Raw genomic sequence first — 72,089 nt, 5'->3', positions numbered from 1 at the left:
AAAGGAGTTGAGATACCATTTTTCATAGGGATTTTAATATATATATATATATATATATATATATATCACTTTAGTCTGAAACATTACATAGATTTATTTTTTTGGAACTATAAAATGTAGAAATGAGACCAATGAGACAGATGAACAAGAGTATAGTGTAAAATATCTTACATTCCTAGATTATTTACATACCATGGATAATGATAGACAGATTGATATAAAATACCTACAACAAAAACATTGCCTTGTTTATAGAAGCTATAAATCTGAAGAGCATATGCTAAAAAGAAATATGTAACACGGGTTGCATCAGTGGTTTGCTGCGGCTTCACAGGAATAATATGTTCTAATGCATGGATGTATTATTATAGATATTGTGAACTGAAAAAGATCTACTTAGGGAACCCCAGCCCTATTCCCTGATTCCATATATAAAGGTATGCAAAGCAGGGTGGGGATCTATAGGTCCTGATAACATCGGGGTCCCTTGGGGTCTAGGTCCGCTATTAAATATCAACGGTTTCCGGCAACAATAGTCATTTTCAACATTAACAAGGTCTACACTGTATTTCTGATCCATCTGATGCTATTTTAATGGACAAAAATTGCTTTTCTTTCAAAAACAAATACATTTCTATGTGACTCCAAACTTTTGAATGGTAGTGTAACTTCTGTAAGCACTCATCTTATGGTACAAACTGCTGACGTGCAGAATATAGCCTTCCAGAGCTTTCTGTCTGTATAAATGAAACTACATTCATTATTGGAATGTAATGTATATGGGAAAGGAACGTGATGCATATTAAAACAATTTCTAATATATTCCTAGCTGTGGATACCTATTTTAAAAGTCAGTTTCAGACCTGCCGGTATGTTATGTTTGTTATGAATACAGCATACTATATTCCAGGTGTGCAAACTGGGACACCTGTGTTGGGGCATTTGTTGAGGGGCAGGATGGGCTCCAGAAGATGATGGCCACCCACCTGTCTTACTAGAACAGCCACCTTGAGGCGCTCAGCTTCACAAGGTGGCCACATAGGGGCTGAAATGGAGGTCTCTGCAGCAACTTTTACACATCGCTACGGAGCCTGCAGGCGCTATATGAATATAATGTAATGTATTGTAATGTTACAATAATAATGTAATGTAATGTAACGTTACAATTGTAACACTTTTTGCAGAAGCTCTCCCGGCTGCAAATGAATCTTCTGGATTACTAAAATAATCCAATAAATGTGTTTTTTTTCTTTCATACATGTATAAAAAAAATATTTCCAAGTACTGATCATACTCAAGTGAGTAACATTTAGTATCAGAGACACAATAGAAACGAAGTGCATTAATAAATCATGAACGTCACAACTTGATCGATGTGTGTATTGTTAGAAAACTGCAAGCTACAAAGTGTATCGAGCAAAGGGAGAAAGTCCTTTTAATTTACTTGGAGCTGTGACAATTGCATTCACGCTGCTTTTCGTGGGAATGTATTGGAACGGTGTAAGCTCTGCTTTGGAAGGTCACCAAAGAGTTACTCTCCAAACAGGTTTTGCTAAAGTAACATTATCATGTCACGCTGCTAAACGTGTTTGCAGAGACACCATGTAATTTATAGTGGCACTAACGTTGGAGAACACAAATGGTTTCTTTTTTACATTTATTTTCATAAAGTGACATATTTATTAGCTATGCTAGCCACATATAATGGGACCCAGTTTGCTCTGAAAGGGTTAATGTCAGCCAGCGACAGATGATAGGTTACTTGATATGAGACATCCCAGAAAAGTTAATCAGAGTACATTTGCATACAAAAGTTAACAACTGGCTTTCCCATCTCCTCGACGAAGGCTAGGAAAGGGTTAAAATGCTTCATTCCGAAGTCGCTGTTAAAGCCTTTGCACTCAAGCAAACGGTTAATACAACTGTGCTGCCTTTGATGCCATTCATTTCCACAGTCTGAAACTGAAAGTACTTTTAAGCAGACGGAAGTTTATGGAAAGAAGAAAAGCCCATAGGAGGGACAGGGTTACTTTTTCAGAAATGCTATTCACCGATGGCGTGTTTGCAAGAAGAGAACAGCGCGCCGATCGCAGCCAAACCCACTGACGGGGAAACGTTTCTCTTCAAATGGACATGGATTCTGCTAGGAAGAAGCAAAGTCCCAGAAAATATTCATCATGACTGAACTCCAGCAGCTCCTAAAAGCACCTTCCAGACAATGTTAAATGGTAAGCGCAGCTGCCAGGGAGCCGTGTCTGTGCCATGTGTGCAGCGAGTCCCTCCGAGCATGTTCCCAAAGTCAGGTGGCCTGCGTAAAGCAGCCAGTGCAATATGCACACAGACTCGCGTTAATCAACGCTGAATTGCATGCTTCTTTAGCAGGTCTATTTTCAATTCATGTTTGCAAAGCGATCCAAGCCGTTTCATAGTCTTTAGACAATACCTTTAAATTCTTCTCTGGGACCAACACGGCAATATCCACTTTCCGTCCGCTGCTTAGTGGGAAATCTAATGTTCAGAGCATGTTCTGGAACTCCTTACCTGCTTTTTGTAACCCCAGAATCCAGCCGAACCTCTTATTCTAGATCGTCTATAGTGAATCTTGAGAGAGTTTTGGAGCAGAGAAATCGCTTTCTTCGTGCGCAGCTCCGAGTAAAGTGAAAGCAGCTTCTGTCATGCCTTTTTATTCACTGTAAACCTGGGAATTTCCCACATTTTCATAATGAAACTTACTCACATAATAGGTTCTTGTAACCCGTTTGGTGTTGTTGAGAAATCAGGAGACGCGTTGGTAATAAAGGGCTAGGTAGGGGCCAGGCTTCGGCGGAGCTGGGCACAGTTTGTAATTGGGATATTTGGATATGCGAGATAAGTGAAAAGCTGTCCGTCCAGGCGCCTCCTTTCTTCAATGTTCAGTAAATGTACAGTAAAGCTGTAGAACCTGGAAGTCAACTGCAGAAAGGATGTGGGCGATCTGTAATCTTATTGTCTGATTTAATAAACATAACAGGGGCCGATTATATATTAACCAGCAGCAGATAATACTGTTTAATCTGAAGTCTGTACTTTGTAATCCCTGTTTTATATATATATGTAGACACACATGTATATTACATTCCAGACAGGAAAATCTGGGAATGCGGTGACCTTAGGTTTTGCACGTCAGCAGTAAAGTGCTTGCAGAAGTTAGATTACCGCTCAAAAGTTTGGGGTCACATAGAAATGTCCTTTGTTGTTGTGGTTTTTTTTGTCCATTAAAATAACATGAAATGGATCAGAAATACAGCGCCGACGGTGTTAATGTTGTAAACGACTAATGTAGCCGGAAACAGCTGATCTTTAATGGAATATCTTCATAGGCGTAGAGAGGCCCTTTATCACTCCCATCACTCCTGTGTTCCAGTGGCACGTTGTGTTCACTAATCCAAAGGCTAATGGATGGTTAGAAAACCCTTTTTTGCAGTTAAATTAACACAGCTGGAAATGTCCTTGTTTTCCATGAAAACTTTTGAATGGTAGTGTATGTTAGGGTTAAAGTCTATTTGGTGAAAGAGCAACTTTTGCTTCTCTCTACGGTAATCTGCTATCATGCTTCTGGGAACTGCCTCCAGTTTACATACAACTATCTTGCACAGTGTAATGTACGTATGCACTACTATGTTAACTTAGGGTGTTCACATGATTTTTTAATGTTATGATTTTAACACAGCTGGCTTGAAAACCAAGAAACAGAAATAAAATAGAGGGCCCCGTAGGATCGAGGTTTGTTGCTGGTTTCCGAAGGCCATAGATCTATCTGAGATAATGTTAGCTGCCAGTAAGCGTACAGAACACAGATCAGGAGCTTTGCCTATTTGTAAAATGGCGGTGAGGATTATGAGAATTGTAGTTCCAATATCTAGACACCTACTTGTGGGTCATAGGGATCTCACTGCAAACATTCTTGGTGACCTTACAGATGCATCAAAGCTGATTTGTTTTCACTCAAACAAATAGATTTATGAACTTTTTTGTGTTCAAACTTCAATAAAACGAGGCAGAACGTACTGATATACCTTAAATTTTGCTCCTTTTATACAATGATAGCAATCACTGTTTGTAAATAGTGGTTAACATAACTTAGCATTGTGGTACGTGTCACCTACAGATCCCATGTGAATGACCTCTACATATTTAGGGCTCGGGTCTATATGATTTTATAGGATTCGCGGATGTACAACTGCAAGTAACAGGTCACCACAGACGGGACTGTTCTGACAGAAACAGGAAAGATAGCAGCTATGACTTCATATGATACAAAGTATTCAGATACTTTTATTGTGCTTTCACCGTGTGGTAAGCCTACAGTCCCTGCCTCCATTTTTCCATGGAACCTCATTTACAGGAAGAAAAAAAGAACTGAAACAAGTGGGTGAATGAGAGGTCGTTATATTTATTGCGAATAGATAAATCTGTTGTAAAATAATACTTTTGGAATGAAAATTATTTTCATCCTGTTTTGGTCAAATCGTATGCACTTTATCTAGTAACTTTTTAGTGGGCTATTTGCAAAGAATTCAGACTCAGAAATAGCTCAAGAATAAGTATAAAATAAGGGCATTTGGAAATAAAATTTCCTTGTGTAACCAACATTTACAAAAGGCAGGCAAGAAGCCTGAACAAACTGTGGAATATGGTGTGCGTGTTTGTAAAGAGAGTACGCCGTGTAAGAGAGACACCGTTTCGGTTTACACAAGCTGAGTGGTATAAGCCAAACCCCATGCTCCATTTAGCAAATTGTGCAAACGCCAATTCAGAAGTGCAGGGGACAGTTTGAAGGTCATCATACCATAAAAACCTCATTAGAGATGGGGTATGAGCCGGCTTCTCCTCTCTACAAACTGAAGCCAAGCTACGTTTTGGGCTCTGGGTAACACAAGCTTGGATAGTCACTTGGGGAGCCTGGGATCCCAAAAAGATCACTGGTTGCAGAACTAAGACCAGAATATACTAGTCTTATACCTGCCTCGCTCACTGACTCATACCCGCTGACTTATTCCCCTGTAGATTATTTGCCTATGCTCATGACCTGGCACACAGACATGTGCCAGATTACGCGTAGACTTCTTTGCAAAGGGGTCGGGATCTTGTATGAGTCTTTGGCAGTCCCTTCCACCCCATGGGAAAGGCACCCCTGCCTGGGAACTTCTATGGGCGCTTTGCCTGAAGCTCAGAGCAGATAAATAGGATAATCAAGTGTATTGGATTAGAACAGGGAATGGGGCAGAGATAATTTGCACTTCCTTACCTAGAAAGGCTTGAAACTTGGCTACCTGATGAATTCCTTGTTATGTTATGCAATGATGTTGAGTATACTATATGTAGTCATTTTGAATATAATAGTCCTAGAAATTTCACAGGTATAGACTGTTTGCCACAGTATCTAAACCTGCATACATTGAATATTGCTGTACTTGACGCGCCCTCTATATATGACATACGTACATGACATATTATTATTAACTATTTTGAATGATGTTTGAAAGCTACAGTGGTCTATCCTGAGTTGTAGTGATAGAGCTAAAGGGAGTTAAAAATATATATTTTTTTAATTGCAGATGTAATAAAGATCTAACCCCAAACTATTTAAGAAATAAGTGCCCCATAATATGCTGTTAACATAGATGCATGTTAGACCACGTATTTGAGAGAGAATTCCACATCGATTTGATATATTTTTTGAAAACATAAGGATCATCTCTCATTTTTTTATGAAATCATAATTGTAAGTATATAATAAATGCTTTATAAATCATTATAGCGACCCATGTAAGAGACCTTAGACAGGGCATTTTATAAGGAAAATGTGCCATATGTGTCTAGAGAAACAAAAGGTTTCGATTTACTTTCTCTCTCAAATAATTGTTTTTTAGTATTATAAATACAAATCACACAGATGTGAATATAAAAATGTTATATTTGAAATCGTGCCACTGGATATATATATGTATTTTCCCCATTTTGTTCAATTATCCTGAGTGCTTTTGTTTGTTGCTGGACCAGTTGATTGTGTTTTGTTTTCCACTATTTTTTCACTTGTCAACATGAATAAAACATCAATGTTGTTCAAAAAAAAGAACAGTTTATTGCAGAATCCTCTACATTCCTCCATGATGTCACACCCTGTTCATATTAAATATTGGCATCACGTTATGTCCCAACTAACATAAGGCCTGATATGCCAATCTTTTGTGATATGGAACAGTAGTGTTGGCAAGTGGAACATAATTTCTGCCCTGTTCATATTAGTATGAATATAATGTATAATAACATAATAAATATACCAGGCAACACAGAGGTGGAAAAAAGGCACTTATCTAACTCAGAGTTACTATTAGTCATTGCATTAAAGGCACTTCCTTGTTTTGGGGCCGCAGTCCTCGCACCAGCAGGGTACAAGCTCCGTGACTGGGCACACAAACCTGCGGAACATGGGAGAGAAAGGAACGGTAGGCCAGTGAAGAAAGGGGGAAAAAGTAGGAGACTGAACCATCAGAGAGCACTCTGTGACCTAAAACTCTCTCCAGCCTGGGTGCAGACCCATTGTACGGCGCTGTGGAATATGATGGCGCTATATAAAACAATATACTAATGCTGGACAGTGGGAGAGAGAAAAGCCAGTTGCTGTAGAGCCTCTCAGCAAAAGGTTACTACAAATGTAGGGTTATTAAAGGCATAATGTCACCTTTTCTGCAATCTGTATTTCAAATTACTTTAAGTCCGTATAATAGTTTTGAGAGATAATTGGTTTCAAAATATGGTATATGTTATACTTATGCTACACTTCAGGAAAAGCATAGCTTTATGGCTCACGACTACATTATTTAATTTGGTTCCCTGTCCCCGTTTCTTGATTCCACCCTTAAAAAGGCTGCATAAACAGTAATCATACATTTGGAAAAATGGTAGTAATAAGAAAATACAAAAATGTAACATAGCTGCTCCCATGTTATATTAGTATGATTTGTGCAATGGTATTCACATTTGGTGGGTTTCTGGTATACATACATAGCTTATGTAACTGTTACATATGTTTATTTGGTATACTAAAGTGTGAGAATATAGGGAAGTTCATAAGATGACAGCCCCACTTTATTAGTATAACAATCTAATAATATGTCTTAAACTATGGTGCGTCGTGTTAATTGTATGCCCTGAAAGACTTTCTCTCTTTCCTGGGTATAAATAAAAGCATGGCATTCCATTTAATTCCATTAACTCTAGTACCATCATTGAATTCAGTATTTACCCCAGTCACTATAATGAGCTGAGATTGTATTAGCCATCTGTTAAACGTGTTGTGTAAGGGTTAAATAGTATTGAGGTGTAATGCAAATAATGATTGTAGCCATGATAAAGGCTGTCTTTGTGTGTATATTGTAACTTCTGGTTACGGACCACCCAGAGATCTTATAAAATAATAAATCTCATAAATAATGAGCACATTATAGGTAGAGACTCCATAGGTAAAATATTTGTTAATAACGAAGAGATAATAATTTGGCACCGATTGGCAACTTGGCCAGCCTCCCCGTGGTTAATAAGAGTCTTGGGGGCCCTGTTTCATTAAAAATATATATATTTATTTAAAACAGTTATTAGATGGTTATTTTTAATGTAAGTGACTGGTTTTGGATCTTTATAATGCATATTGAAGTTAGTGGATTTAAATACTTCATATGTCTGAGCTTTAGTGAATTCAAGGTGCTGTTCCACTCGGCTGATCTTAATACTTTAGTTAGCAAAGTAATTTTTCTATTCATCGCTCCTAGAACTATAAAATGTCCAAACCTTCTACAAAATAGCTCTGTAATCATTTTATTGCTCATTGATAGTTTTTTCAGGAACAGGCACTGATAGAAACTGAAAAGCTTCTTAAAAGCTTGGGTCCTGTTTTGACATGAGTAAACCTTCCGAAAAAAAAATATTTGCGTAACACAATTGGAAACCTCAGTTATTGTTTTGTGGAACAGCACAATTCACTTAGGATGTGATTGTGTTGGCTTTCCAGTGGTTGCCCCACAAAAATAATCATGGTAAATCCATTTACAATGCAAGAAACTCTTGTAAAAGTCAGCCAAGAGAATGTGGCTTGTGAAAAGTGGTAGGCAATAGTAACATAGTAACATAGTAACATAGTTCATAAGGTTGAAAAAAGACCAAAGTCCATCAAGTTCAACCTATATACATATTGTGTCCCTACTGTGTTGATCAAGAGGAAGGCAAAAAAAACCCTTATGAAGCAGATGCCAATTGCCCCATACCAGGGGGAAAATTCCTTCCCGACTCCAAATATGGCAATCAGAATAAATCTCTGGATCAACGTTCTGTCCCTATTAATCTAATATCCATAACTTGCAATATTATTGCTTTCAAGAAACACGTCCAGGCTCCTTTTGAACTCTTTTATTGAGTTTACCATTACCACTTCCTCTGGCAGAGAGTTCCATAGTCTCACCGCTCTTAATGTAAGAGTGCTGTGTGCTGTGCTGGTGTAGAAACCTTCTTTCCTCCAGCCGTAGAGGATGTCCCCTTGTTACAGATACAGTCCTGGGTATAAATACCGTATTTGCTCGATTATAAGACGACCCTGATTATAAGACGACCCCCCAAAATCTGAATATTAACTTAGGAAAAAAAGAAAAAGCCTGAATATAAGACGACCCTAAAGGAAAAAAGTTTTACCAGTAAATGTTAATTCATGTAAACTATTTTTTTAAATAAAAGCTATGATTGAGAAAAATATTTTTTTTGTTTTTATTTCCTTGTATTTTCCAACCTGTCCCCCAGTTACGCACATCTGCCCCCAGGCTTGCCACACCAATATGGCACTGTGGCCCATGATATGCCTTTTAACCCTCTATATGCCACTGTGCCCCATGGTATGCCTTTTGACCCCCTATGTGCCACTCTGCCTCCAGAAATGCCTTATACCCCTATATCCCATTCTGGCATTTAGGGGGTTAAAATGCATATTATGGGGCAGAGTGGCATATAGGGAGGTATAAGGCATTCCAGGAGGCAGAGTGGCATTAAGGGAGTTAAAAGGCATTGTATAGAGCACTCTGCCTCCAGAAATGCCTTATACCCCTATATGCCACTCTGGCATTTAGGGGGTTAAAAGGCATATTATGGGGCAGAGTGGCATATAGGGAGGTATAAGGCATTTCAGGAGGCAGAGTGCTCTATTAAATGCCCCCTTAACGCCACTCCAGAAATGCCCTATGCCCCCATTTAACACACACACACACACCCTATACCCCCATTTAACTAACACACACACACACACACACACACTCTCCCCCCCCCTCTCACCCCTCTCTTCCCTCTCTCCCCTCTCAGCCCTCTCTTACCGGTGCTTCCAGCCGGGGCAGCAGGTTGACGTCGCCTTCCGCTGCAGCCGGAAGGAGGTGGAGTTGGCAGGGGGGGTTTGTATGCGTCCGTCGCGTATACTTTCCCCGGCTGTCAGAGATCAGAGTTCCCCGCACCGGTGCGGTTCCGGTGCGGGGAACTCTGATCTCTGACAGTCGGGGAAGGTCTACGCGACGGACGCAGACAACCCCCGCTGCTAGCCACACCTCCTTCCGGCTGCAGCGGACGTTGTCTACGCGAATCGCGTAGACGTCAACCCGCTGCCCCGGCAGTACAGCAGGAAGCACCGGTAAGTGTGTGTATGATGGGGGGGGGTGAGACAGGAGGATCCAGGTCCCCTGCAGCGGTGGGGGGATCTGGATCTTAGTCTCCTAATCAGACCTCTATTTGAGGTCTGATTAGAAGACGACCCCGATTAGAAGACGAGGGGTATTTTTCAGAGCATTTGCTCTGAAAAAAACCTCGTCTTATAATCGAGCAAATACGGTAGTTCCTGGGAGTGATCTCTGTACTGTCCCCTTATATATTTATACATAGTTATTAAATCCCCCCTTAGCCGTCTTTTTTCCAAACTAAATAACCCTAATTCGGATAATCTTTCTGGGTACTGTAGTCCTCCCATTCCCCTTATTACTCTGGTTGCCCGTCTTTGAACCCTCTCCAGCTCCACTATATCTTTCTTGTACACTGGTGCCCAGTACTGTACACAGTATTCCATGTGTGGTCTGACTAGTGACTTGTAGTGGTAGAATTATTTCCTTGTTGTGGGCATCTATGCCCCTTTTGATGCACCCCATGATTTTATTTGCCTTAGCAGCAGCTGCCGCTACAGGTAAATTTACTGTTAACTAAAACTCTTAAGTCCTTTTCCATGTCAGTCGTCCCCAGTGTTTTCCCATTTAATACATATTCCCAGCCTGGATTTTACTTCCACATGTGCATAACCTTACATTTATCTGTGTTGAACCTCATCTGCCACATCCCAGCCCAAGCCTCCAACCTATGCAGATTGTAATCGTGCACTGTCCTCTATTGTGTTAACCACGTTACAGAGCTTAGTATCGTCTGCAAAGATTGATACTTTACTATACAATCCCTCTACAAGGTCATTAATAAATATATAAAAAAGAATAGGACCCAAAACTGACCCCTGTGGTACCCCACTAGTAACAGTCACCCACTCAGAGTATGTACCATTAATAACCACCCTCTGTTTCCTATCACTGAGCCAGTTACTTACCCACATACACACATTCTCCCCCGGCCCAAGCATTCTCATTTTATGTACCAGCCTTTTATGTGGCACCGTATCAAATGCTTTGGAAAAATCAAGATATACGACATCCAGCGATTCACCCCGATCCAGTCTTGAGCTCACCCCCTCATAAAAGCTGATCAGGAAATATCACACTATCCAATAATAATAATAATAAACTTTCTCCCATATTATGATCCATTTTGTTACAGAATGTAATACCCAAAGACAAATATTTATTTTACCACAAAGCTTCCCCTTTCAGCATAATTTAGGGAATCTAAGACAAAATCTTGAATGCATGGAGGAACCATATTGCTTGACCCTTTTCATCCAAGTGACCCATGTTATGTACAACAAATACAACGAGCCTGAAAATTTCAACATGCAAGACATGCTCCATAAGAGCTGAATGGCCATTATGGACAAGTTCCCTATCCTTTCAAGTTCCCTGTCCTTTACGATGATCACGGTCGTCCCGTTTGCCCCCATAACGACCTCGATATTCTAGGTATATCTGGTCACTTTATATAAATTCCGCATCATGCCTCCCTTTGGGATCATAATCTCTCAGTGTCCCTCTTTACGCCCCTTAGGGACCCTCTTTTTCTAGGTACTTAGAATATTTACTGTGTTTGATTGAATCACATTATTCCACACCCCTAAAAGTCTCATTGTGCATCGGAACACCAAAAATGTGTTTATAAATTAAATTGCATGAATTAAATACATTATTCCTAAATGGCCTCAATTAAATAAAAGGCTATAAACACAATCACAAAAACAACTTAAAAAACACTAATGAAGCTGCAGTGTAACATAGAATAAATGTTTTCTTTATTTGGGTGCATGATTTATATTCTCAACCTTTATCAGTAATAAACGTATAGGGGTTGCTGCTCTAGAACTTAACCAAGGGTCACATGTTCAGGACGTACTTTGCGGAGGGTCTCTTCCTTATGACGTGACGTTCTGGTGCTCCCCCTCTGAGGGACACACAGAGAAAAGGATACTATGGAAGCTGAGTAGGCACAGACCCCCATGGTATTTATACCAGATCTCTGATCAGGCCATTGAGCACATGGTTTGTCCCTCCTCCAGACTTGTCGAACAAGGCCGAGTGCATTCAAGTTGGCTAAAAAGGTACGTTTGCAGTTGCCTACATGATGTATTTTCAAAAATACAATATATATATTTCTCTTTTTTTGCAGTTCTCTTCAAATATAGTATTGCCATTTCACTTGTGATTTTATATTTGGATCTGCTACCTTCACATTCTTGTAATATCGATACAACAGAAGTATTACAGATGTATGCAACTATCTTGAAAAAGCGCTTGAATTTTGCGGTATGTATGATATTTTAATTTATTGTATGAACCAACATGTTTCTTGCATGTAACTCTTGTTCATGCATGATGCAACAATCTCCTACATTTGCTGGCTGCAAAAACTTGGATACAAAGGCATGGCTTAAGTGGTAGCATGGGCTCTTCATCCAGTTGTGCATGAGAAGGACTGCCAGAGGAGGCAGAAGTGAGTGTGTGTGTATGGGTAAAGTATAGTGTATATGTATGTGGGAGTGGGTTTATGTATGGGTAAAGTATAGTGTATATGTATGTGGGAGTGGGTTTATGTATGGGTAAAGGATAGTGTATATGTATGTGGGAGTGGGTTTATGTATGGGTAAAGGATAGTGTATATGTATGTGGGAGCAGGTTTATGTATGGGTAAAGGATAGTGTATATGTATGTGGGAGCGGGTTTATGTATGGGTAAAGGATAGTGTATATGTATGTGGGAGTGGGTTTATGTATGGGTAAAGGATAGTGTATATTTATGTGGGAGCGGGTTTATGTATGGGTAAAGGATAGTGTATATTTATGTGGGAGCGGGTTTATGTATGGGTAAAGGATAGTCTATATGTATGGGTTGAGGGAGTGGTTGTTTATATATTAATGAGTATTATTTTTGTTTAAGAACATAACTACCGACAACACATTTTTTTTTACAAAAATAAAAGTGCTGAGCATTTCTTTTGACTTTCTTGGACTGATAAGAACTGTATCTTGTATGAAATGTGTTTACTTACCAATCAACAATAACAGTATATTTTCCCTTTTTTTCAGGAAGAAATAGTTAAAGTAAATTACAGTAATTGTTGCAAAAGTGATGAAGCTGCAAGACCTGAGCTCAATCATCAATGTAATATTTTAATGGTAATCACAATGTCACACCATTGTTATATAACTATAACATAATAATAATCTTCTATTATGTTATGCTTGCATACAAATAGGGAGAACTGCATTTATTAAAAGGCAGAGCCAGGAGGATATATATATATATATATATATATATATATATATATAAATATCCTCCTGGCCCTGCCTTTTAATTAATATATATAGGTCCAAAATAGGATCCAAAAGTCTGAGTCCACCATTACCAACTGGTTTTATTTCATATTCAATTAAAAAGTAGTCAAATACTGTAGTCATTTGATACTTATCATTCATAAATGCATTATTTAACACAATAATAATAATAATGTTTTTATTTGTTAAATATTTATCTCAAATTGCCATTTATATGAAAATCCTCTCTTTAAGCACCATTTGCCTTTACATTTTCAAAACCTGTGACACTACATATTAAATTGAACGTGTAACATCCTAGCTAAACATGTGAATTGTGTTTGCCTTTTAATGATTAACATTTGCAAGTAGTATTAAATATTTTTTTCATTTTTGGCCTGTTTGGAAGTTAAAATTGATTGACACTCACCCTCATTCACTCTCAGACTCTCTCACACGCTCTCAATGTCTCATTACCTTCTCTGCCAACTGCTTCCGTGTCCCTGTCACTCTTTTTCACAGCGACACTTCTCGTCTTGCCTCTACTTGTTCTTTTGCAATGTGTCTTTCTAGGTCCGCTTATTCCTGCTATCCAGGCCTCCCTGGGCGGTTCTGCAACAGTCTATGGCTCCGTCCTTTTGTGTAAGTACTCCACCAAGAGGCCAAAATAATTCAGATGGATCCACAGGGAAAGAGAAGCGTTTCTGCACTTCTCTTTCTCTGTAAATCTGTCTACATTATTCTGGCATTTTGGAGTACTTCTGCAGAAGGGCGAAGCCATGGCACGCGCCATAGTGACAGCCTATGGTTGTCCGCGTGCTTTGCACCAAGGTTGTGTAAGCACTCCAGGAGTCCAGGTTAACAGGATAGCAGGAAGTAGAGGGCCAGGAAATAAGAACAAGAAGGGGCAAGACAAGCTGCAGAAAAAAGAGGCAGGAACATGAAAACAACTAGCAGAGAAGGTAAGGAGACATTAAGGGGGGGGCATGAGAGAGTGGGAGTAAGAGTGAGTGAGAGTGAGAGCTCCTGTTAGGGCATTATAGGAAATACCTTTTGTACTCATGTCAAAGGAGCTTAGCAAAGCAATTTGAGGAAAATATGTTCTCCTAAGTGCTGAAAAACGTTCCTAGCACCAAATTACTGGTTTAAAATATCTTATGGGGAAAAGAAAAAATGTCGGTGCGCTAAGCTAGTCTCAGGCTCAAATAATACAAATGTATAACACGAGGCCTACCAAACAGGTGTAAGCATGCTGCAAAAACAGTGTATTGGCTGTACAATGTATACAAAAAACAAAAACTGTCTGCGCTTCACCATTAGAATACTAGGATATCACACTAATATCATTACAGAATAGAACAGGACCTGCACCCACAGTTCAAGCCCAGCTGAGCCAGGAACATCCTACTCCAGTATGCAAAAGTAAAGTTAAAAGATGACTGGCAACTACACAGTATTTATGTTAATAATGTACTAGAAAACATATCTTTTACTTTTATTAGTGAAAATCTGGGTTTTTCTTTGAAGAATATGTTATATTTTGTGAAACAAATTCTTTTTTTGGAAATGCTAAAACAGATTATGGTAATGGACTTTTGAATCCTATGTATGTATATGTGTATGTAAACAACAAAGTCAACAGAAGAAATATCTTAATCAAATTAATATTTGGTGTGACCACTATTTCCCCTCAAAACAACATCACTTCGTCTAGGTACAGTTGCACAAAGGGTTTTTTAGGCATATAGTTGTATGATTAAATAATTATATCAAACGTGGTAATGATAATCATTTAATATGAAGGTTGAAACACAATCATTAACTGAAACAGACACAGTTGTGTTGGAGGAATAAAACTGGATGAGAAACAGCAAAACTCATTAACAAGTTGAGGCTGCTGAAGTTGTCCAAAGTTATACCATGGCAAGACTGAGCACAGCAACAAGACACAAGGTAGTTATACTGCATCAGCAAGGTCTCTCCCAGGCAGAAATTTCAAGTCACACAGGGGTTACCAGATGTTCCGTCCAAGCTTCTTTGAAGAAGCACAAAGAAAAGGGCAATGTTGAGGATCATAGATGCAGAGGATGTGCACATCATACTTACTTTCCTTCGCAATCAGAATATGTCCAGCAGTGCCACCAGCTTAGCATTATCAGAAAACAGTGGGACCCTGGTACACTCATTTACTGTCCAGAGGTGATCTTCATGTCCCAGCCAAAAATCCATAATTCTGATGTGGAAAAAGGCTAATCAACTCAAGAAAACACTGGAACTGGAATGCAGAAAAATGGCAGCAGGGCTCTGGACTGATGAGTCAATTTTTTTAATATTTGGCTGTAGCAAAAAGCAGATGAAGGGCTGAAGAGTGATTGTGTGTGTGAACATGGGTGTGTATGGGTAAATATGTCAGCATGGATATGAATGTGTAAATGTTGGTGTGTGAACATGAATTTGTATGTGTGAGCATGAATGTGTATGTGTGGGCATGAATGTGTATGGGTAAATGTATTAGCAAGGATGTGTAAGTGTGTATTAACATGGGTCTTTAAATGTTGGCGTGTAAACAGGGATTTGTAAATGGTGTGTGAGCACGGATGTGTATGTGTGTGTGAGCATGGATGTGTCAGGAACCACTTTTTTGCTGCCTGAACCATGGCTTTTTCATACCTGTGGCATTTAAATCTGCTACCACTAGTGGCCACCCTCTGCCCTCTGGAGCACTCAGAACTCTATTACTAGGATCAGGTGTGCCTTGTTACCAGGGCTGAGCCCTAGTCTACATCCAGCTGGGCCTTGTTACCTGGATTGCCCTGCCTTTATGAACCTGCCCTGCCCTTCAGTCAGGGCCTTTGTATTGAAGTCTATGGACCTTCCTGCTGTGGCTCTGCACCTGTACTGTTCCTGGTTCCCTGCTATTGTGTCCTTCCAAGTGGACTCCCTGCTATTGTGTCCTTCCAAGTGGACTCCCTGCTATTGTGTCCTTCCAAGTGGACTCCCTGCTATTGTGTCCTGATCAAGTGGACTCCCTGCTATTGTGTCCTTCCAAGTGGACTCCCTGCTATTGTGTCCTTCCAAGTGGACTCCCTGCTATTGTGTCCTTCCAAGTGGACTCCCTGCTTTGTGTCCTTCCAAGTGGACTCCCTGCTATTGTGTCCTTCCAAGTGGACTCCCTGCTATTGTGTCCTTCCAAGTGGACTCCCTGCTTTGTGTCCTTCCAAGTGGGCTGTGTGCCTTTCGTGCCCTTCCAAGTGGGCTGTGTGCCTTTTGTACCTTTCCAAGCGGGCTGTGTGCCTTTCGTGCCCTTCCAAGCGGGCTGTGTGCCTTTCGTGCCCTTCCAAGCGGGCTCTCTGTCTGTCGTGCCCTTCCAAGCGGGCTCTCTGTCTGTCGCGCCCTTCCAAGCGGGCTCCCTGCCAAAAGACTTATTACCTGTATTTTATTTTGCCATACGTCCGGTTACTTGCTTAGACTATATTACCCTTATTTGCTGGTCCTGTTATATACATGAAATACACTGCATTACCTGGATTTCTGTTTGTGGTGTCTTTGTTTGCATAATCATGCACCGTGGGTTACATACTGAACCCCAAGTATCCCCTGCGCATGGGCTCCTACCTGACCTGATCACCCGAGTCCTGACAGGATGTGTAAATGGTGTGTGAGCATGGATGTGTATGTGTGTGTGAACATGGATGTGTATGTGAATGTGTATGGGTAAATGTGTCAGCATGGATGTGTATGGGTAAATGTTGGCATGTAAGAATGGATGGGTAAATATTGGTGTGTATGCATGGATGTGTAAATGGTGTGTGAACATGGATGTGTATGTGAGCATGGATGTATGTGTGAACATAGATGTGTACGTGTGTGAGCATGGATGTGCAAATGTTTGTGTGTGGACGTGAATGTGTATAGGTAAATGTGTAAGCACAGATGTGTATGTGTACATGCTGGCGTGTATGCATGGATGTGCAAATATGGTGTGTGAGCATGGATGCGTATGTGTAAGTGTTTGTGTGTGAACATGGATGTGTATGTGTGAGCATGTGTGTTAGAGGGAGAATCTGTTAACATGAATGTGTAGAGTGTAAGTGTGTAAGATCTGAGTATGTGTATGTGCATGTGTTTTGGCTTGAGTGTGTAAGTCAGTGCAAATGTGAAAGTGTGTGTTAAAATGTGTGCCAGTGTGTATGTGAGTTACTGGGGGGACCAAGGAGGGTGCCAAAATATAGGATCCAGGAGGCCAGGTTTATGAAGAAGACACGGGGAGAAGCGGACAAAAAAAATAAGGCAGGAGAATAACAAGAGCCAAGTGAAGCAGTGCTGCGGGAAACGAGACAAGGACACAGAAGCAGTCGGCAGAGAAGGTCAGAAGACATTGAGAGAGTGAGAGAGGATGAGAGAGGGAATTTAATCATGATATGTGTGGGCATGGTTTTGGTGTTTGAGGGGGGGCAGCACGTGGACCCAGGCATGGGATTACATGAATCTGCAGAACAAAATGCTTGGAATAATCCACCTGCCAAATTGTAAAACAAAAACGTGTGCAGATATATCTAGAAGAATTAATGCTGTTTTGAAGGCAAAGGGTGGTCACATCAAATACTGATTTCATTTAGATTTTTCTTTTGCTCGCTCACTTTGAATTTTGTTAAATGCTAAACTACTAACATGTCTGACGTGCCTAATAGATATGCCTTATAATGACAAAATATACATCATGTATATTTCTAGGTGTTACTCATAAGGTTGATGCTTAAAAGTATGTAATAGGTATATTACCCGAATGTAACATTTTGGGCTGTGGGAACTGATATATGTTGCTTCCCAGCAAGAATAAAAGATATAAAAAAGGTGTTATGTTAAAACATGCACAGAGGAAGGCCTGACTGATAAGGGCTTGGACTAGGTTGCAGACAAATACATGGCTTATGGCTAGGAGAGGCGGATGAGTTGGAGAAAAGCTAGAACCAGCAATATCAGCAACCTCTATTTCTGGAGTATGCCACATATTGCCACATCCTTGAAAACACCCACCTTGAACACTGTTTGTTGAGAGGGACTTGAGGCTTGCCATACAACTATTAGTTTAAACCTATATCAGTGTGACACATAAAACTCAAGCTTTATTAATCTCACTCTCGTGGTTTATTTTTGGGCTGTGTGGGACATTAGACTGATATTAGCATCCTGTAACAATTTTTGAAAACAAAAAATGACATTGCTAAAACATATTTTAGCAACTAGTAGCATGGGCACACAACATGATTTTGAGGCATCTTCACTTTTAAATATTTTCTTTTGTAACCCTAATTATTATTATTATTTTTAGAGCCATCAAATTCTGTAGCTCTGCCTAATAAACTAGTGCTGCTTGAGGTCAGGACGATGACACCACTTAATAATCATTTTCAACGTATTCAACTTTGATTAAACTTTGTCTCTCTGATCCAAAACTTTGCACTACTGCGCAGCATTGTGAGAATTCAGTATCTTTACCTAGTAAACTTAAACATGAACTTATTACACAGTTACTACCCATGTATCTAAGAAGCAAAATCAATATAGCAAGAGCAAGTAACAAATGACTTTCAGGTTTGCTACATCTTTCAGCATGCCCAGCCCAGTATAACCATACAAAGGATCATGGTGGTTGGTTGCTTAGACTACTGGAACACCATGGTTCATGAATGCTAAATGTTAAGTAATTGGAACAACATCTATAAAGACAGCCCTGAAAATAAAATATTTTTTAAGTAGAAGGAAATAAGAAGAATGTTTCACTTCTTCAAATATGCAATTTTGCAATTATTAACTGGTAAAACTATTGCTCATATTTCCCTGTTCCCATGCAATCGCGTAACTGTTTCCTCCAAAAAAATTGGAATCAATAGTTTCTAATTTCTCAGCATTAAGAGTACTGAGAAGCGTCACGTGTGCATGTTTTTTTATGTGTAAATTATTTCCAAGAATATCCTAGTAATTATGACAACATTGATCTAATTATGCATACATTATAGAACCATTATTTAGAGTATACCGATCAACCCAGTTCAGAGAAAGGTAGGTTGGATAAGGTAAAAAAAAATTATATATGGGTTTAGTAAGTCATAGTCACATAAGTCACAGACCATTTTTTTACATTTTCTTTAGGTGGCTCAAGTCAGACAGGATTACTGTTCTCTGTGCATGTGCCAGACGTGAGAAAATATATCCTCTCCAATTTCCCCTTCTCTCACCCAAATACCCCCTTACCACCAACCGTTGTTGGTTCAGGAGAGGGGTTTCCCTGTGGGAGGCAAATGTTAGTTACCCATTAATAGGAAAAATGATATGACTACAGTATTAGTAGCTACCAGACCAGCATGGATCTGCACAACATGAGAACCTTAGTTTACAATGGCTGGGGTGGTAAAAACTAGCCACAACTACCCCAGTGTACAATTCCTATGGTGTGCAGCTAGTAATAGGTGACTGTATATCATGGGAGCTGCAGTCAACAACAAAAATGTTTGTGTGTAGTGTAGGCCACCACAACCCCAGTCTACAACTACAGTTCCCAGCAATATGGCTGCTGAATAATAATGATGTAGTCAACGCTAGTGTTTGTACTGTTGATTTACTGTAACCCCCACCGCCACAACCAAAGCCTAATCAACAATGCCCCAGTACTATTCCCATAATAAACTAGAGATGTTTCTGCTCAACATCATGGGCGATGTAGTCAATAAAAGCTAGTTTTGTGTAGTGTAGCATTTTGAGGCATTACAAAATAAGTGGGCAGTAAAAAGGGACCTAAAGGCTTGGAATCAAAATAAGACACTTGGTAGTTTGGCAGCAGATGTGTCTAACATTTGGCACTACCTTTTGTCTGCAGTATGCAAACTGTGTCTTTGCACAAGCAGGGACTTTGTGTCTGTGAAGGATCAGGTGCCTGCTAGAGGGAGAGGAAGAGAGCAGACCAAACCACTTTGACAGCAAGGGGTGTACACAATTAAATAAAAGCTTTTTTGCAGCACTCCTCTGACCACAAAGTGTTTTTCTGCTCTCTATGTCTAGTTACCTATTCTAAACAGCCTGCTGTTTCTCCCTTCCCTGCTGCTGCTCCACTGGGAATCTTTGAATTTCCAGGAGGGGACGATTTCCCCTCTTGTCCCCCTCCTCTGGATGCCTATGGTCCCAGCTCTGCTGTGTAAGGGTGCATTCGATCCTAGTAGCTGGGATTAAACCCAGTGACAATAAAGAAAAGTACATTCAAGAAAAGTTGAAGTCACTTAGTTTAAAAGTTATACTTTTTTAAACTAAAAAAACTGTTTGCCTGTTTTACAGGAAACTATAACTGGAAGCAATTGTACTGAAGCCCGCCACATTTCTAAACATAAGAATAACTGCAGCAAAAGCAAGGTAAATGTTAAATGTACGCCAATATTTTAAATATGCAATTGAAGTGTTTATTGTTTAATGTTCTGTTATGCCAATTATTTTGGATGGATGCTGTTTTCTATGAGATCTTACAGTCCCCCTTCCAGTTCCTCAAGGTGTTTTTAGGAGAAACTCTCTGTAAAGCTACTGTTTAGCCCCTTTCGGTTTGATAGCGTTTAAACTTCCTATCATGCTGGGCAGATGCCCCTATGGGACAAAGCTCTAAACCCGAATGCCAATAGACATATGCACAAAACATCCACAGAGACCCAGTTGTACAATCGGACTACCTGGATTGATAGCAAGCTTTGAAACAGCAGTTGGATTACCCTAAACTAAAGATACTATATCATGCGTAAAATACATGGCCCATTATTACATTGATACATGTTTTGAAGAGGGACAAATTGGTATTTGTGTTTTCTAACTATACCGAATTTTTACATGATTCAGCGTTCTCCTTCTAGGAGAGCCACAGACCCCAATATTTGTTGATGGGAACAGCTGATTTAGTTATCAATACCTTTGCTTTTTACTTACAGGAATACTTAAAGGAATTGTGTGATCTGAACTGTTATCTAGAAAAACAGACAAAGAAAATGATAGAGGGAGAGTTGAAGAGTCAATTAGACCATGTTATAAATCCCACATTCCAACATTTGTGTTGCAGAAGGAATAAAAAGCGGGTAAGCTTATACTTTCAAAAATCTAGTAATTCATTTTTGTATGCGTGACCAGTAGGTAATGACATCTGTACTATATGTAGTATGTTTTATATATGAAAGCTATAAATAATCAGGCTGTTACTGTTTAGACCATGCTCTTTTGGAGAAGTCTATTCACTAATCCCATAGCATAACCTGTGTTACATTGGAAGGTACCTCACACCAGACGAGTGATCAGGGAATTCACAATTCACCACACAACACTCAACCTCAAAATATTTCCATTTCAGCCTCATTGATTCCAACGTGGACTGCATTCAAGAGTGGAGCACGTTGGTTAGTGTGCAACTAACTGTTTTATGTGTTGTTGCAACAATCACCAGGGTCTTGGGCAGTGAAGGAACTTGTGGGTTTTTCACAAATTACTCCTTAACTCCCAAAATACTAAATAGATCAAGGTGAAAATTCTTATCTCTGTGGTATTCTTAATTTACCTTCATGCTTAGTAAATAGACACCAAAAAATAGTAATGTCCATCAAATGCTTAGCATGCTGTGGACATAGGACGCCACAGAAATCATATAGAATTTTTAATGAAATGATTATTAGGGATATGAAAATGGATATGCTAAAAATTCAAACAATAGAACTGAAAGAAAGCAGACCTTTAATGATATATGCAATGATACAAACATAGTGTAAGTCCAGGTGTGTGGACTCTTTATTTGAACCATTCCAATACCCATAACCTCCAGAAAAACAATCCTAATTAGGCTATTATCTAAAAATTGGCCCCAAAAAGACAAATAATTCCTTCTTGACTCCAAAGGCAAACAGTCTCCTATCATCACAAGCTGCCTGGGCTTTCCTGCATTCACAATCATGGTAGAGAGATTGTCCTCCCGGACAGCCACTTCTAAAGTTCAAATTTCTTTCCATTTATAACAACCCCTCTAAGTATTCATTGCTCATATTTTGGTATACATTGTAACTGGTATTTTTTCTACAGAATAAGAATCACAAAGGAAGATCAAGACCATGCATTCCGGTAAATATATGTGAACTAAAGAAAACTATTTATGAATTAAAAAGTAAATGGGAGCAGTTTGCCGAAAAAGCACCTAGTCAATGTCGATCTGGAACTTAGATATCAGAAGAATATACAATGCAGATGCCTCACTGGAAGATTGATGGATTGATATACTGATGAACACGGCAAGACAACAGCTTAATTGATGCATAAAACTGGATTAAAAGAAATAGACAAATACTAAAATATGGTGCTGCTGCTCAAAGACCACAGCTGAAGAAGAAGGGTAACTCCTTTTTTGTTTTGATGGATTGGTTATCAATAATGCAGTTTATGAAAGACAAACTTGTTTGGAAAATGGGTTGATCTAATGGTTATACACAAAGATTTTCTTATTTGAATTATTGGTACCAGAGAATGCTGTAAATGTGTACATTGTGTTTCCACTGATTTTTATGGCTACTTTGTTTTATTGTAAGCATTGTCTATCTATTTATTCTGACAAGTAGTTTTCAATGTTCTCTGATTATCGTTTTGGACCTAATCTATCACTGGGGAGAGGTATTTGAGAGCTTGCTTATTAATACTGATGTCTCTGTGGTAACCAAGTATTATGGCAAGCAAAAATGTCTTTGTATATGTATGTTTAAATGTTATTGGTCAGAATCACATATGGAGATCATTTTTGGTCAGTGGGATATAAAAATATGACTATTTTAGTTATATAGGCTTTAGAAAGCATCTCTCATGTTAACACCTTGAACATATACTTCTTTCATTTATTGTGAAAATGTTTGTGGATCTACATTTGCTGTAAACATCAAAAACAAAAACAAACTGTGGCTAAATTAAATATTCTACTTTTTCTGGAAAGCTAAAACCATATATAAGCTGGGCTACACGCGTTTCTTAAAAAGAAAATACTATTATTTTTCAGCCGTTTTCTTTGAAGAGTACTTTAGAAAGTAATACCCGTGGAATAAAAATGTATTTATGTGTAAACTTTTGTCATTTTGCACCAGAGCAAGGCAATTAATAACTTAATATTAACAACTCAAATATTTGATTTGTCTTTAGAGCTACTTTATATTTCCAAAAATAATACGTTCCTTCTAATCACATTCCTGATGCCATGGTTTCACAGAATGAACCTTACCATAAGGCATGTGAGCCTGTGCATACATCATGAATGCTGACTAGGCTTTGAATATTTCATGACCTCTCAACATTTGGAAAGGCCCAAATGCATTTTCAGCAACTGGATATAAATCCTGAATTCGTACATATATATATGTATATATGAAAGAGGGCTGTGTTAGCAGATATCCTTAGCCTACGACCAGTCCGATACATCAATGAACTTGATAATACTAAAACATGGATTGATGATCTATGTGTATGTTTATGCTCCACTAGCAGAATGTGGACATCATGGGAGTTGAACAGGCCCAGACTGACCATGGGGCACATGAGTCAAATGCCACATGGGTTGGTGCCTTGTAAGCCATGTGGCAATCTACTGGATAGATGCAACCTCAACATATACATAGACTGATGGTGTGTGGTGGCATGTGGCCAGCAGACAGGGAAGAACATTAAGAAGCTGGACTTGACCAGATGCATGTAGTGTATGCTATTGGCTTTATCCACTGGAAATCCAGCTTTTGTTAGTATGTTTTTGTAAAACTTCAGTTATTTATGTTTGTCTAACTATATGTAAAACACATAAGACATATTTCAGAAAAAAATAAGCAAGTACTACTTAAATGCTTATTTAAACAAAAGAAACAACTGCATACCAGCACTTACATTTTGTATACTCTGATTGAAAAACATTTATTTTTCACAGATGGCAAATTAAGCGAAGTTTGGTATTGAATTTTACTCAAAGCATTAATATTTTGGTAAAACTAGTTTTCCACCATGTGGGAATGAAGTCAAAAGTGACTTAACCGTATGAGCCATGTGCTTTATTGCAATAATGCATACATTTAATAGGTAATTTAGTAAAGTCTTAAGAATGCACCTTACTTATCTTTTAATATCTAGTATATTATGAAATCAGCAGTACTGTTACCATGGAGCAATATCAAAAAGTTAACTTAACTTATAATACGATCAGCCTTAATGGACAGTTGCTTTTAAAACTATTGTTGGAGGACCACACTTCCAACATATCATCAACCTATTTATGACCACATGTGTGAAGGTATCTGCTCTTTATCCAACACAGATTTCTGATTGGCTCCCTTGTGTAGCTCCACATAGAATACAGTTCCAAAATTATGTTCTGGAGCAGGTAGGGATCTGTGACAAATTTCAGCTTGGCTGATTAAAGCACTTGTGAACTTTTCTCCAGTTGAAGCTCTGCTTCCCTGGGACTCCATGCATGTTTCTTCAGCCTCGGCGTGGAGAGCAGCATTTGCTCACACCCGCTCCCAGGTTCCACCCACTAGTCTGTGGCTAGTGCCTCCTCCTGAAACAAGCCAAATGCAGAGAAGAAAAGGTGCTCCATGTACCCAGCCAGGTAGTCCTAAGAATCACAAGATAGCGACCAAGTAGAAAACTTCATCTAAAGTTTAGTTAAAAATACTATAACTTATAGACAATAAAGGAAACATTTTTTAGACAATAAAGGAACCATTTTTTAGACCGCTACTGAAAAATGTTCCACTACTGCCTGGTACATTTGAACAAAAAAAAATTCAAACAAAGACTTGGTGATAATGCCTGAAATAGGCCTCTCTTTATGCTTATGTATAAAACCCTTTGATAAAGCTGTACAATACACATGGTACATAGACCAAGTGTTACATTGTTATGTGTAACCTGCCATGGGCCAGTATTTTTTTCCCAAAGAACAACTGTTACAGTTACAGAAGAAAAGCAAACTCAACTACTATCTATTTCACACGGGAAGTTTTCCTTATAAAGATAATACAATTGACATCTGTTTATAATACATTTATGATCCAAGAAAATTTAAGTAAAATTAAAAGAGTGTGGCTACTGAAGTAGCTAAATTCTGGGAAATCATGTGTTTAGAACAACAACAGGGAGGATTAGTTATTTGCTAAACATGGTATAATACCATAGTGATGTGTGATTACCAGGTTAATGGAAACAAAACATTCCAGATGACTCAGTGGAGGATGACGATGATGCAGTGCTTAGGAATTTGGCAGCTTTTTCTTTTCTGCTTTTAATAACTAAATTATATAGTCAAGAAATTATATATATATATATATATATATTAAAATCACAGTGTAATCTGATTTATATGGTACATCATTAGTTTCTCTTTTTTACATGAAGTGGACATCTAAGAGAGCATTTACTTGTTACCTACTTTCTATATAAAATATAAAAACTTTTTTTCTTCTTCACTTAAAAGGACACTCCAGCCATCACCTACATAATACATATGATAGCTGAGCGATCCCTTTAAATTTCGGTGGTGTCTCCCATTGCAAATGCATGGGAAAATTCTGCGCCCTCATCTATGTAGGAGATTACCTTGGTTAAACACGACTCCCTGCAAGTGATATACTCAATGCCACTTAGCTTCAGCGCTGGCTCAGTGAACACTGGACGGGGGACTTCGGAGACCCCCCATGCGAATGAGTCGAAAGAGTTTCCAATAAGCGGTGAGAAAAAGATAAGCTTTGGCTGTCGGGGGTGCTTTTTTGTTTTTAGTAAATAGGCTGAGTACTTTAATATGCATTCTTCCTTTGTAGGGTAAACTGTGCCTTTAAGCAGCGTTGTGGCAATGTGCCTTTGTAACTCATTACTTGCTTGTCTTGAACCCACCTCTCAAACTATGTATTTTCAACAGCCGTTGTCAATATTATTAAAATGTAAAAGAAATGTATGATTTGTATTATTTATATAATTTGCACGGTTATTTTAGTAAACGGTTGTGCTTAGATATACCAATGGGTATACACAACAACTAACCTGTTCTGTAATGGAACCAATACATTGGCTACCTATTAAAGACTAGAGGGTACACCAAGAAACTTTCATTGCATGTGTAATTATGTATACATCGATGGCTGGATACACGTACCGTATCCTATACATAACTGAGAATCTCATTTAAACCCACCCTATTGGTAGGTCTTAGAAAGTCATCGCTTTCTATAAATGTTGCCCATTTTTTCGGTATGTGAGTTATTTGGTTATTACGGCTATATTCTGCATTGATATTTCTCCTCGTCTCATCCTTTCCCTTTTCCCAGATAGATCTTTCATCAAAGCCAAGCAAAAATGGGGAAAGAAAAAAACATCACACAATATGTTACTATACACACTTGCCAAAATGAAATGGCTACACTAGGCAAAAATTCTGTTATTTAGAAATTAACACATTGGGCATGATATTAAAAGTTATTCCACAAATGCCAAATAAAATATATAAACAGAATGCAGTTTTTTCACCATTTGTTTCAAACATTTTTTGAAAATGATAATCAACTGATCTGCTGTGACAGGGTTTAAATATAAATATTAATTTACAGTAGTTAATATTGTGACTCATACTTGGTGTTGCTATCCAAACCACAATCTTAAAAAAATTCAATATTGTTATAAATCAAAAATCATTTCTTCAAGGCCTGTAAGATGAGTCATACTTGAATTTAATTATAAACAGATCACTCTCTCCAAGATGATCTCAGGTTAAGAAACAATTATTAAACATGCAATTTATTACTCTCATTTTGGAAGCTATTAATGTTTTTAGCGCAAGGTACTTAACGGTCTATAATTGTAGGAATGGATTATAAACAGACTTATTTCTTTTAAAATGACACTAAAATATTTTAATAATTTGAAATATTTTGTGTGGCGGTAAATAATTTTAGTAAGCTAACAGAATGGCGTGTTATCTTGAAAAAAAAAAAACAATCTTAATTTTTCTATATTTTCCTTGGAAATTTAAGCATATCATTGACTATGGCTAAAAAAAGTACTATACATATGTAAATAGTACATCATGAATAAAATTTGAAATTTGGTTTTGATTGTTTTATATTTTTGACTTATTTAATCTTAAGTATGTGTCCTTTAGGATGTACATAGGAGACCAGTCTGTTGAGATGTCCAGTCAAAAAAGTAAAATGTTAAGAAGTGTGGAAAGTAAAAACATATAATAAAAAAAAAAAAAAAGATGCCCAAACACCTTGTACTCAGGGCCAGACTGGGGATGATGAGGTGGTCCTGGTACTTTTAAGGGCAGCAGCCACTAAATTACATAATAATTGCAGGCGACGGCTAGATATGATAGATGGCATGTTACATTTTCATGGGACCCCAGCATGTGGCCAGGCATAGCCAGCAGCTGTGCACAGCCGAAGCCATAGGTCGAGTATTGAGCGCCGACAGCCAGCGGCCTGCTGGATGGCCAGTCTGGGCATTCTTGTACCAGCCCCGGATAAAAACCTTGACATGAAAGGGTTAACGACTTACTGTATGCTTAGAAACAGATCACACACCTGTCACTTTCATACAACTTTATTGTGAACAAGGAAAATCATTTAACAAAAATCGGTATGGTTATTAAAACAATTCAACAATTAATTACAAAGGATCTCAAAACAAAACAAAAAAAAGTGCAGTGCTTTAAACATAGAATATTCTGCTACAAATAAGTAAATCGACCACAAACTATAGGGATATCTTTGGCCAAGAAAACAAAAACCAAACAAAAAACCCCATACTGGATCACAAACAGGAAAATCTGAGCAGCGGGGCAGAAATCCAGTCCCCAAAAGCTGCAAACAGGGCACACAGTTTTGGGATATCGTAAGCTCGGGGCACAGACATTTCAATTAAAAATTCATTCATTTACTTATTTTCATACAGTAATTCACAGAATTTCTGGCCTGCTTGCAGCACTCGAGGATTGCAGTTTATGCACCCCTGGTTTAGAAAACTTTGCTAAAATCTTATTTTCTGTATTTTGTCAGCTTCCATTTTTTTTTTTTTTAAATATCGCAATCTCTCAATGGAGTGTCTGGGGAGAAGGCGGCTCTGCTGGCTTTACAGCAGAAAACAAATCATTACTTATATAAGAAAAAAAACTCCCTTTGTCCATCTCAAAAGTCATAGAATTTCAAATATAAATGTGTTAATGGCTACAGTTTCCCTGCAACAGTCAAAATGGTAGCGGACAAACCATAAATACGTATGCCGGATTATTATACTACGTGATGGAAAGCATATAGGCTTGCATATTATTACACAACGTTAAGGTGCACACAATGTGTTAAATATTATTATGCTGTGCATTCTAGTTAAAAGCCTTAAACTGAAAGATATTTCTTAAATTAAAATCTGGAAAGTTGGCTATTATAAGTTATACAAAGGTTAAAAAAAACAAGCAACTTCTAATGTCATTGTTCCAATGGCTGTAAATCAAATTAAATGGCACACAATGGAAAGTTTTTACTGGCCAATTGGATAGAAAGTATGCACATCTCATAGGATGGAGCATCATGTAATGTTTATGGTCCACGTTAAAGTGCACATTTTGTTATAAATCATGCAGATCACGAATGTCCATATATACAAAGGTCCCTTAGAATGATGCATAAATAATAAGAACCTTTACTGTACAGTGAAATTTCATAGCGTGTCATTATATACGTCTTATTACCTTGCTTAAATCATAAATCCAGCGTTAATAAGAGTAAGACTGCAGAATATTTTAACTGGATCTTTCTACATGCTACGTATAGCTTAGCAACACCAAAATCTTGTTTGTGAAGGTATATCACATGCATATGCGTAGGCTGGTCTGTCAGTCGATTCGATTTTATTTTGACTTGGGGATCATTAGGAACTACAGTAACCTGTTTAACCAGCGGCCATAGAAATGACCCTTGGTACAAGGACACACAGCAGCAAGCTCGGATGGGGACGGAATATGTTCTATAGCTGCTTAATATACACAAAACACACCAGAAGTAAGGCTTGTTCACCATATCGATTATTTGCACACGAGTGGAAGATTTCAATGGATTTTAACAAGCGATGCTGCCAAGGTCCCGCGGTTAGAAAACTATGAATGTCTCGCACATCTAAGTATGTTAGTCACCTTGGTGAGTTTACTCCTGAAAATAACCCCTTTAAAATTGATAGTTAATCTAAATAAATAACTGGCCTATAGTATAAGTATATGTGGGTCAGATTGGACCATTGTGGGCTTCTCCTTTTCACTGCCCTGTTTCAGACTAACATTAACTAGATGGTTGGTTCATTTGGAAATTACACTCTATTTTTATTTTATCAGGTTCCCGACTGGGCACTATGATTCCAACCCCCCCCCAAATAATGATTTAAAACAAAAATACAAGCAAAATTAACTAAAATATGTTAAAATATATATATTTTTTTTCTTTCACTGTCTAGCTTTCAGCAGGATGGTGGAAGACATGGTTTATTCACTTATGGAGAAAGCCATTTGTGTTGATTTTTTCTAGATAGCACCCCATGAAAGGAAAAAAAACCCAAAAACACTGAATCAATTTATTACAAGTAACAACAGCCTGTAAAGATTATTCTTTGATCAGAGTAATTGTTTTAAAAATGTTTGTATTAGAGATCTTAGATGGGAAACACCTGTATAACTAACAACTTCCCTGTCCTCAATTCACCTTCCGTCAATAAAGAGTCAATAACCGAAGGAGAGCCATCATGAAAATCCTGCGATGGCTCATATGGGAGCTCTCTGGGAGCATTCACAAGGAAGGTTCCAAATTAGTGCAGTTTGGTCACTAACCAACAATGTATAAGCTTAATAAACAGCAACATCCAATTATAGGAAATGGACAGGTGCACTTTATCCATCGTAAGCCAAAGAATGCATATGACAGGTGACATTTTCTTGAATCCCCTGTGTGCTTTTGTCTCTCTCTCGTCGTTCAGCTCCTAAGCTTGCCAGAGATGTGTTTGGGTGAACATACCACCTGTCTGCCAGTGAGTGGTCTATCGAGACCTCCATGCATGTTACGGGCACTGATTGGCTGCTTCATGCAGTCAAAAGTGGTCGTTAAAACAGGACATTGGAGCTGCAGCTTCTCCGAAAGGTAAGCAATATTTTTTTCACCTTATGGGTTAAAACTGCATGTTAAAGTACTTACAAACCAACTTAATATGCATTCTTTATGGGTGGGGCTGTATGGAACTGGACTGGCCCTTTAAAGGGGGGTAGCTTTTTTGTTTTAAATCTTTTATTTCTTATTTGGATCAAAAGAAAAACAGGGATATCAGCCAATTTTATTTATAATACAGCAGAAAAATGAACAAATATTAAGTGCATCTTGTGGATCAAGGGAGCACTTTCTACCTTAACAGATAATTATAATAAATATAGCACTGCTTATGGGAGATGAATAAGCACACACACAATGCTTTCAAAGCAGTTTCTGGAAAGCCATCGTAATACCAGGTTAGCAGTTTCCACACACTCTGCATACAGCAGCATTTTAAAATGGACACATGTTTAGCAAATTGTTTAATTCAAAATCAAGCCCTTTCCCATATCCTACACTTTATAGTTCGGCAGGCTTAATAAACTGCAGTAATGGAGCGGATATACACATACTCATTAGAAACCCATCCTCTGTATATTCCATTGGAGCGGCCATTCTCAGAACGCGAGAATAATGGAGTTTCTAGCAGGGAAAGGACTTCAGTGCAAAAAAAATAATTAAATTATGCCCATATCTGCTGTTAAACTTACCTTCCCTAAATTTAGCCGGATTAAAAAAAACAAAAAAAAGCACATATGATATAGGTAATTTAACGATGGCAAAATCTGCATATAACCCAAAGGGAATTGGCCCGGTGCGGTTCCGTATGATCTGAAGCTGAAGCATAATACTAATTGTGGCTGCACAGTGCTGCCCCCTTCCACACAGAGGGTGAATGACAACCTGCAGGAACAGCTAACTAGCCTTTAGAATTATTTCTCTTTTTTTAAGAATTAAAGCCACAATACTATCTACTTTTCTTTTTTTTTTTAAGAATATTAAAAGGAAGCTGGTCTATTAAAACCGTGGCCGCTCAGCAACGCACTTTCCAAATGAAAACCACTGAAATCCACAAAAAACATGAACAAGACCTCAACGTGGAAAAGTATGTAATATAACCTAGGTGATTGACATGGCCTTTCCTCCACATTTCTGCAGCAATAACTCTACATATTTCCTGGTCTGTTTAAGCATTAACTCTCATAGAACAAAAATCCCCAACTCTGAAAAATCAAAAAGGTAAAATCCTACCTTTTTTATGATTAATCCTCAACGATAAAAATGTTGCATCAGTGTTGCAATCGAATAATAAAGCAAACAAAACAAAAGCTTTGTAGTAAAACCTTTGTCAACCAAAACAGAAAGTGTTTTACTCAGGAAACATTGCTGATTTGTTTATTGGCAGCCAATGCATACCTCCTGACAGCCAGCGCTGCCGGGTGTTGCTTTGCCCCCCAAGGGGTAGAATAGCACATAGGCTAGAGAAGGGGAGGCAAAGTGGCTCTGCAGACTGTTACATAAAACAATAACCTGCAGCGTACAAGAACAGTCGGCGACCGATTTAAAAGAACAGCTACGTCAAAAACACACATGGCTGCTCCATTAATCAAGGTTTCTTCTTGTCTCTTTTTCAAGCTCTCATTACGTTTGATAAAATGTACGAGCTCTTATCACGCAGCATTATGTTACATGACAATCTCCACATTAGCAGGGTGAGGAAACTTAGTGTTACAACAATTAACACAACAGTATACTGCAAAAAGCTTCATTGGTGTAAACTATTAGGTTTTATTCTCGTGGGTTTGTTTTTTTTTGTTTTTTTTTATGAGAACGTTTGAGAAACCCTGTATAAAATGGGTGATTTGATGCTTTTTTATCAGCTATTTTGCATACGTACCACAGTGATTAATATCCAGCTTGGTTTCTTTAGAAAAGTGAATATAGGTCTTTGTCTAAAATAGCAGACGTTATAAGATTAAAAAAAAAAAAAAAAAGTTCAATAAAAACTAAAACGGTTGTTACCTGAGAAATAGAGATAATAATAATAATACAAAAATAATAATAATAAAAATTATATATAATATATATATATATATATATATATATAATATATATATATATATATATATATTGGGAAGGTAAAAAACCAAAAACACACTACTTTCAGTATGAGATCAAAGTGCACGATATGCTTTACATAAACCAGTGTAAAACGCAAACAATCAAAACCTCAATAATGGCGGATCCATAAACACCTGGGTCTACATGCATCACCTATAACTGGCGAAACAGCGCAAATGTAACATTTAAACTAAATTCTAACAAATACAGAAAAACCCACTATATGTAAACTGTAGGCCATCTTGTAATATTCTCATGTGCAGATTATATTATACCAGGGCTGTTAAATATACTTTCCAATGCAAAAACGATATCTGGGGCAGGCCTGTGATTTTGCGGGATGCGGTGGGACCAAATCCTTAAAACCGGTTTAATTATTTTTAATACTTAATGCTGTGTAATTAATTGTTGCTCTTAATAGCAGGCAGGTGTACTTTTAGCAGACAGCTTCTAGTGGCATTACCTACAGCAGCTTTAATAACCTATGTGCGTCACGGATCCAGTAATTCATCATATATTAGGTTGCATGTGTGCAGACGGTGTATATTTGCAGGTATCAGAACACGGCCTTCACAGGACCATTCTCTTCACCCCACATTCACAGCAGAACTTGGCCCACTGAACGGGGTACTTGGTGCCACACTCATGGCAGAACTTTGTCTGCTGTCCGGAAGCGTTACTGTCCACCCCTTTCATACGGCCTCCATTTATAGAGTTTGACTGGTCCACGGCATCATATTCGGTTTTACCATCAGACCTAGAAGAAAGGAAGATTTTAGCCCTAATTGGATATACGGCATTTTGATGCACCAGTTATATGCCTATTATCTTATTGTGTGTCACTACCTTAAGCTTCTCTCTTTTTTTAGCTACTCTGTATATAGCTACCATGACGTTTAGCGTAAGAACCACTTTAGATGCCATTTCTGAGATGACTAGATCATTTTCTGCCACACATTATCTCTGCCTGGCCTCCCCTGGGTCTAGAAAGCCTGTGTACCTGCCAAGACACTTGGTTCCCAACACAGTTCTCGAGGCACACCAATGACCCAAGTTAAAGTGGGTTTCAGCTCTGCCTGGATCATCATACAAAGGAAAATCATTCATTTCCATCACTGGGTCGTCATGAGCGTCATCTGTCACTAGAGGTCGAATTAGATTAGCGAGCCACATGGCTATTTAACCCCTTTGTGACAAAGGCTGATTTTACTTTTTGAACCCTTCGTGACAATGGCCTTTTTAACATTTCTGCGCTGCTTGTGTTTAGCTGTAATTTTCTTCTTTCCCGTTTACTGAACCCACACACATTAGATATTGTTTTTTTCAGGACAAGAAGGGCTTTCTTTTGTTTTGATTGTATCATATTATTTACTACTAAAAAAAGTATAAAATATGGTGAAAAATTTAGAAAAAAATGACTGTTTCTAACTTTTAGTTGAAAAATCTTTTACTCATCTATAAAAGGTAATGAAAAAACCTGCTAAATGGATTCTACTATTTGTCCTGAGTTTAGAAATACCCAATGTTTTTATGTTTTTTTGCTTTTTTCTACCCATTATGGGGCAATAAGTACAGGTAGCGTTTTGCTATTTCAAAGCCATTTTTTCCAAATCTGGTAATTCTTCCCCCCATGTGCCATTTCGGGTATCTTTGAACCCGGCCAATGCAATTTACCCCATCAAATCATATATTTTTGAAAACTAGACAGCCCAGGGTATTCCAAATGCTAGTATTTTAACTATTTCCATGCACCATATCTACCACCAGTCTTTGTCAAACTTTGTGGTAGTCATTTTTTTGCATTTGGTTTTCCACACACATTTTACTTCAGGTATGAATTAAAAAGTTCTCGTATATGTCACTATCACAAAACACCCCAATATGTGTTCAGCAACATCTCCTGAGTACAGCGATACCTCACATGAATGATTTTGCCTGGCCGTTTGGGGGCAAAAGGGCCACATTTGGGGCATGCGCATTTTTCAATGTTGAACTTTGGCATTTGGGGATCCACTGCCCATGCCCTATTTGGTACATCTTTGAGCCGGGCCATTTCAGTGTGCCCAACAAAACCATATAGTTTTCAAAACTAGACACCACAGGGTATTTTAAATGCTGGTATTTTAACTCTTTGCATGCACACATTTTACCACCAGCATGTTTTCAAAGTTTGCAGTAGTATTTTTGTGTGTGTATTTTTCCCACACACACCTACTTTATGTATGAATTTACAGCTCCTGGTATATGCCGCTGTCACACGACACCCCATAATGTGTTCAGCAACATCTCCTGAGTGCAGTGATACCCCACATGCATGGGTGTGTCATTTTTGTGGGAACTAAAAGGCCACATTTGGTACGTGTGCATTTTTCTAATTGGAAATTAGGTGTGTGGCCTTCCCCCGGTGTTAATTGGGACGTTGTTGAACCTGGCCAATTCAATTTACCCCATCAAATCATACCTTTTTTAAAAGTAGACACCCCACGGGCATTTAATATGCCAGTATTTTAACTCTTTCCATGCGAGAATTGTTTTAAGCTAATATGCTAATTTTAGGACTTGCTCACAAAAATATATTTTTTATATATATATATATTTTTTTTGTCTTTAAAAAACAAATGTTAACATTTTTTTTTCAACTTGGAGGTTCCCCTGATAGTGACATCAGTGGGAAATGATTTTTACATTTTACTAGTTTTTTACTATTTTTTTTCTAATTATTATTAATTTTATTTTATTTTTTAATTTATTTTTACTAATCACACTGATTAGAAAGCTGGGTTCCATTGACTTGCATGGTGAATGCAGTACCTGTATTCAACCTGCAAGTGGAGCCAAAGTTCTCTAGATGGTCTGGACCATCTAGCGAACTTTTAAAATTTGTTGGTTCCTGTTACAGGGCAGCGGCCATCTTGCTTGATGGCGAAGATCATCGGCAGCTGCGGCTGTGACCGCTCTCCGGAGCGGTCACAGCCCATCGAAAGGTAAGTGTTTGGTGTCGCTGGATGCCTCCTGATCGAGGCATTCCAGCGACACCATTTAAGATCGCCTCCTAAACGCTTTTAAAACGGGCGTCCGCCGCCATACAAAGTATGGCGGATGTTGTTGCCCCGTGGAGGGGCCAGAGATGGCCCCTTCGTTCCGATCGCGGCGTTGCTGAATGCCTCGAGGTCGAGGCATTCAGCAACGTTTTTTGGGTGCAGAAAGCGAAAACAGATCGCTTTCTGCACCTGTTTAAAGACGTGCCGGTCCTGGCACGTCAATTGTCGTAAAGCACATGCTTTTCCGTGTCGTGCCAGGACCGGCAATTGTCGTTAAGGGGTTAAAGTATATGAAGTATTAATTGCACTATTGTATATTTTTTTTTTGATTTCTACATGCTCTGAAGAATTTCCAAAAAGAGAAGGAAGTTACGAGAGCAAAATCATTTTATTTAACCCCTTAATGACAAGACTGTTTCTTACTCGTAGTACATTGTGGGACAATGGCTCTTAACATTTTTCAGTGTTGCTGTTTAGCTGTGATTTACTTCTCTTTTCTCATTTCACGCTCCCACACATTATATATTGTTTTTCTCAGGACAAACAGGGCTTTATTTAGGTACCATTATTTTTATCATATCATCTAATTTACCATTAAAAAAAATGATAAAATATGGTGATTTTTTGTTACAAAATTACTTTCTCAATAAAAAAAAAATAAAAAAAAATTTACTCATCTGCAAAAACTAATGAAAAACCTACTAAATTCTACTATTTGTCCTGAGTTTAGAAATACCCAATGTTTTTGTTTTATTTTTTTGCTTTTTTCTGCACGTTATGGGGCAATAAGTACCAGTAGCGTTTTGCCATTTCAAAACCATTTTTCCCCCAAAGCTGGTCATTCTGCCCCATGTGCCATTTCGGGTATCTTTGAAGCCGGCCAATGCAATTACCTCATCAAACCATATATTTTTTTAAAACTAGACACCCCAAGGTATTTCAAATGCTGGTATTTTAACCATTTCCATGCACTAGTTCTACCATCAGCCTTTCTCAAACTTTATGGTAGTAAAAGATTTTTTTATTTTTTTCCACACACGTTGTACTCTCAGGTATGAATTTAGCGCTCCAGGTGTATGTCACTGCCAAACATCACCCAATATGTGTTCCGCATCTCCTGAGCGCAGTGATACCCCACATGCATGGGTTTGTTGGGTTATTTGGGAGGTAAAAGGCCACCTTTGTGAGGTGTGTATTTTTTTGCCATTTAGACATCTGGTCAGTTTGTGCTCACGTCACATATTTAGGACATCTTTGAAGCCGGCCAATTCAACTTACCCCATCAAATCGTACATTTTTTTTTAATTTTTTTATTAAAACTAGACACCCTATGGGCATTTATAAATTACAATATTTTAACTCTTTCCGCGCGGGAATTTTTGTTAAGCTATAGCGTGAATTGTAGGACTTGCTCATAAAAAAATTATTTTTGTTTATTTTTTAGGGGGTAGGGGGGTTGTGTTGCTACATGCCTCGATATCGAGGCTTGTCAGCAACACTGTTTATACTTATTCCTAACCTGTTTTAGCCTGCCGGCTTTCCTCCCCGGATCCACGGTCAGCCACTTGTGAGGCTTCCGTGGATGCTGCAAAGCCAACGATCGCGGCGAAAATGCAGCGATCACGGCAAAGCAGCTGTTTAACAGCACACAAACATATCAACACAAAACAGTTTTTGAGTGCAATATTTTGTGTATTGGGACATCGTAATGACAGAGAGCAGACATGTTTCAGAAAAACACTATCTTCTATATTAATCTGGAAACGGAATACTTAAAGCAAACATATTAACATTCAAGGACGGGGTTTATTTGAATTCCACTGAAGGGTCAGACAGTAATGCTGTTTTTTTACATAAATATATTACAGTACCTTGAATAATTTTCAGCATTATAGGTTTTCCTTTTATTGACCGATGCCGTGGATGTAGAGTTTTTGGCCATGCTTGGTGGTGTCCGTAATTTTGTCGAACCTCTGTAAGAGTAGGTAATGTAAATCACATACATACATATATATATATATATATATATACACATATATATATATATATATAGAGAGAGAGAGGGAGAGAGAGAGATAGAGAGAGAGCTTAAAAGAAAAAAAGAAAAAACATACAGAGCTAAGCAAATGATGTATAAATAAGGTAATTGATCAGATAAATAAAAATGTTTCATGCAAAGCAGATTCAAAACTCCTGACCATTTCCATTTCTGATATATGTGTTGTATCATTGACATTAATCTGTGCCCTGTTTTTTCAATGACAATGAGGTGTATCCACTAAAGTGTGAGTTTGCTGGAGAACTGCATTTTAACGGAGGACATTATTATAAAGCAACAGCAGCCCTGCAGGACCACTACCACCAGCAACAGCAGCCCTGCAGGACCACCAGCAACAGCAGCCCTGCAGGACCCCTACCACCAGCAACAGCAGCCCTGCAGGACCCCTACCACCAGCAACAGCAGCCCTGCAGGACCCCTACCACCAGCAACAGCAGCCCTGCAGGACCCCTACCACCAGCAACAGCAGCCCTGCAAGAACACTAAGACCAGCAACAGCTGGAACCAAATTGAAGCCCCACAGCAGAGGCAAATGTAGGGATAGGGAGAGAAGAAGCGATACGGCTAATGAAAGTGGCGATGGCCATAATCTGGGCCAGCAGGGGGATCAAGGGGAAAATGTGTGGATTTAAAGGTAACACCCATCAAACGCATTAGAAGTAAACACGACAGCTACAACATCCACTTAATAAATTAAAAAACACTGCTTTGATTTCAAGGGAACTAGTTATTTTAGGATGTCATTTCTCAATACAATATCCGCAGGGGAAATGAGCAGCGACACAGCAGACGATTGCACTTACAGTCACTTTTATAAGTTACACTATTACATCTTTCATGGCTAAAAACAATGGGTATTTTTTTTTTAAGACAAAGAAAATACAGCACTGCAAATTCATGAAGATAAAAGTTTTTTTTTCTTATTTTATCCAGATTTGGGTTTTTCCCCGACATATGTATCAGTTCTTCCTTATCGTTACCACTTTGCTAATATTGTAAAATCCCAATTTTAATGTAAAATTTTTTTCTTTTAAGCAACTAGGAAGGAAAAAAAAACCCCAGATGCTTAAATGTTACTACTTTTCTCCATCTGTGTGTAATAGTATGTTTTCAAGACACATGAAATGCTTTAGTGCATAATCTGTACTGTACAAACTAAACAGACAGACAGACAGACACTCCATAGAAACCCCAAGGCACAGGCAGGTCTACCTGCAGACGATTTAGTGATGTCGATCCTTTGGGGACTCCGGGAAGAGCGCGGGCTTAAACTGAGGTATTTATGGAGAATGATTAGTAAGGCCTACACCAGAAATGGCATTAAAATGCTTAATTCTAACATGAAAAAAATGTAGAATATTCCTAATATTTTAGTTAATTTTTACAGCAAGGTGCAGCTAATTGAAGTAACTTCCTAAAGCCTGTTTTCAAACTTTTGAAAAGATGAACATTGCATGCCTTTAAAATATGGCAAACAATTGTCAAAAAGTATACACTGCTCTAATGCCATTCATTCATTCATTCACACCATCTCGGTGTCTACCACAAATTTAGACAAATCCACCTTTGAAGCTCTCTTAGGGTTTTAAAGCAAAAGTGGCAGTAAATGCGTGTGCGGAACCGCTGCTTGGCTAACACGGCTTCGTTTCTTTAACCATTTTCTTTCAGCGTTGTTGCCGACAGTGTGGTATGAAAAGGTTCAGGTTAATTCAGATCGTTTCTAAAGAAAACACGGGGGGGGGGGGGGGTCCCTGATTTACTAGTTTAAGGAACAGCAAATTTGGATATAAAATATCAAAAAAGATCGTACCGATCTGTTGTTATTGATTTATATAGCGCCGTCATACTCAGCAGCGCTGCACAAGGTGTGTTATTAATAAATAAAAGCGCCCTTTTTCTTAAGGATTTTAAAAATAAAGCAAGTGCCTCTAACATCAACTGTAAGATCTGCACAAAACACAGGGATTTAGTATTTTTGTCAATGTACATTTTTTGACAATTTGCAACATATAAACATGTAACTTTGCAATGCGTTACAGATAAAGGTTTTTTTTATTTTTTATTTTTTAAACGTCTCCATATTGTCAGTTTTCTACTTGAACTTTGTACTCTTCTTCTGTGATTACTCTGAATTATTAAGAATAAGCGCTGTTTGTGCTTCTAGTGAAATACATAAAATAACACATGAATAGCAATAATACATTGAAATCTACACAAGTAACCGAATTCTTGGTTATTCATTATCACAGCAAACCGCCAGAGCAGTATCCTCATTTTTGGTGCAGTTGGGCGCTCGACACTTCAAGGTGCTATTCCATAGCGAACTTAAAGTGTTGTTACCAACTATTTCAAACCATTATGGAGAAGAAAAGCGAAGCGAACTCTGCAGAGAATTGCCGTCTCTTTTCTGGACTTAGGTGGGGTTTAAAGAGATGCTGCCCCAGAAAACTGAGGCCATTTGGCAAGCGTGTAAGATCAGCTTTCATAAACACTGTAAGAGGGAGTAAGAGGAGAGATAAAAACTCGGAGCCCTCAGCAAGTAAAGTCGTGGTACTCGAAAGAAAGGAAGATAATCGCAGTACGGAGAAAGACAAATCTAGGGATAGGGAGAGGAGAAGCGGTACTGCTAATGACAGTGGTGATGGCCATAATCTGGGCCAGCAGGGAGATCACAAAGCACTTGAACCCCCGGATCAACACATGCTGAGCACGGGAGAGGTTTCTATCAAAAGACGCGGAAGCGAAGAGGAAAGTAGCGCGCCTGCTCAAAGACTTACCAGGCCTCTCCCCATGTCAGTCACTGGCTTTACCTTCCGTTCAGTGCTGAGAGATGGTGGCTTTGGAAAGGTTGTGTTGGCTTCTGTCCGTGCCAGGGATTCCCCGGTAGCGCTTAAGATCATCCAGAAGAAAGCCATGAAACCTCTCAACATAATCAAAGAGAGGAGGATCCTGGAGGTGGCTCGGGACAGCCCATTCCTGTGCCATGGATTTGCAGCCTTCCAAACAGAGACCTGCGCAGTACTTATTATGGAGTATATGCCTGGAGGGAGCTTTGCATCATTTCTGAGCAGGGTGGGCTCCTTCACCGAGACCGCAGCTGCCTTTTATTCAGCAGAAATGGTGTGTGGTGTCCAGTTCCTCCACTCCCGAGGAACAATACATCAGGACCTGAAGCCAGACAACACCTTGCTCGATAGAGAGGGCCATGTAAAGATCTGCGATTTTGGTCTTGCAGCAGAAAATGTTTTTGGAAAAGCACAGATCACACAACATTGCGGCACATTTACGTACATGGCCCCCGAAGTACATCTCCTGAAAGCATATGGTGCAGCTGTGGACTGGTGGTCCTTCGGGGTCGTACTTTTCCACATGCTGAACGGAGCTTTGCGTTTCTATGCTGGCAATTGCTGGAGGACACAGCTACAACATATTGTGCTTGGCAGCCCTTGGTATTGCAAAACGCTGAGCAAGAACGCCATGGACATCTTGAAGCGTCTCTTGAAGAAGAACCCTAAGCATCGTCTTGGGATGAAAGGAAACATCAGACGACATCCGTTCTTTAACCCCTTCGCGACCTTTGCCGGTTCAGGACCATCATGACATGAAGGTCACTAAATGACCTTTGACGGTCCTGAACCATCAAAAAGTAAAATAAGCTTAGAAAGTGATCAACGATCACTTTCTTCGCTTAAACGGCGTTACTGTAATGCCTCGATGTCGAGGCTTTCAGCAAGGCCGAGATCGGCATCGGGGGCCATGTCTGGCCCCTCCCCGGGGCGTCAACAGCCGCCATACATTGTATGGCGGCGGACGCCCGTTTTAAAAGCGTTTAGGAGGCGATCAATGATCGCCTCCTAAACTTAAATGGTGTCGCTGGAATGCCTCGATCAGGAGGCATCCAGCGACACCAAACACTTACCTCTGGGTGGGCTGTGACCGCTCCGGAGAGCGGTCACAGCCGCAGCTGCCGGTGTTCTTCGCCATCAGCAAGATGGCGGCCGCCCTGTAAAAGAAACAAACAAGTTTTTAAAGTTCGCTAGATGGTCTAGAGAACTCTGGCTCCACTTGCAGGTTGAATACAGGTACTGCATTCAACCATGCAAGTCAATGGAGCCCAGCTTTCTAATCACAATGTGATTAGTAAAATATTAAAAAAAAAAAAAAAATGGAAAAAAAAATATGGAAAAAATTAAAAGTGCTAACATTTAAAAATAATTATGCAGTGATGTCACTAGATGAACCATCCAGTACCAGCAAAATGTGTAAAAAAATATATATAAACAAAAAAAGTATTAAAAAAATAAAGTTTATTATTTTGAGCAAGTGCTAAAATTTCTCAAAAATCTCAACAAAGAGTTAAAATAAAAGCACTTCAAATACCCAAGGGGTGTCTAATATAAAAAAAAATGGCTGATGGGGTAAATTGGAGTGGCTGAGCTCAAAGATAGGGCATAGGTACAGACTTTCCAAAATGGACAAAAAAAGCGCACTTCCCAAATGTGGCATTTTAAATCTCAAACAACACGACAAATCCATGCATGTCGGGTCTCACTGCACTCAGGAGATGTTCCTGAACACACATTGGGGTGTTTGACAGTGGCATATACCAGAACCTGTATATCTATAACTAAAGTACAATTTGTGTGAGAAAAAAAAAAAAAATTACTATTACAAAGTTTGACAAAGTGTAGTTGTATAATTGGTGCATGGAAAGGGTTAAAATAACAGCATTTGGAATACCCTGGGGTGTCTAGTTTTCAAAAATATATGGTTTGAATGGGTTAAATTGAGTTATCCGGCTTCAAAGATATTCCAAAGAGGAGATGGAGGCAGACTGACCAGATTTGTTAAAAAAGATTTGGAAAACATAAAACGCTGCTTGTACTTATTGCCCTATAACTTACAAAAAACAGCAAAAAAACATAAAAACATTGGGTATTTCTAAACTCAGGACAAGTAGTAGAATCTATTTAGCTAGTTTTTTTACTTGCTTTTTTAGGTGAGTAAAAGATTTTTCAAATAAAAGTCATAAAATGTGTTTTTTTTCAATTTTTCACCATGTTTTTTTTATTTTTTTTATAGTAAATAAGATGATACGATCAAAATAATCAGTATCTGAAGAAAGCCCATCTTGTCCTGAAAAAAACAATATATAACTTATGTGGGTACACTAAATGGGTGAGGAGAAAATTACAGCTGAACACAAGCACCACAAAAGTATTAAAACAGCCTCGGTCCCACAGGGTACAAAACGAAAAATGAGCCCGGTCCTTAAGGGGTTAAAAGCATGAAGTGGGAGGACATAGAAAGCATACGTTTAACTCCCCCGTACCGGCCGAATTTACTATCAAATCTCCACCGCTACCAACTCCTCAAGACGCCATTAATTCTGAAGACCCCAGTAGAAGGAGACTGCTTCTGCTTCTGGCTTTTCCTTTGTGACACCAGACTGGATGAATTGAAGGATGGACTATGCCCTGGCCAAGCGACTCCCGATCCCTTGTTTCCAATACCACACAATAAATGAAGGAAACAAAACACACTTTTGGTTATTGTTATTCAATTTTTTATGACTTTGGATTGTCATTTTTACAGGGAGCCGCGAGTGGGTGTGACCTCACAATACAGCTTCTGCCTTTGTGACATCATACCCCGTGATGATGTAGAAGAACCTCCCGCATAAAACCAAGAGTAAAAAATCCACTTTATGTACCTCACAATTCCCATAATCCGTGTGATACTTCCGCGCGCTCACCGGATCAGACACCCGGAATGCCCCAAAAAAGGTCAACACAAACACAGCCTCAAAACCAATAAATATTATCCACCATGTCCGAGCCAGAAAATACCCCTCAAGTTAATATACCACCCATAGTAACCCTTTCATTCCCAGTAACACAGCCACATCCTACGAGCTGTATTATGAAGAGACCTGTCGCTAGAGTTAGGATTTACCTTTCAACAGTATTATTAATGAGTTATGGATCGCCGTCACATTCCACAGTGCTGTACAACGCGTGTTATTAATATTACTGTTATTATTTAAAAGGCGCCACAATTTATTGATTTTCATAGGGCCACCATATTCTGCGTTTTGTACAAGGTGTGTTATTTATATGGCGCCACAATAGTCCATATCGCTGTACGATATGTCTTGCTATTTATATGGCGCCACCATATTCCGCAGCGCGTACAATGCCTGTTATTATTAATGATTTAGATAGCACCATATTGAGCATAGCTCTACAGTGTATTAATACTGATTTATATAGCACCACCATATTCAGCAGCGCTGTACAAACTGTGTTACAAATATTGATTTATAGTGTTGTCATATTCTGCATCGATGTACAATTGATTTACAATGTTATTTTTGATTTATATAGCACCATCATATTATGTAGTGCTGTACAATGTGTGTTTATTTACACAGCACCATCGTATTCCCCAGCGCGTCACAATGCGCAGGAGATGCATTCCGCCAAACGCATCTCTTGCAATGCGGAGAGAGGGAACGCTGAGCGAATGCAAAGAGGAAGATGAAACAACCCATGCGTTTGATTTAAAGGTAACACCCATCAAACGCATTAGAAGTAAACACGACAGCTACAACATCCACTTAATAAATTAAAATACACTGCTTTGATTTTAAGGAAACTAGTTATTTTAGCATGTCATTTCTCAATACAATATTCACAGGAGAAATGAGCAGCGACACAGCAAGCGATTGCACTTAGTCACTTTTATAAGTTACACTATTAAATTTTTCATGGGTAAAGCTCATGAATAAACACTATTCAGAACAGTATATAATTAATAAACTAAACATACACCGTTAATTTTTAAAAGGAAAAAGCCCCAAAATAAATGAGGATAAAAATGTCTGCAGCTGCTGTATTTGGTCTGTAAGACTGCCTTCTCGCTGCTCCCTTACAGTGTCTGTCTTGCCGTGACGTCACTTGCCGTGACTCTGCCTTGCTCCAGGGCAGAGCAAGAGAACAGACGCTGTGAGGGAGCAACTCGGGGGCAGCCTTGCGGGACTGCGCGGGATTCAGGTAAGGAGGTGGGCTTGATTGGCCACAAATGTGGCGGGATTGGACAAAAAAAATCAGCGGGAGCAGTCCCGCGCAGGGCTCTAGTTGGTGGGTGAAGGTCTGTGAGGAATGGCTACGGAACATATATCCATCAATCTCAGCCTTTGGTAGGCTGTCACTCTCTCACACTCAAACTCCCATAAGTCTGTGAATGCTGCTACCGACAAACGTTAAAACAACGTCATCACACATATCTAATGCTTGGCCCCTCCCCTTGTAAATGCTGATTAGCCTGAGTGGGAACAAAAAAAGAAAGAAAAAACTCCTACAGGTTGTGGGACACATCAATCACCGCTACAACCATCACTGACCTGTCACTGATATGTCTCCGCCTACACACAGTCCTCCCACAGTGATAACGCTCTATAACTTCCCGAATACAACTAGCATAACAGAGGAACAAAGCTTGCATGCTCAATATCCAGGCATTCACAAACCTGACTAGTCATTTCTGTTATATTTTAATTGTTTAATCCATATTCAGCATTACTGTAAAATATTGAGAATATACAACAGAATATTCTGTTTTAAGATCTTCAGAATTACGAGTAACATGCATTCCTAAACAGCGACACCTAGAGGTGACGTGTGGTAACAATCGCTTCTGCGCTCTAAAAATATACTACCCAAAAAACACAGAAACACTCTAATTGAATAGTTTTATGCCTAACACACACACACAAAAAAACTGTAATGATATTTTACATCTAACCGCATAATTACATGGCAGCACAAACATTTAAAAGCTCACAATTTTATTTTTTTCTTGTCGGAAACAAAAATGGCACAGACAATTGGGATGGTGGTAATGTGTCACCGTCCCCACATTTGGGTGGATCTATCTATTAAGAGCTAAATGGCTGAGACATCTAAAGCCGGCTTTCTTTCTATCACTTACTTGGTTTGGAAGCCTGGCCATTTCAGGCTAAATCAGGTGCTTCGGTCTGGCAAAAAATACATCACTTTGTATTTAAGCTCTTGTAATTTGTGTTTCTCCGCCAAATACACATGACTAAATGTCATGTCAATGCATTGCCCCCAAAAAATATTGATTGAGCACAGAAATAACGTGCCCTTATTAGAAGAAAGAAAAAATAAGGGTTTGTTTTTTTTCCAGTGAAACGCCAGGTAACTGCAACCTGCTTCTACCATACAGTCATCATACTCGCCTATAGTTTACATACACGCGGCTGATTTGTTCTGCATGTATTTGAGCTAGATCAGATGGATTTAGCATTGGCCGTCTTTCATAGCACTTTCCATGTCACCCCGAGTTGGTGCCAGGTTTATACGCATCTGTGTTCAGGACTACAAAGTCTTATTAAGGCCTACGGCACTAAAGTTTCTGGAGTACTAGTTAGCATCTTGTCTCACGATACCTTGTAGCCAACTCACAAACATATCTCTCTATCTATCCAGCACGTTTAGCCCACACCTTTTCATTCTTCATGGATCACCGACAAGGTCAATTGTGTGTTAAGACATAGTAGACCAATGCATAAGGCTTGCATTAATCATGCAGATGAGAAACAGAAATAGGCAATACGGAAAAAGCAGACAAGTATTGAATTTCACACCGTGGAACTTGGATTTTGTTTTTTACAATATGAACAGCTTCAATCACCATAAAACTCAGCTGAGAGCATATGTGTTTGCTGTAACACCTTTCAATATCTGATCACTATATGTACTTGTTTTGAGACGATAACTAATTATCAGGGTAGCATTCTGGACAAAAATTAGATGAACATTTCCATGTTTAACAATACGAGAATTGATCTTTTGACTTTGTAGTTTAGGATTCATTTTAAAGCTGAAACCCAGCATGATATGTAGGGACTTGACTATTACGTTAGAAAATGCGCTGTCTTGTTTTAGGCACTGCAGTCTTTGAACAAGATGCGGAGTTTAGCACGCTAATCCTATCTGGAGAATGGTCCCTTACACAATGAGTTGCTAGACTTCACCATCATGGTTATAACCAAATTTTAGTCACAGAAAAAAAGAAATTAGTTTTTGACACGTCATTCTACACTTGTTACTGCTTCACATAAAAAAATACATAGGTAAAGACACATCAAAGGCAAGGAAATAGGGCACAGATAACTGGGTTACCCCGTTGTTTTCATGATTGTTTATCATCTTACCCAGCTTGGAAGCCTGATGTAGGAGTTGGATTCTTGAGAGCAGGAGATTTAAATGTCAGTGTTGATCCAGCACTCACGGACGACTTCCCGGAAGGAATACCTACATCGCACAGAAATGACACAAATACCACTTAGTTGAATGTCCGAGTAGTCTGACAGTTCATACACAACTATGTCATAGTCTCACTCTTCAGGCCACTTTACAAAAAAGTGATGTAAGAGGAAGGATACAATCTATGTTATTTTATGCACACTAATTTGGAACTAAAGTTCTGGAAAACATTTTCACCATATCAGCTTCTGTCAATTCTACATTTACGTATTAAAACTACTTAGAGCTTGTGCTGTTTGTGAGCTGCTGGAAGAACGATATTTAGTTTAAACAATCAGTAATATAACAAGAGGAGAGAGACACGTTCCTAAGAATTCCATGTGTATTTTAACTTTTAAATCATGTACCAAGGTTAGCAAGACAGAACATGTCTCATACCTGAAGGGGCTCTGCCAAAATTAGGAGGCTGCGGCAAGCGTGTAGTTGAAGAAGACACAGACGCAGGAGAGTTAGTCTTCTTAATTGAGAGAGGTTTGTGCTACAAACAAAATCAAATTAAACACAAAGTTAAGATTGAACCTGCAATAGCAACAATAACAATATCCGTCACAAAAAGTGTCAAATGGAGACAAAAAGGTAGTCTTCCTTTCACAAGAGTATCTGCCATTCAGAAGGGGTGGCCAGTGCTAAAGTGGGTTCTTGAAAGCCTGCACCATGAGGCAAGACTTTATACTATTACCGTATTTGCTCGATTATAAGACGACCCCCCAAAATCTGAATATTAACTTAGGAAAAAAAGAAAAAGCCTGAATATAAGACGACCCTAAAGGAAAAAAGTTTTACCAGTAAATGTTAATTCATGTAAACTATTTTTTTTAATAAAAGCTATGATTGAGAAAAATATTTTTTTTGTTTTTATTTCTTGTATTTTCCAACCTGTCCCCCAGTTACGCACATCTGCCCCCAGGCTTGCCACTCCAATATGGCACTGTGGCCCATGATATGCCTTTTAACCCTCTATATGCCACTGTGCCCCATGGTATGCCTTTTGACCCCCTATGTGCCACTCTGCCTCCAGAAATGCCTTATACCCCTATATGCCACTCTGCCTCCAGAAATGCCTTATACCCCTATATCCCATTCTGGCATTTAGGGGGTTAAAATGCATATTATGGGGCAGAGTGGCATATAGGGAGGTATAAGGCATTTCAGGAGGCAGAGTGGCATTAAGGGAGTTAAAAGGCATTGTATAGAGCACTCTGCCTCCAGAAATGCCTTATACCCCTATATGCCACTCTGGCATTTAGGGGGTTAAAATGCATATTATGGGGCAGAGTGGCATATAGGTGTATAAGGCATTTCAGGAGGCAGAGTGCTCTATTAAATGCCCCCTTAACGCCACTCCAGAAATGCCCTATGCCCCCATTTAACTAACACACACACACACACCCTATACCCCCATTTAACTAACACACACACACACACTCTCCCCTCCCCTCTCAGCCCTCTCTTACCGGTGCTTCCAGCCGGGGCAGCGGATTGACGTCGCCTTCTGCTGCAGCCGGAAGGAGGTGGAGTTGGCAGCGGGGGTTTGTATGCGTCCGTCGCGTATACTTTCCCCGGCTGTCAGAGATCAGAGTTCCCCGCACCGGTGCGGGGAACTCTGATCTCTGACAGTCGGGGAAGGTTTGCGCGACGGACGCAGACAACCCCCGCTGCTAGCCACACCTCCTTCCGGCTGCAGCGGACGTTGTCTACGCGGATCGCGTAGACGTCAACCCGCTGCCCCGGCAATACAGCAGGAAGCACCGGTAAGTGTGTATGATGGGGGGGGGGGGGGGTGAGACAGGAGGATCCAGGTCCCCTGCAGCGGTGCGGGGGATCTGGATCTTAGTCTCCTAATCAGACTCTATTTGAGGTCTGATTAGAAGACGACCCCGATTAGAAGACGAGGGGTATTTTTCAGAGCATTTGCTCTGAAAAAAACCTCGTCTTATAATCGAGCAAATACGGTACTCAAATAATGGAAAGACATTTGACCCAAAATGCCCACAGAGCTAATTTCTGCCTTTCAAATAGCCTTGTAAAGATCTATCGCATATTAATACTACATTGGCCATAACCTGAGAGCATGAAGTGACATTGTCTCAACATCACCCATGATTATTAATAAAGAAACCAACCATCTGAGCTCTGGGAACCAGCACAACACATCTGTCAGTCAACACTAGAGGATATCTGGCAGACACGGAGGGGAAAGACAGGTGAAAGACTAGAAACTGAATTAAGATTTTATGATTATTCTTTGAAGTGTCCAATGAGTTGCTGTTGTGGAGGCAGGAGAGTGTACAGGAAAGCAAATAGACAGTTACTTACTGAATAAGCCATAGCGGCTGTCGTGACCATCATGGGCACGCTAAAGCAGAAGCCCGATTATTACCTGAGGCCGAGGATTAGCGTTCACTTTGGCATCGCCTGCTAATTTGCCTTTATTCGTTATCCGGGCAGCTTGCTCTTTGCAGAAGTTGATATGTCTGTCAGCTGCGTTCTCATTAAACCTTCTCTGACAATAAGGGCACTGGATGTAATCTAAATGACAGAAGACATGCACAGATTCATTGTTGTTACTTTTAAAACAAAGAAACAGTTTTAAATCACAGAAAAAAAAATTCTGATGTAAATACTCAGACCTTAATCAGTCCTTGGTATTGTCTTTGACTCAGGATAGCTTTATGCCTCTCCCATGCATGTTTAAATTCACTCACTTTGTTAGCCTCTACCACAAGCTGTCTTAACTAAATAAAAATGGTATGTTAAGCAACTTGCACATCACAGCAGATAGACAAAAATAAGCCATTAATATAATCTGCCAATGTAGTGGATGCTGCAGAGATGCTGGTAGTAACAAAGATGGCAAGTTTGGGTAAATATTACCTTTTCAGCTAAAACATGGATACTGGGGTTTATGCGATAAAGTAAGAGAATGGAACATGAAAAATCTGCTCCCCTCCCCTGCTGCAAACCTATTAGGGTAGTCAGATGTCGCCTGCATCTGGCTAGTTTACATATCAAAGCATACACGTTAATGCATTACCAGTGTAACGTACCAGGGTCATATGATGGCGGGGGTGGTGGTGGAAGTCCTCCACCTTCTTTTAAATTCTGAGTAAGCCCTCTAGCTGCTCGTATCGTGGCAATGAATTCTTCATGCTTCCTCCTCCAGTTGGATGGTTTCTTGGGAGGTTCGGGCTGGAAGAGTCAAAGAACAGGCAAATTTGGCTTCATTCTTGCACAGATTAGTTGCTAAACATGCGACGTTAACTATGCACATAACATCGCAATCAAAATTAAAAGTACTTATCCATGCCAATAATAAACTGCATTGATCTACTAACCAAGAGGAAGACGGATGTGTAATGAACTGTTTAACCATGTAGGATCAAAGTCGCAATTGGTGCAACAAATCATGGGACGCATATGTCAATCATTAGCCTGCTCGATGAACTACCAGAATACCAAAGGTCATGTAATTCATGCTAACTTCAGCCTTAGTTTTAGAAGTTAGGCAGGCTGAGGAGTTTGTAGTACCGTGTACCGGTAATATGCCTGTAATATAAATGTAAAATCTCTAATAAAATGACAGGCACTCGTGTACTGCATGTTGTACTTAGGGCTTTAGTGACATAATTAAAGGTCAAGTAAACATGTATGTAATTTACAAGATCATGTCAAAGTTTTGATGTGACATAGGAAGGCCAGATTATTGGGGATGTAAAATATATCTTTGCTATGAATGTGGTGAAATCAGAGCGTTTTTGTTTTTTTTATGTCTTTACAGGGGAACTTCCAAATGTTTTTTTATTGTGTTTTTGTTATTTTAGCCCAATCTGCTAGACAAACACCTTGACTCCTTATCACACTGCCTGGATGGCTCAGTCTTAACCACTCAGCTGGAGGCTGAAAAAGCAAAGTTTATGGAGGAACAGCATTCATTTGTATTACTATAAAGAATCATCTCAATGTGATGTTTCAGCAGGCAAAGTCAGCAAAAAATCATATGACCAACAACAATGGCAGCCATCAGGTCTGCAGCTAATGATAGTTTACTAGCGCAAAATAAGATAAACCCCGGCGTTAAAAAAACAAAAAAAAAAACATACATTACTGCATTCTGTACAGTTTTCCTCCAAAGAGAAAAATATATACCGTATTTGCTCGATTATAAGACGACCCCCCCAAAATCTAAATATTATTTTAGGAAAAAAACAAAAAGCCTGAATATAAGACTATCCTATAGGAAAAAAAGTTTTACTAGTAAATATTAATTCATGTAAACAATTTTTTCATATTTAATAAAAGCTATGATTTAGAAAAATATATATTTTTTTTATTTCCTTTTATTTGCCAACCTGCCCCCCCCAGTTATGCACATTTGCCCCCAGGGTTGCCACTCTGCTCTCAGAAATGCCTTATACCCCCTATTTGCCACTCTGCCCCATGATGTGCCTTTTAACCCTCTGTATGCTGCTCTGCCTCCAGAAATGTCTTATACCCTCCTATATGCCACTTTGCCCCATGATATGCCTTTTAACCCCCTATATGCCAGAGTGGCATATAGGGGGTTAAAAGGCATATCATGGGGCAGAGTGGCATATAGGGGGTTTAAAGGCATTTCTGAAGGTAGAGTGGCAAATAGGGGGTATAAGGCATTTCTGGGGGCAGATATAACTGCTAACAGCAATCACACTCCTATCAAGCCAAGGCAGCCAGTACATGCTGGAACCTGGGGATGATAGGAGTGTGAGTACAGCCTCCCTATGCCATGCTACCACCACCACCCCCCTTACACATCCATGCTATCACATACACACTCATTCACAAACATTTAAATACTCATTCATTCCATTAATCACACATACTTCACACATTAATCACAAAACCCCCCACCCCCTTACCTGAACTGCAGATCTCTCACTCAAAGACTTCTGCAGGGGCCCGGCTGTGCGAGCAACTTCTCTGGCCCAACCCCCAGAGGAAGGAGGGGGAGGCAGAATTATGTGAGGACTGTGCTAGCTTCCTGTTCTCCTGCTGCTAGTAGAAGAGATGCTGCTCGCGACCAAAGCACCGGTAAGCAGCCTGGCCCCAGCGGACATTTTTTTGAGGTCTGATTAGAAGACGACCTCGATTATAAGACGAGGGGTATTTTTCAGAGCATTTGCTCCGAAAAAAACCTCGTCTTATAATCGAGCAAATAAGGTATATTTAACATGAAAAACAGAAATTAATCCCTGCAAGTAAAACAAAATCTTCAAAAGTTATGTAAAAAGAAAGAAAAATCATAATTAATAAATAGTGCTAGAGAGAAAAAAAAACATATACTGAGATGATAAAGAATAATGTGTATTTATTCCTTTACGTACCCGTGGCTTCACTGGTTTCACAGTGGGAATTTCTGTTCCTTCTGCCCTCTGTCTGCTTGAATCAAAGGTTTTTCGTTTTTTAGATGATGCTTTTTGGCAAATCAAAATGTGCTTTTTCTGCACAAGAAAAAAACAACAACTAAAATTTGTAAATGGCATATGACTTTTTGTCTTTAATATTTATTAATTTAGACATTTTTCCTTTGAAATACATTATACACCGAATTTAAATCTATTCATATGGCACCAGCAGATTGCTTGTCCCTGTTACAGAAGGAAACAGTTGAAGTATTTAGCAAATATAATTTAACATTAAAATGTTCCTCCGAAGAACCAGAATATATTCTGCCAATAAAAACACATTATAATTTTTATCTCTTTTTTCCACTGAATTGGGTTTTGAGGACTTATTTAGACTGGGATTTTACAGAATAAAACGGACGTCTTCATCTATACGCTAAAGGCTTAGATGACATGTGCTAGGCCTTAAAGAGATAACGCCATATAAACCATGATCACTTATGGCCAAAGTCCAAATAAGCTTCACTGGTGTTTATCACCATCATAACATGCTATGGTTTCCTTATCAAAAACACTTAAAGGAGAATTGTCACCGTTAGCAATTTCATGAATCCAAACTATCTATAGCTTGCACATTTTGTGTTTCAAGAAGTGTAATTGTTTTCGTTTAAAAAAAATGGGAAAATTTAATCAAAGTAAAGGTGAAAAAATGAGGCAATACTTAAATAACAATTCATTGAAAGCCTGTCAGAGCCAATCAATGAGGAGCATTAACTTAACAAAAGAGACAGAATGACTTAATGGGAAGCGACAATCATCTGGTCGGGCCAACAGATGGGTTTCTAATACATTACACACGCATTATAATATATATCTATATAGACACACGAAACATATATAGTTCTTTACTTAAGACATAAGCTTGTGTAGTGTGCTGTATATACACACATAGTACTTTAAACATGTGCATATGTAGTCTCCTGTACTTTAAAGCTCCTCTTTCTTATTTTTATTTATTTATTTATTTTTTTAGAAAGACACAAAAAAACAAAAACATTCATTTTTAGAACTAAGACAGCAAAAACTAAAAAGCAATGTCTAACAATGAATAAAACATGCTGTGTGAAATTATGAATGAAGCACAATGTAGAGATTTCTAAAGTGGTTACTTCCAGATTGCTGCCTCCATATATTTTTAACAACGGGCTAGAAATCTAATAAGAGAACCGTGGCATATCAAGGGATACGGCAGTTATTGTAAGGACACATGACCTGAATAACAGAACAATCTTATATAACTGTTAAAAGGCATGTCCCCCCCAAAAAAGCTGTATGCTAAGTAGGATTTTAGTAGGAGACAAAAACAGTGATGTAATATATTCTGTCACTCATCTCTCATATAGTATGGGTGACATCACAGGGCTCCCTATAAAGTTTTTTTTTTATTATTATTTACAATGTTTTTCCTTCTTCTCCCTCTGACCTCAGTAAACTGAGAGGAACAATCAGAGATCCCCGTAGGGTCTGGAAGGGAATGCCCCATCAGACATTCATGATTGGTCGACAGGAAGTTAGCAATGCTGTCTTCTGCCAACAGGGGAGAATTCAGGCTGTCATCAGACAATCAAAAGAAGGATAAAGGATGACCAAAAAAAGAATGCCAAATCTAGCAGCACAGGTGACAAAACCTACAGTGCACGAAACCTACTGTAGGCTTAAAAATATAATAAAGAAAAAGACAGTATAATACTGTAAAAAAGAGGGCAAATAATAATGGTCACAAAGGAGGCTCCAAAAGTAATGTGGTGCGGCATGTATGCACTCGAGCAGGACCGCCAGGTCTATCAAGGGGTGGGAAGCTGCAGCTTCTAAGCATATTTTTCCTTTTTTCCTCTGCTTTTGAACAATGCTTATGAAAGTACTTTAAGAATACAGTTTGTTAAGGGGCTCCCTGGGGCACTGCAGTGTTTGACTGCCACTCCTGTACCTTGTTTCTGTGTGGAGGTGCGAGATGGCCATGGAAAATATATTGTTAAACCGGGATTTACAGGGGTTCATGAATGATAACGCACCAATTACTGAGTTGGGCCCAACTCAGTCTTTCTTACAGGATAATCCGATGGGGTTTGTGATTTATAATATTCAGCGAGGTTTATGAGCTAACCTACAAATGCATGGTTTTATAAATAATCTCCCAAAAGTTAATTGCTATAAAAAGGGCATATTTTTTAAGAGGCTATACGGTCACATATTGTGATCCGACAATCCTACTGATTTACCCAACACATTTGCTCCATGACCTAATAGCACTCCAGGCAGGAAGTTAATGCCCCAAGAAGTTGTTAATGCCCCAAGATACACGTCTTCCTTTAGATTTAGAATCCCAATACAGGCACAGACCTCTTGTGTGTCCCTCACACTTTGCCAAGGCTTCTTGACTAAGGAGTGACCATCAATGCCTCAGCCCGAGGAAGGGCTGGGGTACAGAATATATAGCCCTACAGCTGGACACCCTACCACTCTTGCCACCACTATATCTAAGTAGTACTCCATTTAGTTATTTTTTCAAAGCAATGTAGTTATTTGTTTCTATCCAAAATACATCATCAAAATAATCATGGGTAACACTGGAAGATGTTAAAATGTGACATGACAGGTAGTTTGGCAATACACCTGAACAACGTCAGCAGGTATAGGAGAAGTATATACATGTGAACCATACAACCGATAGAGTTACAGAAGCAATAAGTTACATTTGTTGAGTTCTGTGCGTAGAGCTATACTCACCAATGTTGCAGGAAAGAATGTTCTGCCACATATTTTACAAGGTCGGAGGTCTTCATTGGAGAGGTTTTCTAAAAATAAATTTAAAAAAAGCACAGAAAAGAGTAAGAAATTAAGCTGCAATCATTAATAAATTAAGGGGTTGTTCTGCCTAAGCAGGTTTTGGAGAGTTTACAGGACAGATGTCGTTTTACCTTCCTGAATTCTCTATGCTTTTAAAAAAGGACTATCCCTGGTAAATCTATCTGCAAGAATGCTTGAGCTGACCCAGGATAATGCATAGTTCAAACAGAGAGGTGTAGGGTGACCACATCCTTCCATTTTTAAATAAATTTCACATGTTGCCGACTATCACATGTGAGGTGCACATCAAAATCACAAAAAGCTGGTTACAGGGCTCTAAGCCTTTTAAAGCCTCCTAGAAATCAGATACATAAAGTGTGGGCACATTTTTTTATTTAATAGGGTTTTAAACCCACTGAATGACATCAATGACTGCTATACATTCCCAATACTTCAGTAACATGTGAAATGTACCGTATACGTCTCCTGGAAAACACTGGACGTGGTCACACTAGTGGGGTGACCTCTCACTGATTTCAATATGCTTTAGCCAGGACCATCCAAAATATTTTTGGAGCAGAATGGGGTTGGTCCTTCGTAAAGTGAAGCCAGCGAGGTGAAACTGCAACTCTCATGCAGACTACATCTTAGGGGCCAGCTTGCATTACCAGTCAGGTAGAGATGCAGCCACACAAATCTACATAAAGCAGTAAAAATTCAATGTGTGTGCGTGTAAACGTGCGTACACAGCTGCAATGAATTTGGAAGATGTTGAAAAACCTGTTTATATATCTATGTTGATGTTGTCTGGCAACGTGTACTTATTCTGCCGTTGCATATGATATTATTTTCCTAGTAACACCATCCTGTTACACTAACATTACAAAGCTGGAAAAGTCACCTAATTCAACGCACTCCCTGCTTGTAATTTGGAAACCCCTTTGTCCCTCTCCCTGCTGTGGTCTTGCTGTATCCCGACATGTTTGTAGAAACCATTAGAGCGACTGTGATATTTTTTAACTGATTACTTGAGAAGCGAGGTGGTCCAGAGGATACTAAGCACCGCTTCTTCATCTTTACATGACGCTTCGGGTTGTCACAACCTTTGAATGTATGTACTGTAAGATGTGCTGCGGAACTCTGTGTGGCTTTATAAGACTGCAGTCTCCGAAAGTGACCTACAGAGACAAATTCCCAGCTGTCCTTTCTAAAGTTAACTCTGAAAAGTCCAGCAAAGTAAGACACAAGGGCAGATCAGCCAAGAGAACCTGATGGGGTGAAGGAGTGCCCCACACATGTACCCCCCCCCAACACACATGTAAAACACACACACACACACACACACGTTTTACAGGCGCTACATTTTTGGGTCACCCTCACTCACTAGCTCAATGCTGCATAGCAAAGTACAACAGGCCTAGTGAGGCTATAGAGATACCGAGCCTCTGCCGCGCGCAGCATCACCACTCTCTGCACTCAGCAAATAACGGGAACGATGCTCTATAAAGGCCCGGACCGCGTCGCAGTGACCCCGTGTGGGTTACTGTAAGCTTCCTGCACTCGGGGAGGCGGAGTGATTTATATAGAGATCCCACCTATGTGCAAAAATAATTCCAGCCCCGCATCCCTGTCAGCTGATGGTCTGAGCACCCTGGTTCACCCCCCGTGCCATGTCTCACAGAACAAGGAGGAAGCCGCACAGGCCGACCCGTGACGGTAACCGAGAGCGGCACTCTTCGCTACCGCAGCCTTCAAGGCCACGAAAAGCCCCACCTTACCTTCGATATCCTCCATGTTGACTCTCCCTATATGTGTCTGCCAGCCGCGAACAGCCTCACAGATCCGCTGCCAGGGCAACCAGGACACGCCCTACTCTGAACGGTCGAGTCGCTGGTTGGTTGGTTGCTAACCGAAGAATCGCCTAACAATAGCGCTAGCGGCAAGGGGCGGGAACAAAAGCAGTCGGTCCTGTTCTAATGGACACAAGGCGTGGCTTAGTTGAGTGGCAGGAGGGGGTGCTCTTAGCTAGCGAGAATCGGAAAAAGATTAGGCATGGACCATGTATCCCGGCCGGAAGGGACGGTGCGTGTCCGCTATGTGAGGGAGAGATGCAAGAAGCAGTAGCTCGATGGAATTTAGCGGGTTTAGCGGGAGTGCGCAATTAAATGAGACATTGGGCGGTATTCTCTTAAGCGAGAGTTAATAAGAGAGAGGGTCATCATAGCGGTTCGAACCTCGTGACCCCCTCAGGCTATAGTTAGCCCGCATGCTGACAGGGCCGTATACAGTATATGATAAGTGTGTGGCCACCTGCCTGTATGAGCTCGTTGGGCATCCCATTCTGAAACTATTAAGCCAACAGCATGTTTGAGAGCCAGACGCGGATGTTTGACGAATTTCGTTAACCGGTTTTTCTACTGATTTTTATTTGGAACAACATTTAGGGGCTCTCCCAAAGAGCGAGGTCCTGACACCATTTGGACTGGCCTTTCATTATAGAAATGTTTTTTCCCCCTAGGTTCTCCTAGGCCTAGGGTAAGGATGGTCAAAGAGGAGGAGGAGCAGCAGTAGTAGTAGAGCGCTGGGCAGGCAGCCCCATGGAGCAGGACTGAATTTCCACAATATTATATTGTCACTAATACTTATTTATCAATGAAGAATAATAGATGTGATAGAGAGATAAAAACTTGTCCACAAATTGCAGGTTTGGCTAGTAGCATGAATGGGCAATGGTGTTATCCAAATAAACTACTCAGAAACGGGAAAAATGTCTGCTGTGGTCCTTGTAATACACTACAGCGTCTCCAGTCCACCCCACAACGATACATTTTCTGCACTAAAATAAACTATTCGTTAACTTGCTGTATGGTAGGTGAGCAACGAGCATTAATCTCAGACTCTGCAACTGTCACTGTCTTGCACTCCAACTCCCATCAGTCTGTAACTGCAGCTAATAACAAGTTAGAATGGTGTTGGCACATTTATATATCTAATGCTTGTCCCTTGAAACCACTATGCACAATAAACAATTAAAATATAAGTATGAGACTTATAAATTGTGTGATGGGTCCCTGGGGTGGAGTATCCAGAAGAGCAGGGTGGGCTGCTGCTCCAACAGCCTTATAAAATCCAGACCGGGATTTACAGGTAACTCTCACTACAGCTCACCTGGTATAATTAGGAGGGTTTAAAAAGACCAGCTTGGGACAATTCCCTCTTCTTCTTATCCCAGCTGAGAAAGCTGCTGGACAAAAACCTTGCTGGGTTTATTCTATTTGGTTGCAGTGGTCTGTTGGGAGGTGGGGAAGCCATCCCAACCTAGAGAGAAAAACCTGTGTTTAGTTATTGCGCAGAAGAGCAAGGATTTATTTTGTTTAAATTGTATTTTGGGTTTGCTGCTGGCTTAACCCTTTGCGGTCCTATGTCGGAATATATCGGACAAAAAATTTTACCGTTTGTGATCCAATGTCGGATTTACTAGTGGACTGCTAGGTGTCCCTATTCTAGAAAAAAAATATTTTACTGCTTGTGGTTCAGTGTTGGATTTTTTTTAGTGACCGCTGGATGTTGCTATAATAAGAAGGAATTAGCCATATTAGTACAGTGATTCTGAATGTGATTTTAGTGGATGATTTTTATATACCGTATTTGCTCGATTATAAGATGACCCCCCCAAATCTGAATATTAATTTAGGAAAAAAAGAAAAAGCCTGACTATAAGACCAACCTATAGGAAAAAAGTTTTACCAGTAAATGTTAATTCATGTAAACAAATTTTTTTTAATAAAAGCTATGATTGAGAAAAATATTTTGGTTTTATTTCCTTCTATTTTCCAACCTGCCCCCCCCCCCCAGTTATGCACATCTGCCCCAGAAATGCCTTATACCCCCTATATGCCACTGTGTCCCATGATATGCCTTTTAACCCTCTAAATGCCACTGTGCCCCATGATATGCCTTTTAACCCTATATGCCACTGTGCCCCATGATATCCCTTTTAACCCTCTAAATGCCACCGGTAAGTTGGGCGGGGGGGGTTGGGAGACAGGAGGATCCAGGTCCCCTGCAGCTGCGGGGGATCTGGATCTTAGTCTCATAGTCAGACCTATTTGAGGTCTGATTATAAGACGACCTCGATTACAAGACGAGGGGCATTTGCTTTGAAAAAAACCTTGTGTTATAATCCAGCAAATACGATATATATTTTGCAAAAAAAAAAAAAAGTTGCTTGGCGACCTTAGTGAATTTTTTTTTATATTGTGTTAATTTTCAGTATGTATACAAAAAATATTCTTAAATCTAAACATATTCAATAAAAATATACTCATAGGATGATGCTGTTTTAATGACTTAGAAAGAGCCCCTTCAGGACAATCGCTGTTTTAACATTTTTGTGGTGTTGCTGTTTAGCTGTTCTATTTTATTGTACCCTCACAAATTATATATATATATATATATATAAGGGGTAGTAGAAGTATTATTAAACACTCATCTACAGACACCAGACAAGCCAGAAGGCTTGCTTTTCCCTCAGAAATCTCATGGTGCTTTCACAACCACAAGGGATTCTGGGTAGGCACATGCAAATAAGGTTAACAATTATCACCTTTGCCTCTATATCCACTTTATACATGGATTCCTTGAAAGTAATTGCCCGCTGTACAAGACAGCCTTTAGACAAATCTCAGGAAGAGGTACAATAGCCAGATCACCACTCATGGACAGCTGTTTCGTCCTTCATGGGACTCATCAGCATGAGGTTGTGATACTGCTTAAAAGTTGAGGCTTGGGGTAGCTAAGAAATATCATTACATAAGTTATGGTGGGTAAAAGGTGATGGAAACCCTTCCACTAAAATTTAAGGGGTAGTAGAAGTATTATTAAACACTCATCTACAGACACCAGACAAGCCAGAAGGCTTGCTTTTCCCTCAGAAATCTCATGGTGCTTTCACAACCACAAGGGATTCTGGGTAGGCACATGCAAATAAGGTTAACAATTATCACCTTTGCCTCTATATCCACTTTATACATGGATTCCTTGAAAGTAATTGCCCGCTGTACAAGACAGCCTTTAGACAAAACTCAGGAAGAGGTACAATAGCCAGATCACCACTCATGGACAGCTGTTTCGTCCTTCATGGGACTCATCAGCATGAGGTTGTGATACTGCTTAAAAGTTGAGGCTTGGGGTAGCTAAGAAATATCATTACATAAGTTATGGTGGGTAAAAGGTGATGGAAACCCTTCCACTAAAATTTAAGGGGTAGTAGAAGTATTATTAAACACTCATCTACAGACACCAGACAAGCCAGAAGGCTTGCTTTTCCCTCAGAAATCTCATGGTGCTTTCACAACCACAAGGGATTCTGGGTAGGCACATGCAAATAAGGTTAACAATTATCACCTTTGCCTCTATATCCACTTTATACATGGATTCCTTGAAAGTAATTGCCCGCTGTACAAGACAGCCTTTAGACAAAACTCAGGAAGAGGTACAATAGCCAGATCACCACTCATGGACAGCTGCTTCGTCCTTCATGGGACTCGTCAGCATGAGATTGTGATACTGGCTTAAAAGTTGAGGCTTGGGGTAGCTAAGAAATATCATTACATAAGTTATGGTGGGTAAAAGGTGATGGAAACCCTTCCACTAAAATTTAAGGGGTAGTAGAAGTATTATTAAACACTCATCTACAGACACCAGACAAGCCAGAAGGCTTGCTTTTCCCTCAGAAATCTCATGGTGCTTTCACAACCACAAGGGATTCTGGGTAGGCACATGCAAATAAGGTTAACAATTATCACCTTTGCCTCTATATCCACTTTATACATGGATTCCTTGAAAGTAATTGCCCGCTGTACAAGACAGCCTTTAGACAAAACTCAGGAAGAGGTACAATAGCCAGAGCACCACTCATGGACAGCTGTTTCTTCCTTCATGGGACTCGTCAGCATGAGGTTGTGATACTGGCTTAAAAGTTGAGGCTTGGGGTAGCTAAGAAATATCATTACATAAGTTATGGTGGGTAAAAGGTGATGGAAACCCTTCCACTAAAATTTAAGGGGTAGTAGAAGTATTATTAAACACTCATCTACAGACACCAGACAAGCCAGAAGGCTTGCTTTTCCCTCAGAAATATATATATATAATATTTTTTATTTATTTTTTATTTTTTTTCAGGACAAGATGGGCTTTATAGATACCATTATGTTTACTATAAATAAAAAAAAAAAAGGCAAACTGTGGGGGGGCGGGGGAAGCACTTTTTCTGACTTTATTTGAAAAATCTTTTACTGATCTACCAACACTAATGAGACTAACTAGCTAAATAGACTTTAATATTTTAGTTTAGAAATACCCCATGTTTTTATGTTTGTTTGTTTGCAAGTTTATAGGGCAATAAGTACAAGTAGCATATTGCTATTTTAAAACCATTTTTTAAAAATTTAAAAAAACATTATTAGTGAACATTATCAGGAACGGCAATGTACCAGTTTACGCAAAAATTCCAGGGTTTAGGAAGAAGCTTGGACATGGGTATAATATCAAGTTTAAATTACTTTTTAGTTAGAAAGTACCAACTGATTCTGTAGCATTATTAATGTTATATACTCTTCAATCATGGGGGTATCCGTGGCTTAAAGTAATTAGGAGGCGTGTAAAGTCAGGGGCCCTGTTTTGCCCTAGGAGTGTTTCATATGGTCACCCGATAGACATGCTGCCTCTAACAAGATGCGGCTTGCTTTAAAAATAAGAGTTCCCACAGGGTCTCTCCAGATCCTCTTGAGAACAGGTACTGCAGCCAGCCATGCAGGTCAATGGAGCCCAGCTCACTAATCGCTGTGATCTGTAAGATTAAAAAATATTGCAAATGGGGAAAAAATAGTTAGCCTCCCCTAAATGTAATAAAATTTAAAAAGAGAGGCCCCAGTAATGTCACCATGATATCATAAGGGGAATCATCCAGTTTAAAGAAAATATCCGGAAACTGTCAATTGTTGACCATGTTTTATATATATATTTTTTTTATGGAAATTAGATATCAAAATAATGGTAACTGAATAAAGCCCTTCCTGTCCTGAAAAAAAATATGTATAACTTGTGTGGGTACACTAAATGAGAGAGAAGAGGATTATAGCTGAACAGAAGCACCGCAGAAATGTTATTTAACTACTACTTGGGTGACCATCCCTTATACTTGTCATGTACTGTTTACCTGTTATACAGTGCTGCGGAATAAGATGGCACTATATAAAACAATATTAATATTATAACATTATTCCTGGAAAATGTTTCTATATTCAACAGTTCTAGAAATTTGGTTCCAGTACAGCACTGCATAATATGATGGCGATATATAAATCAATAAATATAATAATGCTGTATTTGGTTACAGATGTGTTAAATTCACCATAGTAGATGTAAAACCACCTTTCATCAGCCAAGAAATATGTGAGATTTTCAAAAGTAATGTGCATACGCTGGAACTATAAGGGGCTGGCCTCAGTTTGCAAGGTCTTTATTCAATTGTTATGGCTAGAAAAGAATCCTGTGGCCATGCCTTCCATCACTGATATACATAAGTACTCTTACTCAATATATGTATGAAGTACTCTTTAAACGTATGCACAAGTGTCAGAAGAATTCTAAGTGAAAAATGTTCTTCTCTGAATATGTGTAATTCCTCATATCACCAGGTGAGGGCAGCAGCGTGCTTTTACAACCTTCAGCTATTACCATGGCAGAATTCTGTAGTCTCATGGTGACTGAGTACCAGTTTACGATAAGCCACTGAGCTACTTATTCACTAATGTCCCCCAAACAATCCTATTAATGCATTCAAATAAAATTCCCCTTACTAAACTTCGAGCTAATGACTCTCATCTCAACTATTAGACTTGCTTAACTAAAGTAATCCTAACCCTAAATTCCCCATCTAATTTAAGTCACTTACCTACTTCACGTGCAATTTACTAATTTACTAAATAAAATTCCCTACTAAACATTATTTAATCAACTTATTTTAATACTATCAATTATTATTTTTAAATAAATATATTTTTGTAAAATAAATAGTATAAATACTTCTGTTGTGATCACAGATTACTATAATAAATGGTGTTGAAAATTGCTTCAATGGAGAGGGGCAGAGATACAGGCAATGTTGCTTAAGGTTTTTGTGAATGTTATTGGTGAAAAAATTGATATTGGTTAAAACCCAGACGTGGTGAAGGTGGTCTTTCTGTTGCTCAGGAGGAGTTCTAAATGTAGGACGTATTATTACCTCCTGCGTCTTAAGCAGCAAGGATTGTAAAATATTATAGTGTGTCATGCATCTTCAAAGAGATTAAGGTTTACTTGAGGTCTGGGGTATTCCTTTAAATGTAATATCTCTTGGTATTTTACTCAGACACAGTAGGGGAGATTTATAAAAGATACTGCAAGCAATGCCTGCATTGATACTTGAAGCATAATACGTATAAATAGAATTGCTTGCCTCTAAACATATTTCTGTGTTTTTACACCTCTGTTAATGATTGTGCTCCTTTCGGTTTACAATCTACTTTTGGGCTTAATGTATTCTGTAAAATGTTGTAGCAAAACCATTTAAACTTTTGGTGCAGTGAGTTTTGTGTATTTTTCCTTCCTGGAATAGTTTTGGAAATAATCCCTTGTGGTACAGTAAACTGGATTTTTGATAACTATGGAAAAAAGTTAGTAAACCACTAAAAGGATACAAATTTCATTTTACAACAGTATTATAGCAGAATGATCTTGAAGTCAAATTGAGTACATATTTATAACTATAATCAGACTACTTTGTTAACTTTATTGTTTATTGGAACTAATCAACAACAACACTATTGATTTAGTAAAATTTACAAACATTAAAAAGTGCACTATTACACTTGTAACAAATACAGTGTTAGAAAGAGATACTCATTTTGGAAGGAGTCTGTGTGCCCTTATAATCGCACACTAATCCTCAGTGCATTTGTAGTACCCAGAACTAGAATGTCGTTAGTGCATTAATTTCTACAATAACAAATTAATTTTAAAATTACCTGACATGGGTTCTGTGAAATGGAAAAAAAATGACAGTAAAAACGAAACCTCTATAAATCATGATTTTTTTTTTCCCCCTGTATGATATTTGCAACATCTAAGCCAGACAGTGAGATAGATTAACTTAATATATATATATATATCACACAACACGGTAAGCTAATTGCTGCTAATAAGTATTGTATGCGGCATGGATATTTTATAAATGTACTAAATGCTCATTAACTATAAACTCAGCAATGATATGCCATTAACAGTATAGGCTGATCAGGATAATTTTGTGTTTGACGGAAGCTATAGAAAAACCAGCCCTTCTACAAATTGTTAACCAGTACGCATGGGCATGTTTCTCACAAGGGCAGTGGAGAAGATTTAACCGTACTTTACAACCATTCGTAAACATCAGAGATTGCTAAAACACAAATTTGATTCTTGATTTTTTTCTTAACATTTTCGCTTCGCTATTTCATATTTCAGTATGCAAATCTTTTGCCAGAGTGATTATTTGAGCTGTATAACTCATGGAAGCCTTTGAAACAGCACTTAATTGAATCCTTTGAGTGTTTATAAAAAAAAAGAAAAGCAAACTGCACTCGCTAAAAGAGAATCCGTGGCTTCCCAGTGGAATTTCACTTAATTTTCATGTGATAAAATGTGGTTTTCTAAAAAAAAATTCAGCCATTACTAATTAGAAAATTAAGAAACAATCTTTTATGTATGTCCGTTGCTTGTAATGTTTTTGATACGTTCAAATAGTTTTTCACATCCATAATGTAATTATTCATTTCAGTGCTACAGAGTGTAATATTGCTTTTAGGTTTATAACCTTTAGAAAGAATTCTTAACGTATTAGGCAACAGTGTTAGTTTTCCTGCTTTGGTTCCTGGTTCTGATCTTCTGTATTCTGATCACTGGGTTTTGTCTGATCATTTTCATCTCCCGCTGTAAAAGAAAAATAAACATAGAAAAATGATTAACATTTACAAGGTTACAACATTGAAATGTCAAAAATAATTGTAGTCTATTAACCCCTTCACGTCCGGTGACGTACCTGGTACTTCATGCAAAAAAATGTCCCTACGTCACCAAAATTGTGGTGACTGCGGGGGCACTGCTGCTGCTGTCTGCCCAGGCGTCTGCCCAGGCAGACCAACACAGGCCGGTTGAGCGTTTGATCACTCCCATAGGAGCGATTTTGCAGACTCAACATGCAATCGTCGCCTTACCGCCACAGTTACACGCTTGTGTGGGGACCTGCCACAACGTTCCCCTGCTGCATGATGCTCCATGAGAGCGACAGTGCAGCTTTAACCCTTTCAATGCCGCGATCACATCCCAGCTGCCAGCTTCACGGACAGGGAGAAACGCTTCTTCAATTGCCACATGTGTGGAGACTTGCCTCAACCCTCCCCTGTTGCCCGATCGCTCCATTAACAGTGATTGTGCAGTGTTAACCCCTTCAATGCCACAATTGCGTATGACACAATCTTATGACACAAGCAAGCTTGTGGGGACTAAATATCAATAAATGGTGTGCTCCAATTGAAAGAGTTAAAAAAAAAAAAATTTAAGAAAAATACCTGCACGGACCTGGAAGTCAAGGGTGCTTCCAGGTCAATTGCTGTGAGTTAAGGATCTGCAGCAGTTAAAATCAAAAGTGGGCTGATGATGATCAGATCACTCCTGGCCAATAGGAGTGATTTGATCATTATGGCAGCCCTTAGGTGACCCTTCCCTAGAAAGAGAGAAGGGTCATCTAAGGTAAAAATAGAAAAAAAACACATACCGTATATTCCGGCGTATAAGACGACTTTTTAACCCCAGAAAATCTTCTTAAAAGTCGGGGGTCGTCTTATACGCCAGGTACTAACCGAGTACCGAATACTTACCCAGCCGGAGAGTCCCAGGAAGCCACAAATCTGTAGGGGAGGGGCGAGTGGAGAAGCCGCCTCCCCTGGGCCGGTCTTCAGGGCCACGCCGAGGTAGGTGCAAGATCGTGATCTCCCCAACTAGCCCTGATCAGCAGAGCTGGTTGGGGAGATCACGACCTCCCTCTAACTAGCCCGACATTAGGGAGCTCGAGGTCTGGCACTTCAGACCTCGGCTTCCATGCTCCCTAATCACTACGCGCCGGCTATTGATGCCGAGCGCGGTGATGACGTCATGTCCCGGCGCTCGGCATCAATTGCCGGCGCGTAGTGATGAGGGAGCAGTAAACGGAGGTCTGACATGACAGACCTCACGCTCCCACAACTGGATGGAAGAAAGAAGATGAGAAAGGTAAGAGATGGGGAGAAAGGGGTGTGAGATGGTCAGTGTGTTTGTAAGCTGGTGTGTGTATATATATATACGTGTGTGTGTGTGTATATATATATATATACATGTGTGTGTGTGTGTGTGTGTGTCTGTATATATATAATAATGTATATACGTGTGTGTGTAAAGGCAGGGGTGTGTGGTGAGGGCAGTGTATAAATGTGTATGTATATAATATATATATATATATATATATATATATATATATATAATGTGTGTGTGTGTGTGTAAGGGCAGTGTATGTATGTATATGTCTGTATAACAACCAGCCAATCACCGGTAAGGTACACCGCTTGCCGTGATTGGCTGGTTGTTGTACGCTGGGTAGAGGGGTAGTCTTATACGGCGAGTATAGTCCAAACTCTATATTTGAACTGGAAAAGTTGGGGGTCGTCTTATACGCCCAGTCGTCTTATACACCGGAATATACGGTACATAATCTCCTGATCACTTTTCAGCACAGGGGGTCGACTAGGAATTGTAACAAACTTGCTGTAAATTTGTGTTTCTCTAAACACGTTAAACACAAACAGAGCCCTCTAGTTGGTAGTATTTTTGCAAAAGGAATTTATTAACCAACAATTTTTTCTAAGTTTGTTTTAACATCACCAATTGCATGCCATGTACCACAAAACTAATAATGTACGATTTTTCTCCTGTTCTGAGAAACAAAATGCAGATAAATTCACCTAGTGGCGCATTCTTGCCTAGGATGCTTAGGCCTAGGGCAGCAGTTCGGTAGATCAGAGATCTATAGCTACCTTACTCCACAGCTAAAATGCATCACGCTGAGATATGACATCATATGCTGGCCCTCAGTATTGTAGATGGCCAAGAAGGTAAGAGGTGTGTGTGTGTGGAGGGGGTGGTACAGTCAAGATCTGGTGGGATTTAAGTAAAAAAAATTTGGCCAGATTCTCATGTGTATCCCTGAATAGCAATCTGCTATATTCTTAAACCTAAACAGTGCCTGTGGTCACCACACAGCAGAGCTTTGTGGCACTTACTGTAAAAAAATGTTGTTCTGTTTAACCCCTTCATGACTGTGGACGTAGGGGATATGCCACAAAAAATGTAGGGCTAAGTCATTTGACAGCCTAGTCTCCCATCTGACAGCTGGAGAGCCACCAACCAAGTGACAATTATAGAATACCAGCTAGATTGTGGGGATGTATAAGATCATGTTTATGCTCAGCAAAGTTAACAAAACGACAGACTAATCTGCTTTTCTTTTACGGTCTTATTTCAAACAATGTATTGTTGAAATTCCTTACCCTATAATGTGTCTCCTAGTCATTTTCCTGAAGGTACATTTTAAGAAGAGAAGTCTGTATCTGTAAGCAGATATTACACATTAAAAACTTATTTGTTTAACCCCTTGATGACAATTGCCGGTCCGGGCACGTCACGGAAAAACATGTTGTTAACGACAAATGACGTGCCAGGACCGTCATTTGTTAAAATGGGTAAAAAAAAATCGATCCGTGATCGATTTTTTTACCCAAACGGCGTTGCTGTAATGCCTCGACCTCGAGGCATTCAGCAACGCCATGATCGGAATCAGGGGCCATGTCTGGCCCCTCCCCGGGGTGTCAACATCCGCTATACAATGTATGGCGGCGGACGCCCGTTTTAAAAGCGTTTAGGAGGCGATCAACGATCACCTCCTAAATTTAAATGGTGTCGCTGGAATGCCTCGATCAGGAGGCATCCAGCGACACCAAACACTTACCTCTTGATGGACTGTGACCGCTCCGGAGAGCGGTCACAGCCGCAGCTGCCGGTGATCTTCGCCATCAGCAAGATGGCGGCGGCCCGGGAAAAAAAATAATAAAGACGAAAAAGTTCGCTAGACGGTCTCCTGACCCTCTAGAGAACTCTGGCTCCACTTGCAGGTTGAATACAGGTACTGCATTCAACCATGCAAGTCAATGGAGCCCAGCTTTCTAATCACAGTGTGATTAGAAAAAAATAAATTAAAAATAAAATAAAATTAATAATCATTAGAAAAAAAATAGTAAAAAACCAGTAAAATGTAAAAATAATTTCCCTCTGATGTCACTATCAGGGGAACCTTCAAATTGAAAAAAAATTTAAAAAATGTTTTAAAAAAGGCAAAAAAAATTTAAAATATATATATAAAAAATATATTTTTGTGAGCAAGTCCTAAAATTAGCACATTAGCTTAAAACAATTCTCACATGGAAAGAGTTAAAATACTGGCATATTAAATGCCCATGGGGTGTCTACTTTAAAAAAATGTATGATTTGATGGGGTAAATTGAATTGGCCGGATTCAACAATGTCCCAATTAACCCGGGGGGGAAGGATGGCCACACATCTAATTTCCAATTAGAAATATGCACACGTACCAAATGTGGCCTTTTAGTTCCCCCCAAAAATGACAAACCCATGCATGTGGGGTATCACTGTACTCAGGAGATGTTGCTGAACACATATTGGGGTGTTTTGTGATAGTGACATATACGAGAACTTTTTAATTCATACCTGAAGTAAAATGTGTGTGACAAAACAAATGCAAAAAAAATGACTACCACAAAGTTTGACAAAGACTGGTGGTAGATATGGTGCATGGAAAGAGTTAAAATACTAGCATTTGAAATACCCTGGGGTGTCTAGTTTTCAAAAATATATGGCTTTATTGGGCATACTGAAATGGCCCGGCTCAAAGATGTACCAAATAGGGCATGGGCAGTGGATCCCCAAATGCCAAAGTTCAACATTGAAAATGCGCATGCCCCAAATGTTGCCCTTTTGCCCCCAAACAGCCAGGCAAAATCATTCATGTGAGGTATCGCTGTACTCAGGAGATGTTGCTAAACACATATTGGGGTGTTTTATGATAGTGACATATACCAGAACCTGTTTATTCATACCTAAAGTAAAATGTGTGTGAAAAAACAAATGCAAAAAAAATGACTATAAAGTTTGACAAAGGCTGATGGTAGAATTAGTGCTTGGAAAGGGTTAAAATACTAGCACTTGGAATACCCTGGGCTGTCTAGTTTTCAAAAATATATGACTTGATGGGGTAAATTGCATTGGCCGGCTTCAAAGATACCCGAAATGGCACATGGGGGGAAGAATTACCAGATTTGGAAAAAAAGGCTTTGAAATAGCAAAACGCTACCTGTACTTTTTGCCCCATAATGTGTAGAAAAAAACATAAAAACATTGGGTATTTCTAAACTCAGGACAAATAGTAGAATCTATTTAGCAGGTTTTTTCATTACCTTTTATAGATGAGTAAAAGATTTTTCAACTTAAAGTTATAAACAGTAATTTTTTTCTAAATTTTTCACCATATTTTATACTTTTTTTAATAGTAAATAATATGATACAATCAAAACAATGTCATCTAAAGAAAGCCCTTCTTGTCCTGAAAAAAACAATATCTAATGTGTGTGGGTTCAGTAAACGGGAAAGAAGAAAATTACAACTAAACACGAGCAGCGCAGAAATGTTAAAACGGCCATTGTCACGAAGGGTACAAAAAGTAAAATCAGCCTTTGTCACGAAGGGGTTAAATATATTTACCAGACTTGTTTAGGTCAAGCTCTGATAACTTCAGAGCCAATTCGCTTGGGTTTCCACTTGCAGATGAGACAAGGATATCATGCAGAGCATTTCTTCTTCCTGTTCTTCCAGAGGCTATGAAATCTGCATACGTAGATTCCACATCAGTCATTGCTACCAAGTATCCACATAGCAATGCCTAGAGGAAAAATGCAGGATAGCAGTTTTAAAAGGCAAACAAAATAATGCACATGACAAAAATAAGTCCAGTTCAAGCAATCAAGTTCTTTAATTCTACATAAAATTTCCAAAAGCAATGTATAATGCTGTACTACAAAACCTAAAATGGCAATAACACCATAATAAGCATTCCTTATTCTTAACATTTATTCAACCAATCTTAAATAGGACTGTCCACATTGTATTTATTTATTTATTTTTTTGCCCAGGGCAACAGAAATCCTATGGCTATCCTACTTATATATTGTATATGAGAACAGCAATCTATATTTTAACCCCTTAACGACAATCCACTTACATGTACAGGGTTGCCGTGCAACGAGATAACGACAATGCCCGTACATGTACGGGCTGCTGTTAAGTAGCTGCATCGGTGTTTTCGCCGCGATCGGCGGGTTTGCAGCATCCACGGAAGCTGACCGTGGATCCGGGGAGGGCTTTCATATAGAAAAATGGCGGCGCCCGGCTAAAACAGCTTAGGAAGCGATCGGAATCGCTTCCTAAGCATAAACTGTGTTGCTGACATGCCTCGATATCGAGGCATGTCAGTAACACTACCCCCCTACCCCGATCGCCTTGTGATTGCTCCGAGGAGCAACCACAAGTGCCATCCTGTAAATTAGGTTGCCGTCATTCACAGGATGGCATCAACAATAGATATGAGTTCATAGAGGGTCTATCCAGACCCTCTTGAGAACTCTCAAGCTCCTCCTGCAGGTTGAATACAGGTACTGCATCCAACCATGCAAGGTCAATGGAGCCCAGCTCACTAATGAGTGATTAGTAAAAAAAAAAAATTGTTCAAAAAGGTTTAAAAAAAAAATAAAATAATAATATTGTAACATGTAAAAATCCCCACTGTCACCCCAAAAAAAAAAAATTTAATAAGCAAGTCCTAAAATTATTTATCTTTACAAAAATTTATACCTGAAGTACAACATGTGTGAAAAAAATAAAAAAAAAATGTACTACCATAAAGTTTCACAAAGGCTGGTGGTAAAATTAGTGCATGGAAAGGGTTTAAATACCAGCATTTCAAATACCTTGGGGTGTCTAGTTTTTAAAAATATATGATTTGATGGGGTAAATTGCATTGGCCGGCTTCAGATACCCGAAATGGCACATGGGGGGAAGAATTACCAGATTTGGAAAAAAAGGTTTTGAAATAGCAAAACGCTACTTGTACTTATTTAGCAGGTTTTTTCATTCGTTTTTGCAGATGAGTAAAAGTTTTTTGTTTAAAAAGTGAGAAAAAGTAATTTTTTTACAAAAAATCCCCATATTTTATCATTTTTTTTATAGTAAATTAGATGATATGATAAAATGAATGGTATCTAAAGAAAGCCCTGTTTGTCCTGAAAAAAACAATATATAATATGTGTGGGAGCACGAAACGAGAAAGAAGAAAATCACAGCAACACCAAAAAATGTTAAAATAGCCATTGTCCCACAATATACTACGAGTAATAACCCCTATTGTCCTTAAGGGGTTAAACTTCTATATCGCTCCAAGATATTTGCGATTGCAAGAGAAACGCACGAATGTATGAAGAGCCAGCCTTATCGATGTAGGCGTGGTTTGCTAGAACAGACTATGAGTTACCACTTGCATGAAATGCCCCAGGTAATACCAATATCCACAATATGTATCTGTGACAAATAACTTTCCCATACATGCACATTTAGTACATGCTCATAGCTACATTAGGTATTTGTTAGATTTTATGTAATTTAACTGTTTGAGTGCAACGGTCAACAGAAGTATTTCCCTGTAGGGGGCTAGACTTTTTTTTTTTTTTAAGTTTTGCTTTAGTTATATTTAGGTGACAACCTTATAAACAGTATGCTTTAGCTAGGCAAATTATATATTTTTCATAATAAGTGAACCTATCCATGTTTGTATACTGGCATACCCACTTGTGGGGAATACAACTCCCATATCCTCATCATT

At 39.1% G+C, this 72,089-nt stretch overlaps 2 protein-coding genes across 2 annotated transcripts; both read right to left on the bottom strand.

Moving 5' to 3' along the window:
- Positions 1-32,865: 32,865 nt before the first annotated feature.
- LOC149305494 (zinc finger C2HC domain-containing protein 1A-like) lies at positions 32,866-56,770 on the bottom strand. Its single transcript, XM_089477535.1, has 9 exons — positions 56,755-56,770; positions 54,917-54,984; positions 52,109-52,225; positions 49,796-49,937; positions 49,129-49,277; positions 47,127-47,226; positions 46,637-46,736; positions 37,208-37,309; positions 32,866-33,052 (listed from the first exon to the last, which is right to left on the bottom strand). The coding sequence occupies exons 1-9, from the start codon at positions 56,768-56,770 to the stop codon at positions 32,866-32,868; spliced, it is 981 nt and encodes a 326-aa protein (XP_089333661.1).
- An 8,137-nt stretch (positions 56,771-64,907) lies between these two features.
- Positions 64,908-70,070, bottom strand: LOC149305493 (cAMP-dependent protein kinase inhibitor alpha-like). Its single transcript, XM_089477470.1, has 2 exons — positions 69,920-70,070; positions 64,908-64,987 (listed from the first exon to the last, which is right to left on the bottom strand). The coding sequence occupies exons 1-2, from the start codon at positions 70,068-70,070 to the stop codon at positions 64,908-64,910; spliced, it is 231 nt and encodes a 76-aa protein (XP_089333596.1).
- Positions 70,071-72,089: the final 2,019 nt, after the last annotated feature.

This window comes from Sceloporus occidentalis, unplaced genomic scaffold, assembly GCF_023333645.1.
Source record: "Sceloporus occidentalis isolate IW3139 unplaced genomic scaffold, rSceOcc1.0.p SCAF_11, whole genome shotgun sequence".
NCBI lineage: Eukaryota > Metazoa > Chordata > Lepidosauria > Squamata > Phrynosomatidae > Sceloporus > Sceloporus occidentalis.
Note: the sequence above shows the minus strand (reverse complement) of the source record. Positions and strands in the feature narration are given on the sequence as shown.

Excerpts from the sequence above, each read along its gene's own strand:
- LOC149305494 (XM_089477535.1), bottom strand. Across the intron at positions 47,227-49,128 it reads ACGCTAATCCTCGGCCTCAG|CACAAACCTCTCTCAATTAA; the intron begins GTAATAATCGGG and ends TTTTGTTTGTAG. Across the intron at positions 46,737-47,126 it reads TTTTGGCAGAGCCCCTTCAG|GTATTCCTTCCGGGAAGTCG; the intron begins GTATGAGACATG and ends TGTGCGATGTAG.
- LOC149305493 (XM_089477470.1), bottom strand. The coding sequence starts at position 70,070 with ATGACTGATGTGGAATCTACGTATGCAGATTTCATAGCCTCTGGAAGA. Across the intron at positions 64,988-69,919 it reads GCTTGACCTAAACAAGTCTG|CGGGAGATGAAAATGATCAG; the intron begins GTAAATATATTT and ends TTTCTTTTACAG.